Here is a 53,894-nt window from a genome sequence, read left to right as displayed (position 1 = left end):
GAATAAAAAATAACAAAAAAATAAAAATAAAATTTTTAACTCGAAAATTTCATAAGGCTTACCCCTTGCCATTTTTTTGAGAAATTTTGCAAAAAAATTTAAATTGATTTATTTTAATTCCAATTGGTTGCAATAAGTTTCTTTTCACTCCAATAATGTTTTAAATTGAAAAAAGAATAAAATCAAAAAATAAATTAAAAATTTAAAATTTTTGAAAATTTCCTAAGCCTAAAGCTATCGCTCCGGTCATCTTATTGTGCGCGCTTCCGTACAGTTCACGGGAAAAGGAGGTAGCTGTATCGCAGGAATCGCTCCTGCGTGCAGCGCTCCTTATGGTGCGAAATTTTGCTCCTGGGAACGCATCGCATAATCGCTCCTGTGTGCAGCGCTCCGTGTGGAGCTACCTCAAGTGCACCGCACACTTTAGAGAGCGAGAGCGGCGCGCTCCGCTCTTGCAAAAGAGCTACTTAACCCAACACCAATCACGTTGCTGTCTGGAACGCCTCCTAACGTTCTGGAGATGTCTCCGTGCTCTTCGTTCCGAAATCCAACGCGGTGCAAGGAAATCATAAAGTAGCATAATCACATAGCTAAATTAGTTAAATTTTAAACGAAATGTGACCGTTGGACATCCCATAACAGCTGTGCCCACAACACCGACAGCGGCAGTAATGAAAATGGAATACTGAACTGAAGATGGTTCAGCGTTGCCAAGAGTAACGAAAACTGACTCGACTAATTTGAACAGGAGCGATAAGATTGCTCGCCGTTGCGTGTATTTAATACGCTGCTAATGGAGTTTGACGCGTGACATAGAGTTTAGAGGCTGTTTAGAATGATCCATGGCTTCATGGCTTTGCACGTGATTTCAATCCGACATGTTTCGGTTGATTATTACTATTTTTTTAAACAACCAAATTGAAAAACCCTTTACCCTTTAATTCCCATAAAGAACGCTAAAGAAAGGCTCCGTTCAAACACACAGCAATCCACAAAGAGACAAAGCAGATTTGTCATTATTTTCCGGCTGCGATAATTTCACCACCTATCCATCTTGGGACTAACTGTCTCGTGCCATTGACGTCATCTGGCGAAATCCTTCGGGAGTACGCGTTCCTCTCGTTTCGCGGGTATCGATTTCATTCCTTTTGGCAGTTAAGGTTTACGCCTGAATTCATCAAAGCGGAGATTGCGGAAAACCGAACCGACAGTGCGGAAACCCGAAGCAAACGGTACGGCAAAGTGAAGACAGAAATCTTTCCATCAATTCAAACATACAAACCCAACCAAAACGGCACCGGCAGGACAGTGAAGTGAACATTCTCACCTTACATCAATCATACCGATTGACATGATGCCGTATGATTTATGTTGATTTTCCCGCGAGGACATATATGTACGCCGTTACGTTTCGATGGGTTCGTCGTTCTGATGGTTCTGCATCGCCATCGACATCGGGGTCGAATTTAATCATAAATTGGCTCTAATTTGGTGTGGTTATGTAAACTTGATTCGTGTGTCGTTGCTCAATTGCCAACGTTTCGTGCCGGAAGTCATCTTTAAATCGTGCGAGGAAGTGGAGTGAACATCCCGTGCCTTAGGTATGAGTTGATAGATTCGTACGCTGTTTTTTTTTTGCTTTTGCGTTCTTGTGGCTTCTTTTAGGCTGTTGAATCTTGAAGAACTTTTAACGATTAAGTCGAAAGACTTTTTACTAGCTACCAGCAGCAAAAAGAAAAAAAACAAGTGAGTTGGCGCAAAATGCGGAAAACTGTTGCTCGCTCCCGAAAGCAACGTCCGGACGGGTTGCGTTGGTTGCGGCAGCTCGGCAACGTTCTGTGAACCGACGGCTTGATCTGACGAAAGGATTTCTCTCCACTCGTACTGTCACGACTCTCTCTGGTGCTCTCGGTTCGAAAAAAGGACACGCACCATACGACAGGATAATACTCCGAACGGACTCTCCTGTGCTCGGGAGCTTTTGGGGCCCGAAGCTTGGTAAATGTTGCGAGCTCAAGGAAATTCTATTTTCGTCCTCGTGGTACCGCAACATTTGGGACCAGCCGTCGTATGCCGTAGCCATGCAGAACAGAACTCCCTGCCTGCTCTTTCGCGCCGATATGCAACCCGAGCGAATAACCTGTGAAGTGGTTGTGTGGTCCTTACTTTCTCATCGACTCTACCTTCACCGTCCGTGCCGTACCCTTGTTTGACATCGCATGGCCAGCAACAGGCGAAGCAACAGTTAGCATTGGCCAAACCCCGAACATTGTGAACATCCGAGCAGGGTTTCGGTAAACGTTGTGCCACACGCCGTGCCTACGGTTTCGTCGGAACTTGTTGAGATTGAGCAAATGAACGTGAGCGAACAAACAGCTGCTGCTGGTACTGCTACTGATACTCGCAGATAAATCGTAAATGACCAGGACCAAACCCAAGGACGCGCGACAACACACAGCGTGGATGCAAATTCACACCACCGAACAAAAAAGGGTGATAATCGATCGAACAGAAGGCAACAGTAGAAGTTGAAGATAGGTACATTGTTCTACAAAGAACTTTATTATGTATTATGACTTTTTGTCTTAAACAGAACACAACATTTAAAGTCATATTTCTCAAAAAGCGAGTTCTTCTTTCAAGAACTTCTTTCGAGCTTTGAAATCGAGCCAAATTCGGGAAAGCTTTTTTGTATAAAAATCATAAAGCAATCATAGCAACAGCTGACTATTCTCCGGCTACTTCAATAGTTACGGTTTGTGTCAACAGTGGCGTGTGAAAAAAGCAGGCACCTTCACACCGGGACATTCTCCTCAAGCTGAATCCCACAGCAGCATAACGGGCAACGGTATTTTACGGCGTACGGCTGGATCTTAGTTTGGGATGGATAGCATAAAACATAAATATGTAATGTGCCATCGTATCGCGTGGCACGGATCCGTCAGGATGTGAGAGTGCTTCGAAACCCGAGCGAGAGCATTACGGATTCAACCGATCGGAGTTGCCGCGTGAGAACCGTTGCGAGAGGCAACGCAACGACCAAAACCCGACGATACCGATCGGTCGTTTCAAGCGAGTATTCCGCCTTGTTCGTGGAGGAAAGTGAAAATTTTCCTCTTTTCCAGTCGTAAGTCATCCTTCGAGCGCTTCAGCACTGTTTGGTGCGCCCAGTAGTAGTACGGTGTTCGGGGGCCTCTGATTCCTCCAGTGGCCATTGGCTGCATTGGACATTGGTGGTGCTGGTAGTGGTAACGATGCTGGTGGCGGTGAGGCATTCGTTCGAATTTCTTCAAATGCACAGTGCAAACGGCAGCTCGGTGAAAGCGTGTGTTTAGTGTCACCAAAAAAGACATTTCGGTTCTTGTATTAGCACGTCCACGTCCGAAGGTAACATTGATTAGTGAAGCGAAGCAGCGCAGAAGATGGGACTCCATTAGTTGCCCCACAGGAGGGTTGCTTTCCCATCAAACAGTTCGGTTGCGTGCGTGAGTGTATGAGTGTGAGGGTAATTTGTGTTTTCGTGTATGTTGGGACCTTTGTCCCCCCCATTCCGGAATTCATTAGCGTACGGCACCTGTTCGTGAAGTGAGTCGGCGACACAGAGGAAAAGGTTCTCGAACCAGCACTTTATCGAATGGGTAATTTTGCTACAAGCCGGACACTGTTCCCTCCGTAATACTTGCTCGATGGAAAATCTCACGGCATCCAAGCAAAGCGACAAAAACCATCGCCAACTGCACTGAAAGGGAACCACCTGTCGATTGCAGTTTTAAATTAAATTCTCTCAATTTGTCAATCACAACGTAGCATCGTGCAGCTGGGACGTGATTTCGGGTAGCACGCCATCGTGAGACCCGCTCCACACCTACTTTATTACAATTGCGCATAATTAACTACGCTTCCCAGGGGTGGAAATCCTGGGCAGTGCTGTCCGCTGATCGCTGGTGATAAAGGTGATAATTATAGCATGATTTATCGCGCGCGACACAAATTGAGGCGACGTTTGATATTTCCATTTCTACCTTTTGTTCCTGTTACAAACCCGCGCTAGATACCTAGGACTTTAGCTTAATCTCTCACGAAGTAAGTTGATGCATGGGTGTTAAGAGCAGAAATTGGTGTAACACAGCAACGAAGCAACCAAAACCAAGCAGGCGCTGGAAGAATGTGCTTGAAGTGGGGAGAGAGTGATGAGTCGCCCTTGCCTTGCGGAATCTCCCCCAAATACTGTTCTTCAAGGATTCCAGGAATATGCGTAAGATTGCGCGCTTTGACGATAACGTGTATATATAAACGCCCATCGTAAAGGGAGGCAACATTTTCGAGACATAACTTTTGCTAAAAAATGTCTACCTCACACACACGGCCCAAACAAGATCGAAGCTTTCATTGCTTGCGTTTTCTTCTTTTTGTTAGAAACAATGCGCAGCTTTGATGTTTTTTCCCAGGGTGGTGGATAGCTGTGTTGCGCCCACGAGAGCAAGGACATCCGGATGAGATCGAGCAAAGGTGATGTAGAGGAGGAGAGGGTGATGGTGGTCGTGGTGTCGTGGTGGATATAACCTTGTCCAGGCTCTGTATGGCCTATTTTCTTCGGTGCACGATATGCAGCAAGGTCATTGAAGACCGAGTCTGGAACAACAGGTTGTGGCAAATAGTTGGTGTTGCATTGTCCTTGAGCGAACAGTGTGTGTATACGTGTGTGTTTGTTAGTTTTGCATACGATCGGCTTGTATCAGCTCAATCCAAGGACAATCAGCTCATAGCTGTTAAACGATATCTATTTTACGGAGAAGCTTACGAGGTCTAGTCGAGATTTAAGTCGACTACCAATGCTGCCACGGACGACTTTGCAGCCTGTTAACTTGCTGTAAAGCCCCATTTCCCCGTCCAAGCATGAGTAAGTTTGCATTTTCATGATAATGTGTGCAGAGCACAATGCCCCGCAAACTTTTTCAGTCTATTGAAAAGAAGGCAAAACTTTGCCTTTGGCTTCCTTTTATCCATCCCACGGGGAATGAGCGGCTCATTCTTCAGTAACAGCCACATGTAAATGCGTAAATTTTAATATCCACATTTTCACGACACGGCAAACAATTTCTATGATGCCACTGCTAATGGACTAATTTTCTTTATTACGATTATTGCAAAAAAGTTGATCCACTGATATTCGCCCGAAAAGCGTAGACGACACTTATCTCGCTCCTCTCATCGCATTAGCATAAGCGCGAATGAAATCTTATTAAAGGCACGAAACGTACGTAATTTGATATCATATTTTCGAGGACATTTTGAAGACGTTTGGTGTTGCTGCCGTGTTCTGCTCTATCGGCTGATGGCTCATCCCATTTATCATTCGTCGAAGCCGCCTACACGATGATCTGTTCGCACGATCGATTCTAGATGACACGTTGCGTGGGAAGCTTCCTGGTAACGGAGTTCAACAACTCACTGTGATTTCTTTCCTCACGCGTGTGACGTACTTGTGTTTGCTTCCAATGCATTGCTATCAACGAACGCATTTCGTCTGCCAAACATGATCGACTGCTTCGCACCGGTTATGGGTTTAAGGTAAAGCTCTCCTCGAAGCTATCTGCAGCTCGAATCTCAGGCAGAAGACACTCGCAACGGTAGGCGTTTGTTTTTCGGGCAAAATCGGGTACCTCCATTAATCATACTTCTCAGGAATGGTGTCAAGATCGGGACAGAGTCAAGAAGACATCCGCCGTAAGACAATCGTGACTGGGTGGCCTCGCAAGCGTACGAAAGAGTGAAAGTCTATTGAACGAACCGGAAGCCTTTCGCTAACAGGAAGATGAGCATGATGTTGATGATGATGCTGATGATGGAATGAGGTTTTCCAAGTCGTTGCCGAACGATGATTTAATTTGTACCAGTAAGAGCTTTAGTTTTTGGGTAAACCAGGTCTTTTATTTATAGCATTCGGGGAATTGCGACTCGTTCGGGGCCGGATGTGATGAGAAAGTCGGTAGAAAGTGGTCAAACATCAACATTGAGAGAGCGGAGTGATTTTACCACTGATTGCGTGTTCTTCTGCCACGTGCCAGTGGTGGCCATTTGTGACCAGTAAAAGAGAAAAAAAACGAGTATTTACCGAAGGCAAGACGTTTCTTGTTAAGGATGAAAATTCGGTGACTGCTTCTTCAGTTTGTGTGTTCGTGCCTATGGCACCTCTTTTTTCAAAGATAACCTTTTCTATGTAGGTAGAGCATCAGAGATATTTTAGGAGAATTGACGAATTAAACTCATTCTTTGGAACAAAACAAAAAAGGAACCTCCTTATATTTCAGTTTTAAAATATAACTACTTAATCATTTTGGCTGATGCTTTTCTTGCTAAAAAATACCAAACACAAAAATAACAGCCAGCCAGCAAAAGAAAATAAAACCCGACATCCTTAAATACCACTTACAGCCTTATTCTATTCTACTTTCGGAATTTTGGCACTTCCATTTCAAACCGAGCGAAGGAAAGTTTATTTTCATCCCTTGCAAAGCTACCTCACGCTCGGAGATGCGAATTTAATTGAAATGTATCTTACATTAGACAGCACAGGCGCCGAACACCCCGGTCTCCCCGGAGATACACGCCTTATCACGCCTGGCCGTGAGCCGTTTTTAGGCGCAACAAATATTCCCCGGTTGAGTTACATCCTTCCTGAAATCGACATTCAACAAGCAGCGGGAATGGGGCGATGACGTCGACAAACTACGGCCACGACGCATTTACATTCGACGAAGCAACCGTACCGGGTCATTACACTGCCCGAGATCCCTCTCGAAAAAGCTCTCGGAAAACGGATACCATTGCTTTACCTTCCCAGGGCACACCTGTACCCTCGGTTCCTGTTTGGGTATTAGAATGATTTTCATCGACTTTCCGTCCTGGACCCGGATGCATACCCGGGTGGCTGGAAGAGGATGAAGCAGGCGAACGCCCGGGGGGAAGGATTTTTGCACTTGCTCTCCTGTTGTGCTTAGCCTTGGTAGAAGATTACACCGATGCTGGGACTGATTCGAGGACTAAAAATAAACCTCAGTTTTGTCATGGGTTTGGGTTTAAGGTACTAGATTTTCTCTACGGAACGCTCCCAAATGAAGGTGTCCGCGGTTCGCATGTGTGGCGTTGTATCTGTGTTTGTAGGTTTACGTTTTAAAAAAGCTTCCAATTGATGAAAGAATCACAAGGAGTTGATGAAGCACAAACCGTGCTACGGACCGGGTCGGGTCTATTTCTTTCTCCATGCTTGAGTATGTTCAGAACGAATGACCTTGTACTTTTGTGTAAATAATAAAGTAGTAAGAACAGCACGAAAAAAAAACTATCAAATGGAAAAACACATTTTGCATGTTTCGACGCAGAAAATGTTAACAAATCTATTTCCACAAGAGTATCGCTTTCACCTGTTAAAAATCAACGTATAAGATGAATGTACATTAATTCGGTTGCCTTCTGCATTGGTTTTGGACTCACACTACCAAAGTGGCGATCCAAAAGCAACGATCTTTACCGGAGCGTTTTGCCGACGATCGATTGCAAACGCTTCCTGGCGGAGTTTCTTAATGCCACTCGATTGACTCTAACTTAGGAAGCACTCGATAGCGCTCAATAGCGCCGACCACCACGCTACATTTACTACCGTGATTCGCGACCATAAACCTGCTTTAATGGGCTTGTAAAAGCTAACATGGAGAGGTTTGGTTGCTTCAGAAAAAGGGAACGGTACGTGACGTTTCAGAAGACAGCTTACAGCGCGGTGCAACAAGATTTAGACGTGTGGGGGGATTCGTATCGTACAGCAACAAAACAAAAATGTACATTGCAAACTTTTCTTCGCGGCTGTTGTGGTTGCCAAAGTTGTCGATTGTGTGGAATTGGCTGATGAAGGTTTTCGTCGGAAAGAGGACCAGAAGGACGAGAGTACCCACGAACAAGGCAAGAAAAATAACCACACAAGCACACACACACACACATTCCCGAACGAAATGGTAGAAAACCATCATCGAGGGAAGCATAAATATTATTTTAATGCATACCAATAAAACGGACCATTTTATTAACGATCCACCGGGAAAACCCGCTGAATCGATCCACTTCGAGAGGGTTTAAACATGCAAAGTGCTTGTGCATTTGGTCGATTTTGCAACATTGAGCCAGTTTAGGGTCGATAGTCGGGGAAGCATTTATAAGCATCTTGTAACTTTATTTTTGATTCGATCAACGAAAGGAATAATTCAAATGTTCAGTATAAAACAAACATTTGACAGCGTATTGTGTGTGCTTAACCGTTCACATAACTGCAGCGCTTTCAGCGGCACTGTGTGAAAGACTTTTCTTTTCAATTGTCTTTCAATTGTCAGTAACATTGTCGGAAATTTTCCTACCCACGATGGACGGGTGACGACGAACTTCCGTATCAATGTCATTCGTAGAGGTAATAGAGCATAGTTTCCGTAGAGAGAAATCACAGCTAAAACGGTATGCTTAAGCGGAAGCAAAAGAAAAACACCGAGACGTGACGACGTCGGTGCGAACACAAACAAATGATGATGATGATGATGATGATGATGGTTTTGAAAAGTGCATCCCGAGCAGAATGTAATGAGAAGTTGAGTACGATAATGCTCTTAGTGCAGTGGTAGCGACTATTCCAAAGCTTCGGGCCGGATAGATGTGCTCTAGTGCATTGTCCCCGTCGTCGGCGGTCGTCAACCGGTGCGATTACGCGAACCACGTTGGGCATGGTGGTGGTGCCGGGTTGGCAGTTGTTTTCCGTGCGTTTTGTAGAATCACAGGAAATGACAATCCTTTTCCACCGATTTGCTGTTATTTGTTGACATTTTACGGCTTGGTTGAGACGCGAAGCAGGAAAAAGCACCGGATAGCTTGTATATATTCAGAAATTATCTTTATGAACGTTCCATGGTTACTCTGAACCACGCTACGGAAGGATGCTTGCAAGCGCTAGGAGACACTCTGTTTGGACTCTGGACACATGGAATTGACGTGATGATCGGTAGCAGGAAAATAGCGTCCATCAAGCTGATTGAATATTTACATCCATTTATTCCGATGCTTGGTAATTGTAGCAAGTTGACTGGACAGCACAGCACCCTTCGCACCTTCGAAACGCCAGGAAACGAAGTAATTTAAATATTGAACTCACGAAAAATCGATCATCTCGACGCTGGATTACATTAGCCGCTTATAATATTGCGCGCACGAACGGTGAGCGCACCGAGCGTACGCTACACAAAATGTCATTTTCATGGAGCACCAGGCGTCTCCATCTGGTGTTGTGTGTGATGAAAATGGGATAAAAAAAAACCTTCACGCCATATGTACTGGCTGGATAGAAAGGAGTTGTGAAAGGCTGTCTATTTCTTTTTTTTTTGCTCAGCTATTATTGGTTATCGATTGAAGCCATTGAAATATTATCCCCCTGATACGGAGCGTGTGTTTCATTGCGAGGAAAAAAAGGGAAAACAAGGGTAGCCTTTCGGTACATTCGAGTTCTCAAATGGATTGCAACAACATCCGGGAGCGCGGAAGAGCGTGGGGGAGAAGGGATCAACTTTTTATTCCTGACTCTTTATCGCTACGATTGGTGAATGGTAATAGGTTTTGTATTACTCCTCGCTAAATTATCCTCCGTTTTTAGTCCTACCATTTCCGTAGGGGTTTGTTTTTCTAATCAAATTTCATTCGTCACGTGCGCTTGCTCGTGCACGTCTCACTATGTGTGATAAGAGACAAGCTAGAGAAATAATTGACCGTCATACTATCGCCAATCGATCCTATTGAAAGATTAATTTGAACTTTTCCCAGATGAAACCCTGCATTAGAACAGTACGAGCGATGTAACTCCAACGCTTTTGGGAAATGATGTGCGAAAGTTTCCTTTTATGCTAACGTTATTGGTTCGACGAAAAGACTTCAAATGTGAAATCATACAATTAACCTTTGTTTGAGAGAGAAACAGAAAGCGAGAGAGAGAGAGAGAATAGATGGAATAGTGTTGTAAGCTCTAACCACATCATACAAACCTCTGGATGCGCATAAGGTCAGTCGTAAAAGTTTTGGTTTTTTATTGGAATTTTGCTTTTACTTTTAATCTACCGTCTCGCCCATCGCATCGTTGGTTGGGTTCTTTGTGTGTAAGGGTGTTTGTTTGAAGAAACTTTTGCGTATCGTCAAGACTAGCCAAAGTTCGGTTCACGAAGCCACACAGCTACCAACCCGGTTAACGTCATCACGTCCATCAGAAGCACATAATTTTGTTGGAAATTCCTCTTCAAAGGGTTTTTAAAAGTGGAACGACCCAGAGTGGGCTCCATTACCAGCGCCATCTTTGTCAAACCCGTGCGCAGAACGGCCCACCCATCGACCGGCGGTAAATGATGCTTCATGTACCCCGTTCGGTCGGTTCGGTCGGAAGATGGTGTGTTTTCCCGACGCTTCCGACGGTGGTAGCGTGCAAAAGGTTCATTTGTCTCCATTAGGGCTCTATCAGCTTCATGGTAAGATCTGGCTGGAAAGATTCTTCGTTCTCGAGCCTGTTATGCTGGTGGTTCAAGATGATCCGCAGCAGATCCTCCGGAGCCGCCGACCGGGTTGCCACGACCACAGCAAACGGGTGGTTTGGCTGATTTTCGCCGCACCGATACTGCTGGTACTTCTAAATGGTGCCATAAATCTGGTAATTTAACACCAATCGTTCCAGAGATCAAACGAAATAGGGGAGAATTGAAACCTTCTGCCCGGTGGCAGGTTGATCGAGTGTAAATGGATTATCGTTATGGGTGTTTAGATTTCTTTCCTGTTTCCTGTTCCGCTGCTGTCCCTGGGAGTGATTTATGCGCTACCACCCCAGAGAACAGCGCGAACACAGATTAACTCAAAGCCAACCGCAACCACGACACATCGTACGCGACCGTGTAAACCGCATGGGATCGCATTTTCCTCGAAATTAGTGCCTCATTCCCTTCTTTCCCAACGTTTTTTTCCAACGCATCCGTCCCACCCATCAGCATCGATAAATAGCGGGTGTTTATGCGACAGTGATGGGAATTCTTTTGCTCGGCGATTTTCTTTCGCGCATATTTAATAAAATTATTTGCAAGTGTGGATAAATATAATTTTCAGCACGGTCGCCTGTTGTTTCAGCGAGACTTCGTTTCCTTCGGTTTTTCCTTCCTCTCCCACGCTTGCGGTGGCGGTTTTTTGGGAGGCTGGCAAACGTTCGCTGGAGCAGGAACTGATAAGCTGCTATTATTCATCTGCCGTTTTCGTTTCTCTCTCTCGTTGCCAGCTGCCTCGTCATGATTAGCATGGACTAGGAGCGCAGCGGGACCGGGTACAGACAGCGTAGCTCATCAGCAAGCCCTCGGTAAATAATGAATTTCTGAGGGCCACATCGGACTACATCGTCGCCGCATCGAGCGTACCCGGCGTTCGCCCGGAGCAGCTCGCAGCTACCGACGCGGGTGTATTCGCAGCAAGCCGAGACAACTTCTCGCGTACCGAGGACGCTTTAACGGCGGTCAACGAGGGGGCTGAAACACGGTGCCTGGCACAATGACGTTTTCTCATTGCTACTGCCACCGGCCCAACTGGCTGGCTGTGACGAGCAGAGGCGAAAGAGAACAAACCTGAACAAACAAACCCGTACGCCGTAACGCCGGTGGTGCAGACGTCGGTGAGCGCGGACGGTTACCAGCGCTCGGGACGGGAAGACATTGACGGCATACTGCGTGACAGCATGTGACGGTAGACCAAACAATGCACTGCTTTGTGGGAATCGAATCGCGATCGAAAAACGTGCTCAATATTATGACAATCGAAGACGGCGAAGACAAACGGGCAATGCGATAAAGTGGCCGAATTGAATGTGTCTTTACATCCGATCCTGTCACAGTGCGCTTTGTGCGCGGGAAGTGGTTGTGGTGTTGAAGGACGGCGTGAAGATGACAATATCGGTGGCATTTCGGAAAGCATCCACCAGACAGCCATCAAACATTTAGCGAAAAAACGGGCGACCGGATTGCCGGCAGTCAGTGCGATGTGTGAATTCCGTAGCTCGCTAGAGTCGACAATCGCGAGTCGGTGTGGATGAATTGCTAACTAATATTACTAAAGTGTGTGTGTGCAAAAGGGTGTGCAGGGAAAGCTATCCTAGTGCTGAGTGAGTGGTGAGAAATCGAACCCTTTCGTAACATCGGTGCATCAATGCTAAGCCCCAAAATGCAACGTTCCGTGCGGGTAAACGAGAACCAGCTGATTATGCTGTCCGATCGGGCACAGTATGATCACTCAATGGTAAGTGGCTACATGCACATCACACATGAGACTTTACGTATACGATAATACTCTACACCAGCGATGTTGTTATTCTTCGTTAACATCTTTTATTTAAATTCGACCCCATGTTTCCCTAAAAAAAACACAAACACCAACTCATGTTCATAAGCAGAACGATGTTTTTGTGTTTCGTACAGAAGCAGAGTCCGTATTTGCATGGGAACAACCAACATGACGACATGAGAACAAGGTTCAGTTTTCGACAAACACATCACCAACCGGGGGAATATAGCCACCGACCATACTCATTCTTTTGCGTTCGGGTGATGCTGTGCGAGTGCTGGAAAAGTTTAGTCGTAACAGTTATTTACCACTTGCCGGGTGAACACATATTTTCCTCTAATTGAGCATCGTCATGCTTGTGTTTGTTGGATTCCCGCACCATGTTGGCTACGATGTTGTATGATCCCATGTGCTTGTTGCTTGCTACAGCCTTGCTGGCAGCGCTGGGTTAAACCAATATCAATTTAGTGTACAGCGTGTCTACTACTGGTAGGACCCAAGAGAGAGAGAGAGAGGGAAGCGAGTTCACAGGTGCTTGGCACAAGTGAGGAAGAGCAGGGCTCAAAGCATAAACCCAAACAGGATTTGAAAGGATGTACCATGGGGGAACAGTTTGTTTTATAGTGTCGTAGGTTCTTGGATAATATTGTCGTTCAAAATAATGCGCTGCAAGTACTGTGTAGTACGAGTACACCTCACAAAAAAGCTCACAAAGAATAACACAAAGCTCCGGTAAAGCACTGGCTCTAAATAAGCCAATATCAATGATTCTTTCTCCTCCGTTTGCTTCACTTTCAGCACGGAAATCTACACAAACGCACATCCGATAACAACAAATGGCAGATGCGCTGGTTTGTGCTCTATCAGGTAAGTTGCCGGTACCGATGCCGCACCTGAAAACCATCATCGTCATCATCATCATCATTAGGAAATTACTCTAATTTCGGTTTCGGTGTTTATTCCCCTTTCCCATCCAGAATTTACTCTTCTACTACGAATCCGAACAATCGTCCCGACCCTCCGGGCTAATCTTCCTGGAGGGTTGCTACTGCGAGCGGCTTGTTTCAGCCCCCTCGATATCAGGACCCCCCATATCAACCAGCACCGGTCAAGCGCCGAAAATTATTAAGGAAGAAAAATTGCAGGTACGTTTACAGCAAAACCACCAAGTCGTTTGAGTCGTTCGCTACACGGGAGCAAAATCAATTTTGCTATCGTTTACGAGCAGGTTTGCTTTTCTTTTCGTTCTTCTTTCGCTAAGCTCCTTCGCCCTTGAACTTGCCACACGAGTACACAACACCAGCGCTGCGTGTACAGAGTGTCCGTCTGCCCGCTATGCTTCATATCCTCGTTGCCCAGATATCCTGGTGATCGCACCGGGGAAAAGTGTCGTCGTTTTGATTGGGGTTTTGGCTTTGGCGCTTATGCTCCGTCGCCTACCGCGGTTTGGATTCTGGGCGAGATGATGAATAATCCTTCACGGTAAGCAGCGGGCTGTGCGGGCAGAGGCAGAGGCAGTTTGTCCCATGCCCCCGGGCGTAAACGACATGGCTAGAGATTGGAAGAAAAATTAATATATGGGACCAATTTATCACATACGCAGTTTATTGCCAGCACGTGAAACATTCGTTTCGGGGTTTTTATGGCGTGGCCCAAACGTTGATCGCGCACAAATGTGTGACAATCATTGTTTGCGCGCGTTTATGCACTGTAAGTCGCACGGCAGGTGTTAGATTACACTTTTGCTCTTGTAAATAAAACATAAAAACAGACACCGACAGCGGACGCCGAAGTTTCTTTCTACCTAAGGTACCACATTGGGAAAACGTAACACAATGCATGCACACATGGAGCAGCACAAATGTTTATATATATGCGAATATAAATCATCACCTATTCCTAGCACGGAAAGCCAATTTCTGCTTGCTACGCTATCGATTAAAAGGATTACACAGTGCTTACATTGAAAACTGGAATTGAATTAAGAGAACTGTGCAATGAATTCTTTTACGATTATATCACTTTTAGCAAAGCTTTTGCGTATTTTATTGTCTAGAAAAGTTTGTTGCCAATTTCCACACGCTGTGGCACAATTTTCAAATGCGGAAAGTTCGTTTTTCTTTCAACGACAACGCCTCAAATTACTGAGCGAATTGAAAAATGCCGAAAAAAGCTGCCAAAAACCAAAAACAAAATCTATGTAAAAAGGAAGCTTGCTGGATGGAAGAAGGACGACCTAGAAGACAGAAGGTCGGACAAAGCGGACGGAGCAACAGGCGGATAGGTAATCAGATATTCATGAACAACCTGAGATGAGGTTGAAGAACGATGAAATTAAGACGTGGAGGCGTGCGAGATCAAAACCATTCAGTAGGTTAGGGAGTTCACCAATGCTGCTTCAAGCTGTTGTCCATGCCATGGCTGCTGCTTGATAACATAATAAGAAAGCCACATGAATAAAACATACGCTTAAGAAGTCAGTACACCGTGCATTGTCTGTTCAATGGGGGATCGTCTTGCCACGTCTTGAGCGTTACCATTTTGTAAGAGCAAATCTGTTTCTTTGCACCGTGCAAGACAACCTTTCGTGAACCACTCCAAACAGGAAGTTAAAGTTCTGCTCCTGCGGAGGTCAGTGACGTGTCGGCCATTTTGAAATTCATTTTACCAATCGTGGTACAGGGTATTTTGAGCAGGAGCATAATTTTTAATCTTCTTTGTTCCGTGCGTTCCGTGCCTGTTGGTCGGAAACGGAAAAACAAACTTTTTTGCTCCTTGTTGCCCTTAATTTTTCTTTTGTTTTTCATATTTTCCATCCCTTTTAGAGGGGGGATCATGCAGTGGTTCGTAAAAAGTAGAAGAAATATCGAACTCACTCACCTCTGATGGCCAACTCGCTCGATAAAGAAGGTTTGTAAGGATGAACGGTGCGTTGTTGTCGTTAAAATCGAAAAGTTTCCTTTCGCAGCTTATCTGCCTGGATCGAAAATTTATCGTTCACTTCATCGGTGGGAAAAGAATGAAAAGATGCTATGTTTGCTTGTCATAGCGATTGATCCATTTCGTAGAATTGGAGACGAATGCGATGCGGTGGATGTTTTTGAATTTCTTTGTCCACCCTCCAGCCGAAACCAATCAAACAAAATTATAACAATTTCATGCATTTAACTGTCGCTGGCGTTTTCCAATGGCGCAACGAAGTTGGTTCAATTTCAGCTACGATTTTGTTACATAATGATTAATTCATAACGCTGATGAATAGATCATTTCAAGTATGCGTGGCTGGGGAATTTGTTTGAGAGACAAAATCAATTTGCCCGTGAAACGTACTGTTGATTTAGTTATTTACATTCGATTATTAAACCTACAACGGAATGTTGGAAGTAATCAAATTAATATTGGAGGCTGATCGACTTGCTGAAGATTTATTTTTATAAACTTTTTATATCACAATTCCACACACACAACTCGTGACCTTATTTAGCGCTGTGAAGAACACCGTGAACAAATAATAAATACTCTATCATTTGAATCGAGAAGTCTTCAGCAACGTCCTCAACACGGGAACATCACAAGTGCTTACGAAAGCTGTTTACGGTAAAGCTAATTCACTTCAAACATGCAAACATAATGCGCTAGTGATGATGGCCCTTTTGGGTGATATCCTTCCTTCCCCGCGGCCCCTGTAAGTGGCACACTGCCTTGTCAAGTCTGTCGTTTATGGTGCGAATAATTAATCCCGCTCTTCCGTCACAGATGCTGCTGGCAATTATGGCAAAATCACACTTTTCAAGCAGCCCTCGCGGCGGCACCATGATGCACGATGGCGGCAGCACGAACAAACGCATTGAAGCTGGTTTTTGCACCGGCAAAGGGTGGCTGTTAAGCCGGCGGTACTGTAGGAGGAATTTAATTCGAACCCTCATTCGGTTTCGGTTGTGTAATGAGTTTTCTGTTTTGGTCCCGGTGCCACCCGGTTCTGGGAGCAATCCGAACAGCAGCAGCGGATGGTTTTTGGTGGTTGCAAAGCGTGGCAAGCTTGGAGTGTTTTGCACCACATAGCCATTAGTGAAATGGGATGATGAAAATGCTTCAACGCCGGCGAATAGCAACGAGCTTTCTGGCCTTCTGGACGAACTTTGCGCATAGTTGAATGCAACTGCGGCACCGAAACGTTTGCTGCACCTTACTGCAGTGAGGAATGTTCCTCGGCAATGCTTTTCTTCTAGAGTATTTTTGCCGGTACGAAAACAATTTAATCAAATTTGTGGGCTTCATCTAGCACACAAATAAGTTACTTAAATAAAGCATTGAAGGTGCTTAAAAATTAATCGACCTAACATCTGTAAGGGTCTGCCACTTGTGCGCCTTTTGGAGATTTACTTGCGGGACTTTGAACGACTCCAGAGACTCCTACCCCGTGATAGTGTGTTTGTGTTGGATGAATTTTTCAACGAACCGTGCACGTTTCCGTTGCGCTTTCACTTTGGAAGGTTTATTGTATTTTTACCACCACGCGATTCTGGTTGGATTCGGTAAAGGGATCTGCAACGAGGTATCGGACGAACAGGAGAGTAGCGAGTATGATACAGCATCGTTCCATTCTTACTGTGGTCATCTCTTGTGTGAAGAGCAGTACGATTGCCTCTGGATATGAATGCAGACAAATGGGTTTTGCAACAATGCGGCACCAGTGTACCAGACTCAAGAAGGAACAGAAGGAAATTTGATTACAATCCCTTCTTCGGCCGTGGTTTTGCGTAGTGTCTGAAAGGCACTACGGTCTCTTAGTAACGACGAGACGACCAGATGGAATATAAGGATGAAACATCACCACACAAACCATGTTTTGTATTTATAGATCTCATAAATCTGATCTGCTCAGGGGTGTAATATTTCAGCTGACCTCCAGTACCCTAGCATCAAAATTTTCTCGTAAGGAACTGGCACAAATTACAAAAGCTCAGTAAATGTTCAACGAAACGCATCTAAATAATTAATTCTTTTAACCAAAAACTTCAAAACTTCAACAATTCAAATGAAAAAACAGGAAAGAATGAATGTTTTATAATACACTTTATGCTATTTCACCAGTTATTGTTTCTATCTCTGATTGGTTTTTCTTTTACAGCATTGCTTCACTATTTGCTACCGGCGAGAAAATCAAAGACAGTACGAACTGCGTGCGGCCACGGAATCAGAGTGCTCAGCCTGGATCATTGCCATACGCGAGGCAAGGTAAATGTTCAAACTATCTAATGGGGCTTTATTTTCAGCACTTTTCAGCAAAGAAAAGAAAAAGAACACCCCTACCCCTACCTAGTTTTATGACGGTTGAGTTGTGGATGACTTGTGGCCGTTTTCAACGCGAGCAATAGTTATTGCATAATTTTACATGTTTAATGAATGTTTTTTTTTCGCTCCTTTTTTGGGGGGAGGAGGAAAATGAGTTTCTATTGAAGACAGTGTAATAAATCTGCCGCCCAAGTTTTCCCACTTTCCCACGGTTATACGTGCCCGGTTCTTATTTAAATTCTTCACTTCAACGCTCATGCATATTCATTACAAAGCGAGAAGCCAAGAACCGGCAGCACTCGGCTTCCAAACGTTCTTCAGCTGATTGCATTTTAATTAGTACACTTGTCGGCTTTGAAGGCTCGCTCTCTAGTTAGGTGCACTTTCTACTGTACTTTAGCATGGGAAATGGGCATGCTTTTTCTTTTTTTCCAATCCCATGTCCATGTTCCCGTCTCGCAACGGTTTCCACATAAATATATGTATTTCTTGCATTTCTTCGACCTGTCGTTCGCCATGTACCACACGTGCACTCTTGAATAAACACTACCAGCTTCAACAAGCTGCTGCTCCAGAAGGAGGAACTCGAGCAGAAGCATGTCCATCTGTTGCAAGTGGTCGAAAGCGAGAAAACGGCCAAATGGCAGTACACTCAACAGTGCGAGGAGCTGGCTTCGGAAATACGAAAGCTTCGTGCGGAGGTAAGTCTGGGTGTGTGTGTGTGGGTATTTGTGATTTGTTAGCGGGAAGGGGATGGTGGGAATAATAAAAGGAAAGAAAGCGGGAGGGTGGGTGTCAGGGAAGAGGATTGTTTGTGTGCGTGTTTGTATCCCGTGGGACGCAGGAACGGGGCAGAAGGTTATTAATCGTCCTCAGTTTTTGCTTGCCTTTCGCTTCACTACACTTCAACGACATCGGCCGGAAGCTTTTCCGGAAGCATTCAGTGGTTTCTGAGAAGTCCGATGATGTTGGCTGAAGGACATGGGGTAGCAAGAGCAGGGTTCGCTGGAGGAAAGCCTTCCAGAGAGCGGGTTGTTTGTGCGATAGCGAGGCGGAGCAACACACTTAAGAACTAATTATTGTTTTGACTTTCCTCGTTTCCGGTTTTGGCGCGTGTCGACTTTTCGTTGCCACGATATTTCCTGCGGTCGCTCTTTCCCGCTCCGGATCCGCTAGATTTGTGTGCTTAGAAAGGAGACCCGCTCGAGCTATTCGGCCACACCCGTCGGGCGGGGCAGCTTCAGTGTGCCCGGCGACTCGCAGGACGATCACGGTTCATTGCCGGGTCTGTGTGCCTCGGTCCAGGATTCGATTGAGCTGCGCAAGATAAAGAAGGTGCAGAGCTTCTTCCGCGGCTGGCTATGCAGACGGCGCTGGAAGCAGATCGTGGAAGAGTACATTCGGTCACCGCACGCGGAAAGTATGCGCAAGCGGAACCATCTCGTGTTCAGCATGGTCGAGGCGGAGGAGGAATATCTCGAGCAGCTCGAAGTGCTCGTGGCCTGCTTTCTGCGCCCGTTCAAGATGGCCGCCAGCTCCAAGCGGCCGCCCTGCTCGCACGAGGACGTCAACTCGATCTTTCTCAACTCCGAGACGGTACTGTTCCTGCACCAGATATTCCTGAAGGGATTGACCTCACGACTGGAGTCCTGGCCAACGTTAGTGCTTGGTAAGATTGCCTCTACTCCGTGACCAACTGGGAAGAACAGCATTAATGCCGCTGTTCTTCGCTCTTCTTGCTCACTTACCTAACGCGCTTCATGCGGCCTGCACGCCTCACATCCCTATCTGCCCATACATCATTTTGTATAAAATTAGCTTTAATTTTCCGAATACATTTCTAGGCGATCTGTTCGACATGCTGCTACCCATGCTGAGCATCTACCAGGAGTATGTTCGCAACCACCATTACAGTCTACAGGTGCTGACCGAGTGCAAGAGCAACACCAACTTTGCCACGGTGCTGAAGCGCCTGGAAGCCAAACCATCATGCCAGGGACGGAGCCTCGAAACATTTCTGACCTACCCCATGCATCAGATACCGCGATACATCATCACACTGCACGAGCTTTTGGCGCACACGCCCCACGATCACGTTGAGCGGAAGAGTTTGCAAAATGCACGCCAGCAGCTCGAAGATCTGTCGCGCCAAATGCATGACGAAGTCTCAGAAACGGAAAACCTCCGCAAGAACCTTGCGGTCGAGCGAATGATAGTGGAAGGTTGCGACATTTTACTCGACGTCAATCAGGTGTTTGTACGGCAAGGTGAGCTAGTGGGTCGAGAAAATGCAAACGGAAAAGCTTTATCGCAAAAGAAGTAACAGCTTTTGGGCTGATGCTGTCAGACTGCCGCTTTATGCTGTCAAATTTCCATTCACAGGAAGCTTGGTGCAAGTACCGCCCGGTCGAGGACGAATACGCAGCCGTCTTGCGTCCTTCAAAAGTGAGCGTGATGCCGTTCGGCAATGTTTCCTTTTCTCGAACCATATGATTATAGCAACAAGGTAAGCAACCCTGCCTAGAGCTTTCACACGAACATTGAAATATTTCACACAGCTTTTCTTCGAACGAGAGTGTGAAATATTTCATGTGTATCATAGAATCCTGATTTCAGGATACGTTTCATGAGCTTTCGAGCGAGTGTGGAGAGTGATTTCGTGAGCGATTCGTATACTTTTACCCGATTTGGAATTAAAAAAAAAGTCGTTCGTTTGAATGGTAATTAACTTTCAGAACATCGGGAGGCCGCTTACATCTTCTACCGGATGTTGGAAAAATTCCCTTAGCCGATGCGACACTCGTCGAAGATCCGAGTGAAGTACAGCACGACGATGAGGATGCATCCGTTTGTTCCGCATCGACCCGAGGCAGTACGCTTAGCGTGACAGAGTCGGTCAATGCAGGCAACAGAGATTTCAAGATATTCGTCGAATCGAAATCCGGAGCCCGTCATGGAATCCATCTGGTGGCACCCACTATACAAGACAAAGAAGCGTGGATAAGCGATATTTCACAGTGTTTAGATAACATTCACATGCACTCGTTGCTGTCGCCGGGAATCGGGGGATCGTCAGGAGGTATGTGAACCGCGGAATCTGTGACGTGAATGTTGAGTGTAGTGCAATCTCTCGGATATTCGTTGCCTGTAAGCATCCTGATGACATCCTGATCCAAATTTTTTCTATTTTTCTCTTCCCACCGCACACTGTATGTTGCTTGTCCTCTGGATGGAAACTGGATGTTCTTGCGTTGTCCTTTTTTTGATATTGCATGTTTCCTGTCACCCTCTCCAATCTGGGCGGTTGGCGATTGCTGGGGTTGAAAAATCTGAAGCATCTCTTCTTGCAGGCCATCAAGCGCTACGAGCCGATCCTCGGCTATTTAAAGATGATGTCGATATCCGGTTCTCAAGAACATTGAACTCGTGCAAGTTGCCACAGGTGCGCTACGCCACGCCTGAGCGTTTGCTTCAACGTCTTACAGATTTGAGGTTCTTGTCAATTGACTTTTTGAATACCTTCCTGCTAACGTACCGCGTGTTTACCGATGGCGAAACGGTACTAAATGCATTGAAAAGCGTATTCTACGATCCCCCCGTGGAGCCATCCTGCGATTGCGAGCATCAGACAGATTTCCTGGAGCTGCCATATCAAGACGGACGTGCATCACCACGTCGTACATCGGGTGCGAGCTCCGTTTCAGGTATGCTTTATGATGCAAATCATAAGTATCACGGACGTGTCGAACATGTAATGGAATGGCTTTATTTACCTTGTGCTAGGTTACTGCTCGGAAGGAGCTGACCGGGATCGTTCAATGAGCGGTGACTCAACAGGTCTACGCTTTCGAGGCTCTCGAAGGGGTTATCAAAATCACCAAAGCTCGGAACAGGAAACTCTCTCCTGGATACCGGAGCAGGTGGGTCCAGTAATAATCCACAGCACGCATCATCTGAACGAGAAGGTCGTTGAGGAAAAGCCAATCGAACCGGCGAGCGGAACGGCCCATTTGCAGAGTAAATCACAGCATCAGCTTCACCAGCAGCCACAGGACGATTCTTACCTGGTAATACCAAAAACGATGCCCGGTTCGAGTAGCTCCGATACTTTAACAGGTGATTAGGCAATGTTTATGATACATTACACACTTCCACTCGATCATCCTGTTGTGGCCCGCGTATTAATCCCTTTTGTCGTGCGTTGTACATCTTTTAGAAACGGCTATGAGTGGTCCATCCTCCCCGTCCAATCTAAGCAGCGTTACACTGGTAGGATCAACCGGTTCCGGAGGGCAGGATAAATCAGACGATACACCAACAGAGGGAACATTTAAGTACGGTAAAGCCCCCACCAGCCCATTGCCCGAGCGTGTTAATCCGAAGGCACACAAAATCCTGACCCATGCCACCGCAACACCTCCGACGCCCACCATCTGTACTACGGATACAAGCCAAACGGAGGACGAATCCGGCCAGACATCAAGAACGCCGGACAAACAACAGCCAGCTTCGCAGGATCACCAGCAACAGCAGCAACAGCAGCATCATTCGCCACAACATCAGCAGCAACAAATTAAAACACCTCCAACACCCCCGACCGTAACAACCACTCCATGTTACAGCCCTTCCAACGGCCAGCCCCCGAATGGGGCTTCTCCACTGCACCAGCAGTTACAGCAGCAGCAATCACTTCCGTTAAAATCGGAACAAGCCACCATCGTACAGGGACGGCTCGAGATTGGAGGTCCGAAAATCGTAACTCAACCTTATCTGACGACCACGACTACAACGACGGTTACGATAACGACGACGACAACGGCCACGTCCACAAAAAGCATTTCGCCGCCTCATCTGCTACCGATGGACCGACGACCGAGCGTTGGCCACAACATTGCCATACCGCATGCGGCCCTCTGTCAACATCGGCACAGCCTGCAGCTAAACGGGGACGGCAGTCTCTTCAACAAGGTACGTACTTTCCGTTTTGCGAAGGGATTAGAAATCACTCGTTGCTCGGTACAGCCCGGAGAGGCTTTACGTGCCCCTGACCACTTACACCGGGTGACCTTTACCATTAAATTACTATTACGGCTTAAGCTCATGCCACAAACGGGTCCTTGTACTAGGAACGGTTACACAGTTTTACCGTTCCTTTCCGTTGGCTTTCCTTTCGCACGCTAGTGCAATCTAGGTGTGATGGGAAAATTGTGCTCGTTAGTTACAGTAAACTGTTCTTCCTGTTGTTGTTGAGTTCCTTTTATCACTAGCAAAATCATTAACATTGTTATTACAAATTTGTTCTTTTATTTCGAGCTCTTTTCTAATCAAGAGATTTTTTCAGAAATAAATCTAAATTTTACCAACTGTTGGCAATTATGCACAAATCGTACCGTATATCTTACAGAGCGAAAAGACCAGCAGCAGTCCACGATTGACCACCAGAAAATTTTCCGCCCCAAAGACACCGGAACGACAGCGCAAGAGTCTGTTTGGAACGCCCCAGAGAGATCGTGATTCATCCAGGTATGTATGATCCCAGGAAAAAGCATTTCCGTAAAACAGTCCAGTCATGTCACGATTGGGGCCGTCCTCATTGAATGTGGAGGCGACCCTTTTACTGTATTGCCTTCGGTGTTGTGATGATGTTTCCAGCTTATGTGTTGACTTCAATAGTCCTGCATAGTTTGTCTGTTTTGAAATTTCGTCGTACTGCGGTCATGGAAATGTCCCTTCATCGTACAATCATTTCGCCGAATAAATCATCTCCTTCCCGTGTTTCAACATGTTTCCTTCGCTTTGCCAGACTCATGGCGAAAGATTCTCGTCAACAACGTTACACGAAGGCAGTGGAATGATTAATTGTTCGCTAATTTATGAGCGAAAGTAGACAAACGTCAGAACCGTTCATTGGTGCCCTTTTGCAAAATTTGGCTTTTCCGTGGAAGTACTTCATGTCCGCACGGGGAAACGGTACAGTTTTCCGAACGTAGTTTTCCCTTCCAAGGTCAGTTCTTGTTGCCAAACGCTAATGCGTCCAGCGATGCATTCGGTGATTCGATTGGAAATTTCCGTCTGGTTGTGACACCATAGGATAATATTTGTTTGTTTTGCATCAAGTTTCCCACATTTCCTTGTCGGTAGATGCATCCATATGTTGCAAATGATTTGTGTGCCCTTGTCGAATGAGTTTCGATGGTTCTGTTTTAGGAAAATACATGATCTGTAAATATGGATGGGCTTGGAGATAATGTGCATGTGACCTCACCAGGTAAACCTACCCTTTTCGATGACTGATGACCGCGATGGTTTCTCATTGTACCAAATATTGTATATATTCACGTTAAAGATGCAACACTCAAGCGTTCTATAGGACACATCTTCAAATGCTATTTCCGCTTGAACCCTTACCTTGTTTTTATGCACATCCGTCAACGCACACACACACACCCATACACGCCCGGTTGTTCCTTTTGTCCTATTTTTTCTCTCTATCCCTCTTTCTATCTGTTTCTCTTCACCGTTCGTTTCACAGCACGCGCCGATTTTCCGAAAGTGACGATGACATGGCCACGTCGATCTTCACCACACCACGTGGATCGCTTGGTGGTGTATCGCTGAACACCATTTCGTCCCGAGCTTCCATGCAGCACGATCATGTTCCTCACTGCTCCAGCAAAGTAGGCGTAGTAATCACTTCCTACCGCCAGTCGCAACGCAGGTAAACGCAACCCACACCACCCCTACACCCAACTTTACACTCCCCCCTTGAACCAACCACCCCAACTCACCCCGCTAGATCAATTTTCGCGGTGCCTAATGTCAACGTGGCGGATTTCTTATTCAAAAAATGATCTTCATTTCCTTTCGTTCCGTTTCATCATACGCATGATCGGTATCGTGCGCCAAGGATCAGACCTCGCCCCATCTGCATACTGTTATGTTTTTAAACGTGTTTCCAGTTTTTGGCTCTATTTTTCATACCATTGCTAGCGGTTGTTTTCGCTCTTCTTCAGACCACTTCGAGCTGATCCGTTTTCTGTTGATCTGTTTGTGTTCGATCTGTTCCATTTTGAAATGCTGTCTCTTATTTGCAATTAATTATTTGTTTCCCGTTTTAAACGTTTGCTCTAACGTTTGCTTTTTAAGGAATGAGCCGAAGTATCCTGGCTTTTCCCCCACCGTTATTGGTCTTTGTCGATTTATGTTATCCATGAACGAATGTTGGAATGCTTACTTTCGTTGAGAAATATTTGTGCCTACGAATTCGTTTCTCGTTTTTTTTCTTCAGTTTATTGATTCTTATCCACATCGAAAGACTACACTAGAGAACACTTTCGCTTCCTCGGTCAAAGATTGAGTATGGGGATTTTTATGATAAAATATGAGCAAAAAGTTGGATGAAATTCAAAACAATCTTTAGCAAGGATAGGATGAAAGAAATTCTTTTATCCGCTTTTATCATCTAGATTAGCTTGTGAAAGGGTTCGATTGGAGTGAAATACATCCTTTTCAATTGCTCAATCAAAACGTTTTCCTGCCACAACCCTTGTCCGAATGATATTGTATTGATAGCTCTTCATAAGGATCGTTAAAATCGATATAAAATCCAAGGAAAAATAAGTTCATTTACTCACGAGATTACCCTGGAATGAAAATTTTCCAAATTGAAAGTTAAAAAATCGATTAAAATCATAAATAATACGGTTGATTTTTGGGGAGGTCATCCTCAACGGTGAAACGTTACATTTTATCGTTTCGAAGGATGTTAAAGATGGCAGAAAGGATCGGTTTTTGGGTTTTAGGACCATTTTTTAATTAAACCACAGCACATCAGCCTTACATTTGGCTCATCTCTAAAAATAAAAGCTGATGGGCTGAAATGTTATGCCGAGATGAAAACGTAACGCACAAATGAAACTTTTGAAATGTGAAACGGAGATCTTCTGTACGAGAATCGGATTAAGGTCAGCGTAACTAATCACAGCAATTGTCATGGTACGGAGTCTGTCTCCTTCCCGTCGACGAAAGTACACGAGTTTAATCTTGAAATATGTCAGTAGAGATGTCTTTTCTGTGCAGTTTTACTTGCTCTTACTGCTCGCCGCCTCTCGAGTATTAACGTCGGCAGTCAAATAAAGCTACGGCACATGTCGAAGCAGCAGTAGCAGCAGCAGCAGCATCTGCACGTTCGCCAATCCTTTTCCTTGTGGGCTGTATTAAATTCTAAAGTGAGAAGACAATCGTATCTGACATGTTTTCACACAGCCATACATGGGTGGAATGGAACTAGTTTGAGAAAGTAAAAAAAAAACAACAAAACACGCAACTAAACAAAGTTCCTGGATTACGACGGACGACTGCTGTGTATATGCAAACACATGCTCTCGGATGTGTTTTATACATCGTATCTGAGCGTGTCGTGAGGGAGTTGGACATTCTTCGTTCCAAAGAAGGATACTAGCGGAGCTAGAAAGGATCAGCAACCATCAGCAAAAACAACTGCCAACAGCAGCACTAGCAGCAACAGCCGAAGGAACAAATGCCTGGGAACGAATGCGAACCTTTTACACGATTGTGGCGCACGTATGCATGTGTATGTGTGTGTCTGCTTGTTGTGAACATTGTTTACGTAGTCCTGTTTCCGACAATTTATGATTTATTGCATCTTATCCGCACGAAGATGTTAAACATGCTATGCTACGTATCGAGCGACCTCAACAGATCGTCCGAAAGCTCTCGAGGGAAACAGTGGAGCAGTGCGCGAGGCAAAACAAAGAGCTAAAAATAATACAAAAAAAAGATTGGTTTCCATACCAAAGGATGGAAAATGATTCCTTACCATTCGACTCCACGTGAGTGGTGAATTTAGTGGAAATCTTCTGGGAAATATTTGCCTAAGTGGATTTCTTGTTGGACCTATCAGCTTTATCGACGTGCCGGCTAGGTTGCATGGTGTACTAGCACAGAGAGAAATATTCAATCGAGTGCTTTGGTTATACATTTATTCACAACTGGCAAAGACTTTTGTTCTTTGCAACAAGAGCTTTTCGTAAAACTGAGTTGAATGTTTTTATGACTTCATCAGCAAGGGACTTCTCTTGTATGCTTATCATAAACAAAATCGCACCAAGAATTTAGTTTTTGTGGAAAACTGCTCAAAAACTAAGCTAAAGGCACCAGAAAAAAAAATAATTCTATCAAATTGGGCATGTCAGAAGATAGCAGCTTCTTTTTCCACGATGCGTCCCGTTTTACCGTTCCAGACGGTAGTTGAATAAAAATACCTCATATCGGAAGTCACCATCGTTGGAACTTCATTTCCTTCCAATAGTTCTTAATAATCCCAGCATGCAAACAGTGATCCCGCTGTTCCCCGGGGGTTCCTGTGTCTCAAGACACGAAAACAGTGGATAATAAAACTGAAGATAGTGCAAATCATAAACTCGCACCGTTCAGAAGAATCTGTAAAACTGTAAGACACAGATGGGAAAATACGTTTTTATTGCAATATACAATTCGTAAAGCATTTCTTGTCCCTCTCGCTTTGCGTCTTGATAATGCGCTAGTCAGATCGTCCCTAACACGGCTGTATAGTTTTACAGCCAACTCCTCAAATCTCTGCCAACGATGGCACCAACAAAATGGAAACATGCACACCAGCCAATGAAGAAAAGATTCAAAACTAAGCGATAAAAGGATAATGTTTCCACTCCTTTATTCCACTCCCGGCTGTCTTAAGACAGCCGCACCGAGAGCGCAAACGGAAGAAGTGTGAATTTTCTTTCTGCTAGTTGCTAGTTTTCTGCCATTTTCTTCCTGCCTCCGGTTATGTTCCGGTGAGCCTTATGGTTTACCGCAAAGAAGACACGTCACGACCGTACGAGGAACGAGGAAGGGACTTCATGGTAACGAGAATAGTGGAGAAGATGGTTTGCCATCGTTTTGGCAGAAGATTTATAGCAATTGGAACGATGAAAACGTATTTTGCTACATAAATCTTGTTTCCCCATCGAAATACAGTCGTCCTGTGTGCTCAGGCTGCTTCGTGTGGTGCATGAGACGCGAGTAGGTTACGAGCGAATTCTTAAAGAGGGCCAATCACACCAAGACCAGCTATTGGGATGGATGCGACCGGAACTCTCCGCAAGGGTTACGCCGGGGTTCGGAGTGTGTACATGTGTGTAAGTCATTGAGAGTGAAAACAAGGGCAAGTGCAGGGCAACGAAGCATCGGACACTATCGGAGATTGATGAAGATTTAGAGCTAATGTATTTCCAAGGGTGATGTATGAACTTCCGTTACTGTTTAGTCGGACCGGCAGCAACCCGTTCTGAAGTTTCCTTTCGGCAGAGCGGACGTACGCAGGGAAAAGGTTATTCTAAAGCCATAACGAATGACTAAATGGGATTTTGTATCAAATTGTTCGGCCGATTGTTAGCGATTAGTGGAGCAGGATCGTAAAGTGGGAAGAATTTACATAAATGTGCTGTGATTTGTAGCAATTAAGTATAGTTTTCTTAAAATAGCATGTGATTTGCAGACGCAGAACCAAGGGAAAAAAACAAAATAAGTTATGTAGACAACAAACCCCAACGCTCAATCTTTGTACCTGGCGAAAGTTTCGTGTACTTTTCTATCGTTTTTCTTTTATTTATTCTCTCTATCTGTCTGTCGCTCTGTTTTCGCTCCGTTTTAATCTAACTTACCTGTCTCGTGCAGCTGCAACTCTGTACTCATCCGAACTGAAATAAAACAGAAAACAACAACAAAAAAAAACCCTTCGATTAGTACTCACTACTATGTGCGTGTGTGTGTGTTTTTTTATGCAATGTTTTACTTTAAGTTAATACGTTACTTACCGTTACATGTTGTTTCTTACTCTTCTTACACTATGTTTCTTTTTTCTTGATCTCTCTTTCTCTTTTCTCTCTGAATGTGTTGCTCTCACTTGCTCTGATACCGTGTGTGATCGTGTTCATGGATGTTTATATTTACGTCTGTTTCTTGTGTGCATTCTGTACCAACTGTAAACCAAAAAAAAACAAAACCATCCATCGTGGTTCTGCAACAAACCAAAAAAAAAAAAACCATCTTATCAAATCCCACTCAACGACCAATCGGACGGATAAAATATATGTTCAACAACATCATAACATTGTTGCCTATAAATATAAACAAACGCCTTAATGGACGCATAAAACATAAAACAACACATATCTCTCCCGGACTCATTTTCATTCCGCACCAAATCACATGCTTTCTTACCACAAAAACAAAAACTCATCCCTTGCCTCTGTATCATGTTGGCGGCACGATGGCATTATCTTCTGCCGGCTCGATATAAATTTGCTCCACTAACAATCTTATCACTTCCCAATCTATCAACCTACGCTACATTTGCACAAATCCTCACGCTTTGGAATTCGTTTGCAATGGCCGATTGGTGGAAAACACTACACACAAAAAACGAAAATATTTTCCCCTGGCGCACACGCCAACACGCACCACACAACGAACACTCACGTGCTCCATCAATCAACCCGGTTTGATCTCTCTTGTTGCTCCATGTGACAAACTAAATCGTTGGAACTGTATTTTTATTTGTCTCCCACCCCAAACTGTGGCGGGCTTTTCCGGCCGGCGGGTGATCACCCATTGTCTGTATTGTGTACTTGGGCAAACTTTTATCCGCCCGTGATATCCCTTTCGCTATCCTAAACGCTCTCCCTCTATCAATCTATCTCACTATCTGTCTATCTGTTTTTGGCTGTCTGGCTGTCCTGTCTGTTGCTGTGTGTCTCTCTGTGTGTCTCTGTACCTCTCTCTCTGTGGCTGTCTGTCTGTCGTCGAATGCCTGTTTGACGTCGTCCGTCCAAATGTGGCCGAACTGGTCTTGGTTTGATTGATCGTGGCGTATGAACCGGTGTATCTATCCATTTTTCGTTGGTCCTCTTGGTTGCTTTGACGGCAACCGTTCAACCATAATCTGTCTTTTTTGTCGTCTTTTTTTCCCTTCATTTGAACCATCTTGACGTTGCTTTTGCAAACTGCCTCCATCTGAAAACCGTTTGTTACACCTGCTAACAAACAACCATAATAACGTCGAACATATTCAACTTAAAATGGATTTTGTTTCGTTATTGTTGTAAATTTACGTTTCATTTTGTATTTTGTTTCATCATTCGGACATTTTTCGTATAACCAAAAAAAAAACCATTTAATTTGTTTTATTGATCTTCATCTGTGCTTTCGTTCGATGTTGCCGTTTTATCGATATCGCTTCACTTTTTCCACCCTTTTAAACATTCGGGAGTACGGTTTTCACTTACTAAAAACCAACAACCACTCCATGCTTACTTGCAATCCCCCCAAAAATACCAATATTATTTCGGCACGTTTTCGCATCGTTTGCGTTTGGCGATAACGATTCGATACTGGATCCCAATTCTTTTTTTGTGCCAAAAATTTCTCCATTTTATTTCTTCATAAAAACAAAAACAATCCACGGTTTCATCAAAAAACGCATTTTGGAAATGTTTTCCGGCATGGTCCGGTTTGCTTTTTGGCTCGTGTTTGCTCGTATAAAAACACACACAATCCAACGATTACATTGCGCGCTTTGGGGTTGCTTTTGTGCAATGAAACGAATTATGATGATACTCTGCGGCTTGTGACATGCCTTTTTTTTATTTTTCCCATTCGCATTAAACATTGCGCGCTGCGGCAAAATGCAATCTGGAAAACGTACCGACCGACACAATACCAACATGTGTACCATGTAACAAAAAATACATCCTTTTTATTAACGTTGATTCAACACGTGAACATAACGATGGTCAAAAATCCAACCACCTGCCGTGGTACCGTGGAACCCGCACTCGATTATTATATGCTGGGCCGGATGTTTGATAACAAAAATGCACCGAAATGTGAAAAATATCCCTTCGTGCGCACACACACACGGTGTGCATCTACTTATATCCCGGTGACCTTACCATTTTGTGGACCTAAATGTCCATTCCATCATCATTGTGGACATGGTATTAAAACACCTTTCCGACAATGGGGGGGCATTGGGCTGGTTTGATGACCCTGATCCGACAAATCTTTCATCCTCCGGCCACATTTGCGAAACCGTCCGGACTGGTGTGCGGTTCCGTTTTTCTGGTCTTTTGGGGACGATCTGGAATGTCGGGTTTTTATTGTCGTCCGTGGAACTGACGTACACAAAAAATGCTTTGCCACTGCCTAACCATATACGCGCCGTTGTTCGTGTCCGCCGTTGTTCTGGTTCTGGTTCGTTTCGTCCTCCTTTCGACACGATGACCGATAACTCATTCGTAACAAACCCTCCAAAATGACCCACACTAATATGTAATGCAAACACACACACAATCACCTACATCGGGTCACAATCCGAAATGCCATAAAATGGCTACCGGGAAACCACGTCTTTTCCCATATCGTGCTCACCTGGTTGGGGTCCGCTGGGTGGATACACGGTGGTTGGGGGCTTCGAAACGGCCCTGCTCATTCATCTCATCGCAACGGGACGAAAAAAAACCCAACCATTCTTTCATTCTCGGGTGATTCGGGTTTTATGAACGGATTTTGCTTCCTGCTATTGCTCGGAAATGTTTCATACCACCTGTACCCTCTGTCTCCGGTCTGCCTGTAATCAACATCATCTTCATAACGTCGCCTCCTGGCCACGGTTCCATCGAACTCCATTGATCCCTTTTTGCTGCATGCTCGCGTAACCCATCGACCGACCAACGGGGGCCGTTGAAAACCGTACGTGCATTTCCACATGTTGGCTCCGGTGCTTCTGAATGGGTTCGGTTTTATTATCAATTTTCCAAACGATGAAATTGATGACGTCCAATTGAAACCGGGGAATAATAACCGTGGTCCTCCCGGATGTTGCACCATACCGGCGATTCGATGCTATCGGGATCATTTTTTTCTCCCCCCGCGTTCTTTTGTATGTACTCGTCGGGTTGGGTCCTTATACATGTTGGATAAATTTCGTCGCTTCGTTGGATCGCATGTTTATATGCCCACAGCATGGGACCGGACCCGCTTTGGTAAGTCAATGGTAGTGCGCGCTTTCCATTATTAATATGGCCCGGTGGATTGATCGGTTCGATTGCGGAAAGTTTGCTTAAAGCTGCATCACTTGAACATTTGCAAACAATGGAAGCTTGGTGTACATGTTCGCACCGAGTGCTGGCATTTATTCGATTTAAGCTCTTCAGTTAACAAGAGTCATCCTTGTACTGGATTGATGATGAACACTTTACTAATGCGATGAATTACTTTAAGCATGATATGCTCATGAAACATAGAAATTTTTTTTTTATTTATCATTTGAACTTCATGTGGTGATTTTCGGCACAAAATTTGTAATGCAGCCAATTAATATATAATCGAGGCACTAATTGAACAGAAAGGATCAAATTTCAAATTACCATTTGAACCACTGCGAAATGAAGCGTTCTTCATTTGGGGCAAAGAACCACTCGTCCATGGTGCCGTGCCGTGACGTGGTGGACGAGCGAAAGTTTACGAGATAAATAATGTATGTATCTCAAGACGACAGGTCCTCAGGTTTTCGGGTACAACAAGAGCAAGGCTCAACGAGAGGAGAGAGCTTTGAGGTCGTGGTGTCATAACAAGCTCGACCAAGATGTTTTATTTACAAGCTTTCGCGCGTCCGGTACGGTGGAATGACGTTGGAGGTGAAAGCAATTTCCGAGCAATCCCCCTACTGACACGAATAGTAATGAAGCAGGTGCGTGTGGCGGTGTCAGCGACACAATCTTATCCCGATATTGCTGCTGGTAGTGGGAATGATTTATATCCGACGGTTCGCGCCTGGATGCGGCGTTGGTTGTTCTTTCGGGCGTAATCACCTGTGAGAATAAATCAACCTTTCGTGTTCCCGCGGGAGAACGCAGCGCTGGCAACTCTCGGTTAACGCTTCCAAGAGAAAATGCGTTGAATGGAAGGAATATCACTTTAATCGCTTGCTCTGCTTGATTCTGTACCCGACCGCAGTGAAGTTTTTCTTGGAAAATTATTTATATCCTGTGGGCTGTTGCAAATGAACTCATTGTCTGTAAAGCTGTACAAAAAGCTTCCATTCTTTCCGGCATTTCAAAACCGATTTCTTCATCATCCCGATCAATTTCGATCATATCCGTTGAACGCGTGTCGTAGTGCACAATCATGCATCATGATCATCACGCTCTCTATTCGCCTCTATCGCAAATCTTCATCTCTATCGCATCAATTGCTATTTGAACACGTATGACACATCGGGAATAAAAACTAAAACGTAACACTAAACCTTCACCTAAACCTTTGCGCAACGCATCCTTGCCACGCAAACACGCAACTTGCGGTCGTCCTTTCGTCCTTTCGTCCCGTGTTTAATCCCGCACAGGAGTAGCACATCGACGGCAGCGGCGGCATTCGCGATCGCTACCTCAGCTTCCAGCAATCCCCGGGATGAGCCCCCCGAGGTGGAAGCTAGGAACCGAAAGGAGTCCGTCGTCAGCTCGCCGGCCACGATGCGAGTGCTGAACGTGCTGCGACACTGGGTGTCGAAGCACTTCCAGGACTTCGAGCAGGATGCAGCTCTGCGCAGTCAGACGATAGCCTTCCTGGACGACATCACCTGCAGTCCAAACCTATTGCCCACTGAGCACCGAGCTGCATCGCAACTGCTGCGGCTACTCTGCCGTGACGATATTGATAGCGGGAAACAACAGCTCGAGATTCTTCTTACGCCACCACAGGTATACCACGGGGTGAATGCGGGAAGTTGGGCTATTCACATTCAGGTTTCAATGGATTTCTTTTCTTACTTCCCACACGCGTTAAGACACCGAGCAAGGAAAGCATCGAGACACTGTCAGCGCTTGAGATCGCGGAGCAGATGACCTATTTGGATCACCAGATATTCTTGGCCATTCGTAGCGAGTAAGTACAGTGACGCCTTAAATCCCGTTCCGTTGAAAGCTATCTTACTGTGGGCTTCTGGTTTACTTCTCACACACGCACAGAGAGTTCCTTGGTCAGGCTTGGATGAAATCGGACAAAAAGTCGCGTGCAGAACATATCATTCTTATGACGAAACGTTTCAACGACGGCTCACGGTTAGTTTGTTCGGAAATAGTGTCAAGGTAAGAGGGAAGAGGGAACCGCGTCACCCGTGAGTGAAGTATGCTTACACGAGTGCATGTAACAACTGTCCTACTTACCGATCTTAGGAGCAATATGGCGGCGCGGGTAGCGGCCATTGAGAAGTGGACAGCCGTGGCGGACATTTGTCGTTGCTTGCACAACTTCAACGGGGTGCTGCAAATCTGTGCTGCATTCACGAATGCGGCTGTGTACCGACTGAAGAAGACGTGGGACAAAGTACCTAGAACAGTAAGTACATTCCTCGTTCGGAAGTTATATTTGCTTACTTTGTGCCGCGCATCCAGATGATCCCATTCTTGGAGAAACGATTGTTTAGGGAAAAAGATTTAAAAACTTCATCGTTTCCAGCAAAAGAATAAAGCTATTGCTAATCTACCGCAGCTACATATTCCCTAACAGCAACATGGAAACTACGGATGTAACTGTTAACCCATGCTCTGGAGGTCAGATGAGTGTGGATTATACCATGTAGCATTACTTTCGCAGCGAAAAAATAAATAAAACAAATCAACAACTCACGTCCACCTGTGCCATCTTCCCCATGGTATATCATCTGTTCACACATTTTGTTCGTGCAATTTTTCTACCGTATATCATCATTTTTCTCAACTTCATCGTCCTGAAAAGTTGTCGGTGGTTTGGGAAGGCGAACAACTTTCCAACTCACACGCACTTGGGGGGGGGAAAGCTTTCTTTGCTACAATACTGCCGTGACAACGCGACGCAGCTCCCAGTGGAGGACATGGAACTCATCTCATTGCCGAGCGGTTGTTTGCCATCGTAGACGGCATTTATGTGCCGAGTGCCGTGTGTGTGTGTGTTGTGGCAGGGCAGAGCAGGGACACGCAGGTGATGCTGGTGCCGGTGCGCATACATGTACATATGTTTGTTTACATGTGGAACTGTTTTTCCTGACGCTGGAGAATTACATTGTCGTTATTTCAATTAGCGTAAGCACAACACCACGACACCACGATACTGGTGCGAGATGCCCCGGGAGAGTTTCACGTTTGGTTTTTTTTTACAGTTTTCCTCAAAAGTTACCTAAAGTAGAATCCTGCACAGTGCACAGTGGTGCCGTGTTTTTACTTCACCGAACAAATGCGCTACAGGGGGGAAAAAACGCTTTACATGTTTCTTTTGGGGTGAGAAAAAGATAAGTTGACTTTCCATTAAAAATTATGAAAACAAAATCACCCAAAAAGCTGGAACGCCGCGATGGGTGTGTGTGTGATTGGGAAAAAGAGCCGGTACCGGGGCAAGAAAATGGTGAAAGAGTTTTCCAAAAAGGGATCTATAACTGGGACACTCATCGTGAATTATTTACCCACCGGAGAGGAAGTTAAATTGCTTTGTAAATTTGGTTGTCTAATCCCGCAGGAAAGCGGGATGTGTGAGGATGCGAAACGGATGCCAGCTTTATTGTTGTTGTTTGGAAAACGCTTCGAATGTGGTTTAATAACTCATATGAAGCATGAGTGTACGTGCGTGGCGTACGCTTTGAAAGCAGCGTGGTTTGTGGTGTCTCACTTGAATGGGCACCCAAACAGGCATGAAAATGCCATTTTCCTTCTGCTTTCTACTGTACAGAAAGCAGAAAGTTTCCCAATTGTAATTTATTATCTTCCAATGACAACCAACACTCTCAGTCTCATCCTCAAAACTCATCCAACATCCACCAGTTGGCTATTTACCTACAGCCAGCAGGCACTAGCGTTTCGTTTTTAAATGCGAATTATATGCAAAACAATGAGTATTAGTTCTCATTTCATTGGGCTCGCTCGTAATTTCATCGTCCTTCTACGGGACACTGTTTTTCCGCACACTTTCCAACAAGATTTTCCACGCCATGCAAGTACACTGTTGTTGGACCGGTTCCAGAATTTCGTCGGGCTTGTTGACCGGGCGCTTCCGAAGTTAGCAAAACCGTTAGCCCCTGAACACTGATCGTTGTATTGTTTCGCATTGCCAATTGTGCCATTGTTCTATTTGTTTTTATTATGATGAACTTTAGTCCGCAGACACCGGAATCACTGCCGGAAACGTAACAAAGGCGGCGAGGAATCGGGGTTACGCTTCCGCCCCGAAAAATTTCTCGATCCGGAAGCGGAGGTCAGAAGAAGTTCATCCAAGTGGCCAATAAAAATCACCACACCCGGTTTATCGCACTGGCAGCTATACGATCACGGAACGGGTCTTTGGGAACATCCCCGTTTTGTTGTAACTTGTTTTTTTTTGTTCCTGTATTTTCCACGTCCATTCATTTCCATGTCCTTTTTCTAGCGATCCAGTGCGGTACGTGTAGTGTCGATGAATATCCTCATGGTCATAAAAATAAATATCCCCAAACCGGAACGGCTTACCTATTTGCTCAATTCATTTGCAAAACGAAACACGATGGTATTTGCACTTGGCGTAATGAAATGATGGGAACTTTTCCTTTTTCTCGCTTTCGATTGTTCCGTCGGAAGGTTGTATACAAAATCAGTAACCACAAACGGTGGAAGTTTCGTTTAGCATATCGTCTGCTTGAAGCTATTGCGTTCACTAGCAACTGCACAGCGATTGCATACATTTTACACTGCTGTCCAAGAATGGCCGACCCTCCCTAAAACAGTGGGGCTGTGTTTGCTGGTTTATGGCTGCATTGTGGAAAATCTGTCACGAAAACTGTCTCATTGTTTGCGAAACCGTATTTATCTAGCATGACACATTTCGGGCACGAGTTCTCCGCCGCTGTAATATTGGCCTACGCTCCTCTTATGCTAATGGTAACTATTTTATTTGTTCTCGCTTTCACCCCTTGTGTTGCTCCGACCAGATCAAATCGACAATCACTAAACTGCAGGCCGTGGTATGCTCGGATGGAAGGTTTCGTGTGATGCGCGAGGCCCTGCACCGGTGCGATCCGCCCTGCATTCCGTACCTGGGCATGTATCTAACCGACCTGTCCTTCATCGAGGAGGGCACGCCGGACTTTACACCGGATGGATTGCTGAACTTCTCCAAAATGCGTATGGTAAGTCGGGGCACGTCACTGCCGTTGGGACGTTTTGGGACAACCGGACGCCTAATCGATCGATCGGTTCGCGTTTCTCGCGGGTCGGGTTGACGTGTTTAATTTCAGATTGCCCACGTGATACGTGAGATACGCCACTTCCAACAGACGCCGTACAAAATTGATCACATACCGAAAGTTACATCCTACCTCCTGGATACATCGTTGCTGCTGGACGACGACGAATTGTACCACAAATCATTGCAGATCGAACCGAGAAGTTCGCGTCTCAGTGCACCGAACACGGCCAACGTTTAAATCCTATGGATGGAGCCGATGGAGCCCCACATAAATCCCCGTCCGGCGGTTCCGGGAAATCGCTGCTTAGGCGTATTTTTCTCCGCTTCCATCACGTACACTTTACGCTCAATTTACGCACTCATTTTCCTGCCGGTCTTTGAGCCAATTCTTATGAACGTAGCGACGAACGAGTAGTCTCTGCAGGATGACGGCGAATTATCTATTTCTGTGACGGATGCACGTGCAGCTTGTGGCTTCGGTAAGTACTGACGGTTGTCGCAATATGATTCTTTACGACAGCTAACTAGTAAAATTATTAATTATTGCTTTCTTTGTCACATGTTCGTTGCATATCTGCAAATCTATTATTCGTAAACTCGATTCTAATTGATACGCAATTAGTGTTGTCTGTCAGTTCTAGAGTTCTTTACAAAGATGATACAAGATACCATTTTCCGTCTTCCGACGTTGAGGAATTTCAGTTGTTTGATCAGCCGTTTTGACGTGTGTCTGTTTGCATGTTTTGGTCTGGCATTTAAAATATCCGTACCGAGGTTGACCTTGTAGACAGAATTCATGGTTAGTGAATGTATGTTGGCATTGTAAGACAACCCGTACCGATCTATTACTCAACTGTTCCGTCATACCTTCCTGCTTAGCACACTGATAAAACAATCTCCATTTCCAAATAATTTCTTCATCTCGGTGCTCGTTTATGTACTCAGATTATCTAGAATTGCCCATCCCGGTCACCGAGGGATTTCTATCGCTGCAATAAATCTACGTCAATATCATTCGTCTGCTCCCAGCTCCAAGAATCCCACAATTCTCCATGCCAGATCTCTTCGGTTCGAGCGCACCAGGAGTTTGCATGAGCTTGGGAACTGTTCAGGTATCGGTTGCGTACCACCTAACCGAACCTCATGGGCACTGTTGCAGCTTGTAGCAAGCGTCCCGTTTGAAGAGATTGTGCATCGTTAGTTAGTTGGACGATGATGGATTTATTAGCGAGCGACCATGCATCGGACACACCATTGATGACCTTCACTCAGTGGACCGTCGTCCACTGAACGAGCTGGCCAGCTCATTTGACGAGTAAAGTATCTCCCGTTTAACGGGTGGTTGCTTCGAAGATTGATGTGCCTTTCGGTGGAACTCTGGACTCAGAAACTTACCTAAATTGTGCTGATAGGAAAGTGAGATGGAAACTTTATTGCATTGCGGAAACTAGCATCTCCGACTTTGCCATCGCACATGGTCGCCACAGCGTCGTGTTGTACTAACTAAAGACACCTTTTTTATTCGCATTAATACAATGTTGCAAACAGCTCTTATTAGTGAGTTGTTTATGAAACATTTGCTGGGAAAGGCATCTAAAAGGGAAGTTAAATTTCCATCAACTCAGCAAATCGGTGGGCAAAATTTAATGGAAGTGGAATGGAAGTTTATCGATTGGAGCTAGCAAATATTTACAATCGTTTAAGTTGGAAAAGGTTGTCGTTAATCGCACGAATTTGTCGTCCGAACAGAACTCCGAACCGTACCATAAATGATCAAACTTTACGAGGGGGCACAGCACAAAGTCAGTTCTACTCCCATGTGAAATCATTTCCGCATGCTTCAGAAACGGATTTCTGTGGCAGCAAAATGAAACACAAGCCAGAAGCCGAAGCACATAGTATCACGACTAAAAGGACAATTATCGGCCTGCAAATAGCGCCATAAAGTATGAGATATAAAAGGTTCTACCTCGGTGGCGCCTACTTAAAAAGCAGGTGACGATTTGCCATGAGTGTGATTGTGTTTAGAGGCTGTCACTGAATGTTTGGATGGTGCCGCTATTTTGCATGTTTGCGAATTAATTATGCCACCGTGCATATGGTTTGGGGTTGACCCGAACATCCCGCAAAACACGTGCCGATTATGAAAATGTTTATGTTGTTTATAATATACAAACTGCAGATATGTGCGTGCGTATGCGAATGGATGTAAATGGGACGTTTTTACATGCTCTGTGGCTTTTGGACATATGTTCTTGTTTGCTCACAGCCAGTGGTTGATCTAACGGTAGGCAGCCGCTCCGCCAGTTTGGAGGGGGTCTCGAACAGCGAAAATGTATATAAATGTTGGTAGCAGAAGAAAACCTTTCTTCCAGCCAAGGCACACGCACCGACAAGATGGTATGGGAAAGGAGTGCCTTTTTGCTAAATAATTCATTGCCACATGATCGAATCAATGCCCGTTTAAACCATTTTTCTACTAACCACAGCAAATTCGTGTGGATAGAGGCCCCAATAGCTACTCCGCCTAGAGCCTCCAAGGGGATTCATAGGCCACTGCTCACAGTTATAAAAGAAAGATTTCGGGGTGTGTTTAATGCGTTTGAATAGCTTTCCGAGCAGGAATTCACACGCGATGTCTATGTACACTAGCGATGAGAAAAACAACTCTTTTTAGTGAGTCAACTCAGAGTGAATGAGTCGTTATTAGGAGTCAGCTCGTTTAACGATTCATTTCGGAGTCATTAAAAAAACCAGGCATAAATTTCCTAAGGCTATAGCCTTAGGCTATTTTTAAAGGAATTTCGCAACATTTATAAATGTGATATATTTTAATGCGAATTTGTTGCAATGAGTTTTATTTCACTCAAATAATGTTTTAAAAGAAGAAAAGAATAAAAAATCACAAAAAAAAATTTAAAAAAATTTCAACTCAAAAATTTCATAAGGCTTACCCCTTGCCATTTTTTTGAGAAATTTTGCAAAAAAATTTAAATTGATTTATTTTATTGCCAATTGGTTGCAATAAGTTTCTTTTCACTCAAATAATGCTTTAAATTGAAAAAAACATAAAAATAAATAAAAAAATTAAAAAAATTCTATAAATTTGAAAATTTTTTAAGGATATAACCTTAGCATTTTTTCTGCACATTTTCGTTTCAACTCACTAGCTCACTCTTACTCACTTTGCACATCCCTAATGGACACCCTATGGACATTCGCTATGAATTTGCTAGAATTGCAAATATTATGCTTATATACCGCAATCGTTCCAAATAACCAACACATTAAATACACCATTGTTGTCCACACTACTCCAAATACACGGAGATGTTCCCTAATAGTTGTATCATGACCGTACCAGATGAAAACATACTATTGTATGAGAGCTAAAATGTTCTCCTCATAAAAGAGACCAAAATCAATGAGTGTATGTTCATGGCATGTATGAACTTCGCGCTCAATATCAACACCATTGGATGAAACGCCGTATTTGGATGCCAGGAAACAAGAACTTTAAATTGGCTTCGCCGCACATCGAATAGTGTTGCATTGTGGCTATTAGTGATAGCCTTTTGAGCTTTCCAGCACCTTACTACATTCGCTTTTGTTGTGCGGTTGTGCTGTATGACATGCAGCAGTTAGCAATAATGCTGCAAAATGCCGTTCCACTGCGACCGTTCACCCGGTCTTTCGGTGAAAATGCATCACAGTGTAGTGAAATCGCGCCAAGGTTTGGCTAAAGTTCGAGCTTATGAACCCTTGAACCATGGACGGGGTAGACTAGTTTTAGCATAATCGAGCCATGAAAGGATAGTTAGTGACCGGGGCCATTATTGTTCGCGCGAAATGGCGCCGGGGTTAGGAGCTGAGGCCGCGAATCACCCCTCGGCAATGGTATTTCACTTTTGTTCGGTTAAAACTACACATGTTGTTCTATTTTACACCGGTTCGTCCGGTGCTGAGGATTATTCCTAGACCAAACGAGCCCCCAGGACATGTAGCCATTGTGTAGCCGTACAACAGACCATGCCGCTTGTAGTTTATTTCTAATGAGAAAATGGTGCTTATGCTTGTTTACGTTGCGGTTTGCAACATGCTCGCACGTAAAACTATTTGATGTCGGAAAACGGGAAAAGAAATACAAAACTGACAGCATTATATACGGCAGCTCATTAGCTAGTAACACGGCTGTATGCTGTAAATCGCTTAATAAAAGCAACACAGCAACAAACAAAAATAAAACGTACAATAAATGATTTTGTAGCTAACTGTTTTCCAATAAATTTCAAACCGAAACAAAAAAAACGATCGCGGAAACGGTGAAAAGGATATAATTAGTTCCGTGTGCCAAAGGCACATATCATTTAATGAGCAACGAGCACTCTGCCTGTTGAAAATAGTTTTAAATGTTAAGAATGCGAACAATTGTGTAGCATGTCTAAGCCAGGTCGTCGGGAGAAAAATGTCAAATTTTCCACCAAAAAGGAACAAGTACCGAGGGGAATTAGTTTAATGAAACTTTCCCAAATCTATTTCAAAACTTTTCCTTTAGCACTCGGACGGCTGATAGGGTTCATAAATTATTCCCTCATTTCATGCACTCTTTCATTTTTATTGCAATAATGGCACACCGCCATTCGTTCGAAGGATGATTCAATCAGCCCAGGCAAGGTGTGTATGTGTCAGGGTGGTTCTACTAAACTGAGGACAAAACGTTGTTCCAGTCGAGTGAAGGAAAATGCATTCCTAATTTTCACTTAATGCTTGTGTAAAACACATCCGCCCCTATGTAGAACAACTTTTCTATTTAGTCGCACTTTTTCCCCCTTTTTGTTTTTTTGCAACTCAACTTTTTCGGCTTCAATTTTTCAATGAAGCTTCTCGACTTTTTATCATTGTTTCAATGTTTCCCGCCTTTCTGTTCCTTTCCGAAAGGGGTCTCTTCTCGCCCTGCTCCCGTCTACGGGTTTAGGTTGTGTGTTAGTGTCAAATTCATAAATTATCGGAGATGGTTCTTCATTCTTAGCAAGCGTCAGCTCATTCATTCAACCACTTGCTGCGGCAAGAGAACCACACCGGTAACCGAGCCTGCCACTATTGGCGTACTCAATGCGTACAAGATACGAGCTTCCGGCACTTCCCGGCGCTCAACATCCATTGCACAATTCTGGTCGACATTATACAAGGACATAAATTATAGTTGGGGTTTTTCCTATAATCGTTTTTACATGTGCACCAGAATGCTTATACTGGAGGGAACATTGGCATAGCAAAAACCCTCCGAATAACTTGAGACAATGAATCCTATGTCCGTCGGGCATGCTCTCCTAGCCGCATCATCCAGGCAGAATGCATCGCTGGAGCAGCACACACACACACACATACATACAAGGGGAGTACTTTTCGGGTTTTGATGGCATCGAGCTCACTAAACTTTATAACAACCTTATTTATGATCCTTGCGCTTCGTCCTGTAACGACCGGTGCTGTGCTGTTTCAGCGTCCAAAGGACTGGTTCTAGCGCTGACGTGCAAGCGACGTAACCGGAGCGAAACGGCAGCAGGCTTTTTGTGAGCCGGTGAGATGGAGCAGAATGACGGCGATTGCGACAACGATGATGTGCTCTTGCTTCCTTGACTGAGAGCCCCGATAGTTGTGTAGCCTTGATGGTACGATCCTTGGCAAAGGAAAGATGAAAGCCTTCTACCTCAATGCCAGCGTTCGTTCGCTTTGAACATCTTTTTTTTTCACGAGAATACAGAAAAGCTTTTAAAACAGAAATAAAACTGTTCCCGTCCTTACAGCCCGTGGAGGATGCTGGAGCTGGAAATTAAAGCTGGCAGATTTTTCACATTGGCAGCAAAGGCTCTCGTACAGCTTACTAATGTGTGCTGTGGCATGTATGCTCCAATGTTTTTTTTTACCTATCTTCCTTTCATCTGTAAAATTGCTTTGGTGGCAGAAATTGTTTTCTTTTGTGTGTGTGTGTGTGTGTGTGTGTGTGTGTGTGTGTGTGTGTGCTTAGTTTCACCTGCCCGTCTCGCTATACCACTGTGGAAGTGTTATCGAATTTCTACACCCAGCGCAAAGCGTACCATGGATCCGTATGCTGCTACTACTGCGGCAGCATCCCATCCTTGTTGAACCTTTTTTTGGCCGCTACCATGGCATGGCCATCGTTTATTTCAATATGGAGAACAATTTACGAGCGTCCCGGAAAAGGCGGAGAAAAAATTGCACCATTTATACGATTCTCTGTTTGCGCGAATATCTTTCCATCGGTTTCTTCCTTCCAGTGGGAAAAGTTTTCCAGCTTTGTACCGCGCTACGAAAACACAAAGAAATTTAGCTTCCCAAACAAAAGGTGAAACGTTATGTGTTCGGTGGTTTTCGACGGAAAACTTAGCTTTCTTTTACTGTTGCGCTGTGCCCAACTACAAAGCCTTTGATTAAGAGCTGTGGAACCGGTAGCCAAGGTGGATGATTGCGATGGATATTCCCAATTAGATGGTAATATTTCTGCTAAAAGAAGATGACATCTTTTTTTGTTGTTATTTCGATCGAAGAAAGAGTGCGTGATTGGTTCGCATCCGTTCTATCTATTTGTGGCCAGTATTTCGTTTTATTGCTTTAATATTTCGTGAGAAAGTCGATATCATATCGTTGAGTAGGATATGTTGACCTACCTAAAAGATACCAAAAAAAGCTTTTAGTCCAGAATAATTTCCAAGACACCAAGAATGGCAGCGATAGTGAATACGCCTGAAACTGGAACACGAGACAGACAAATCACTTCCAATGCAATGGTTCGTTATTGTCCCTACGCTAGCTTCTTAAAAGAAGTTCTTAAAACTGTCCACTTTGAAGAAAGTCCACTAATCCTTGAAGCCCGTATCGCCCAGACCGTCTCGATTAGTTCCCTTCTGTAGAGCTGCCCGAAACGCCACGTTCCATTCGCAAGTGTAAGATTTCTTTTCACACACTCCAAAGATGCTTCGCAGACGCTTTCACATGTATTAGATTTTATGTTCTAATTCAATTAGGAATCTTATCGGACATGCCGGGGATCGCTGGATCCGGTGTGCTCAGGGGAGTGTTCTTTTGTGGTCAACTAAAACACACGGAATTGCTTAAAGATTGAGCAATATAGTTCTTTTTAGTGGGTCAGCTTGCGGTTGCAAGAATGGAATCCGTATCGTCTGTCGTGCTTTGTTGAACAACTTTTGACAATTTATGGCCACGATACTGACCGGAATGATTGTGTGTTCTTGGTTATTGACAACATTGGGGGTTTGTAGGCAGGGCTAAATTAGAAATGAGCCAAATACCTCTGTTAAGAAAAGTTCCTTTCTCAAGCGAAGCTTAATTTTTCCAACACACTTTTTTCACTTTCGCTATATTTATTGTAAATTGCAACTAATTAAATTAATTGCAACGGGGAAGTTTTCAAAAGTTGATCGCTGAACATCGAAAGATGATCCTTTTCCCGAACCTTCACACTTAGCGCCACCTAGTGTGCGGTCCGTCAACCCACGGGATCTTTCAGCTAATCCCTGGATTCAGCAACATTATGTGTAGAGATGTGCGAAGTGAGTAAGAGTGAGATAGTGAGTTTTTATAGCATTTTTTTTATTATTTTTTATTTTTTATTATTTAAAGCATTATTTGAGTGAAAAGAAACTTATTTCAACCAATTGGCATTAAAATAAATCAATTTTAAAAATAAATCAATTTTTGCTAAATTACTCAAAATTTTAGCTCACTCGCACATTTTCATTTCAACTCACGTATTACTCTTTTTGTAACTCGATTCACCATGGCTACATGCTTACACTCATGAGTGAGTAAAATGACCGAACCTTAACTTATACGTTTGTGCCGGGTTTTTGTTTATGACTCCGAAATGAGTCGTTAAACGAGCTGACCCCTAATAACGACTCATTCACTCTGAGTAGACTCACTAAAAAGAGTTGTTATTCACATCTCTAATTATGTGACAGGGTGAATGATTGTTTAATGTGTGAACGAAACTGGCCGGAACGAGTTGGTTTCGTAATAATTTAGCAGCTTTCATCAGCTCTCTCTCCTACCGTTTGTGTAGGTTGTGCGTAAGCTTTAATGAGTAACTCACGCTACTAATCATCTCGAAAACATGCCAAATTGAATCTATCTGGCTTTCTAGCATAGACGACGGTTAATTTCTCGATGTCGATGGCAGGGTTTATTGGAATTAACGTGTCTTCGTGCCAGTGCCGGCGATGATTATAATCCTACCTAAATTCTTTGTAAGACACATGTACTGAAAACCAATCGTCGGACGTTCGACATACTTCAAGTGGCAGAAGACGCACGGTTTATCATCGCAGGACGTGAGTCGTTAGAGCAAATTGACTCACGTTAGGCAAGACTTATCATTTTGCTGCACCGTCTGATTATCGGCAGCACACTGCAACCATGGATAGCGCCCGAGGTCAATCGACGGCAAAGCCCGAAATCCTTCCGCAAACTTCCATACCATGATGGAATCATTTTTCCGTACAGCAAGCACCAGCACTGGTGGCATTCTAATCGATAACGGCCAACAGCAAACGTTAGTCTGTTATTGCGTTACTCTGTTTGCTTGTTGGCAAACAATCACATAATTAGTGGCTCGAGGTTGTTTACCGGTTTATGCGCTTCATATCACAGCAATTCACACCGACAAAGGCGGCGATCGTTGATGAACCAAAAGAATGAACCCTGATCCTGCCTGAACTGATAGCCATAATCAGCGACCATAATCCTGCTGCCAGCTATCGGACCAAGGGGAGGAAGTCTTATCGATGGCCGAAGAAATGGAGTGTTAACAATCAGAAAACTGCTTTCCCGAACACATTGGAAATCGGTTTCGTAAGTTGCAGGAAGGATTGTGTGTTCAAAATGGTCTACGTTGAACGCTGATTGGGATTATAGCCAAGCGAGCATAATGTGGATATGCGTGAAAATGTGTGACAGGTCAGTGAAAAATTAGCTCTCATATGAATGAACATGTGGGAGCGATTCATATGGTTGTGGTATACGAAATGGAAAAACTGAATCCTCATTATACCTAGCGAAATGACGATGGCAAAAAATGTCATGCTGGTTGGTGTGGCGCAGCGACTATGAACATGTACATTAGAAGTACAAATTCAATGATGCAAACGGAGCGTCTGATAATATGGGTAGTTATGCGATAAAAGAGGACGCTTTTGTTTCATTAAGCGTAGTAAATCGGTTCCTTTCTATTAGTTTGCAATTTCATTTATATTTAGGTTTAATTTAACTATTCTTAATATTCGCTATAAAAACTGAATATTGTAGCTCAATGGTCAAGGATTTGAACAAACAGCTTATCAGATAATTTTCCTTCAGCTTACACATTCCCCCCGGACACGGTTGAAACTTTATTGTAACGGAAGAAACCGTAACTGTGTGTATGTGGATAGGGTAGACTTCAACACAGTGACCTAGCAGAACACAGTGAACGAATTGAAGGTACAAGACAAGTTTCTTGCCTGTTTAGCATCTTCGATACCATCTTCAAATCTTTCTGGTGATGGTGCCAGTATGCTAGAGACAATTCGGAAATATTTTCCTATTTAAGAACAATTCGCATTCGGTGAAACATTCTACGTTAAATTCCTTATCATTACAAAGCCTTCCAGGGGCAGACAGAAACAGAGAAACGTCTGCACACAAGAGAACAAGTATAAGCATGAATAGCAATAGCTATTTTACTTCGATCTGCTCAAACCCTTCTACGGGTACCTTTTTTTCTCTGACAATTGTTTTGGTAGGGTCGTTTGCTTGCAACCTGCCAGAAAACCAACCCACTTACACGGAACAAGCTTTCTGCACATTCGAATCAGGATATTCGTATCTTTAAGCTGTACCCGAATCGTTGCGGACTGAAAAGATATCGTCCCAGAGTTGGGCATACGCTTTTCGTTTTAAAGTGTACCGTACCGGTCTTTAGCAAGATTTTACGTTTGCCGAAGACAACAAAACCCCCAGAAGGATTCATTTAAATGGCATAAACCAAATCGACTTTTTCAGGCATAGTTTCCGAAAAAGGGCAAGATGGGCGAAGGTACATGGTAAACCATGGTGTCTAACGTATCTCCGTGTCCGGGTACGAATGTTCGGTCGACATAAACTTCCCGACTCAGATGGTTTGCTGAAGAATGTCGACCCTGGAAAAGTACGTGACACCTTTCAGATATCGTCTAGCATCTTTCGCTATCTCGTGCTGTATTATCGCACCCGGAAAACGACCATGAACACGGTGCCTTCACCTATGGAAAGAATGGTACGTTCGAGGCGCGATGTGTACTGGATGTTTCGGAATTTTGCTTTCGCGAGAAACCCGGGGTTGGAGGGATAAACGAAATCAAAATATTTAAATTGCCACTGAAATGAAGAGGAAAAATTTAATCTCATCGTATCCATGACGGTGCTTTCCGTTCCAACTTGCGTACCCACTTCACACCGTGTTTTATTCGATGAAACAACAATCGTTTTGCTTCGTTTAAATATTTTGCCCGTTATTTATGGGTGGGTGAGATGGGTGTAACAACGTTTTTATGGACAATTTCAGGTCGCTTTGCTCATCTGCTGTCACTATTTACGGGTAGCGTCAAAGCAGACTGAAACGTTCCCAACTTAAGAAGGCATATGCCGCAGGTAGGAACGCTGCAAGAAGTCAAGAACAAGCCAGCAGGTAGCTGAGCAGGAGTGCCGGATGCCGTTTGCCTTCAGGTAGTAAACTAACAGACCGAGTATGCAGAATGAAGATTTCATTTATGGTATTTGCGTTGTCAGAAAATTTCATTGCAAAACAGCTTCCAGTGCCGATGTAACGTGCAAGCACAACTATCTCACATTTCAATGTTTCGTACGGAATATGTAACGTCTTTTAAACCAACCTGGACAGGCACAAGTGAAGACCGGCGACTGTGAGACCGAATAATTAACGCAAACAGGCACTTGCAGCAAGAAATGGGCCGTTGAAGGTCAAAACAAAGGGTCGTACAGTTGTTGTCTATAATAGAGTTTTGATGGAACTTTGGAAGGTTTTTCGTTCTGTATACGCCTTACGCCAAGGATAAAGCTTGGAAATGTTTGTGATGGTACAGGTATACTGATAGGTTTAGTTGCAAGTAGACCAGTTTTGGTTTAATTTGGGGAAAACATGTACCAAGTAATTTTTTTTAATTTTACGATTTTTAGGTTCTCACTTTTATGTTTATAATCCATAATATCAAGCATCCTTACACGAATTGATTAGAGGGCCTAAATCACATAGGTGCAACATTTTGGCCTTTACTTTTGTGGGAAAACTTGTCCTCTACTAGCGACCGCGTAGGATTTAAGACTTAGTTTGCCTCCTACCTTCATTTCCTTTGCACTAAGGTGTTCGCTTCCCATCGAAGTGGAACGTAGATGTAATTTAAAGCTGTTTAAAAGTAAAATTTCTTACCTTTACGATGCACGTACACACGTGCTTTCCAAAAACGAACGATTCCGTTCGTTGCCAAAACAAGGGCCACTGTGGAAATGGGACAAACTTTTACCCCCGGAAAACGTCGTTTGTGTCGCTTTCAGCCGGGTATCCAGTATATTATCCGGTTCCTACAAATTGCCAACCGCATAAAGCGTACTTCGAAAAGAGGTCGTAAAACTGCATTCGCCGTACCTGAGGCAATTTTGGAATGCTGTTAACGATATGCAGTAGGTACGTTTGTTGGAAAATGCAGGTAAAATGCATCGCAAGTTTTGTGGACTGGCAAAAGGGAAATGAAATAGAACAAGTAAATGTTAGAATAACTTACACATCTTTTAAATAAAAGATTTATTTTTAGAACAGAGGGTTTAAGCTGGAACATGATCATAGTCTGGGGGTTTTTCATACTTTTGCGCGGAAAATAATGTTTCGTCAACAAATCCATATAATTGTCTTTTTCTTCCCCTTCTCTCCGAGAGGCGCATAGGTGGTACGATAGAGGAATTTAGCTTACCGGGTCTTCCCCTATTATGTTACTCTACCGTATTGGGTTTGGGCTTAAAAGCCTCACAATTTTTCGAGATCGGCAACTTCGGCCATATGATTATCAATTGCCATATTTTCCATTCCTACAACTAGATAACAATTGTTGATTTCGGCTTATTACCGGTGCGTACACGTGCAACTGCGTGTACGTGCGTGTGTGTGTGTGTGTAAACACGCATTTGGGTAATGCGTACGCCGTATTGCGTACGTAACCATCTCACTCCGGCGTTTCAGCGGAACATATGCTGTGCAAGAAAATATGAAACATGAGATTTTATTCAAGTAAGAGAATGCTGAACTGGACTTGGGGAACGATTCTAATCGGAATAATTTAATAAAATAAAGTATGTATTTATCTGATTTTTCGATTCTAAATGTTTGAGTTTCAGTAAAAAGGTTTTAATTATTCCATATGATAATAAAACAATTGATATTTGCTTGACAAAAGACGCCTCGATTTGTACTGACTTTGCTGAACCATCGCTGCAAATGCCGGTACGAGGTGGTGTGCGTGTAGTGTTCGTCCAACCAACTCACTGCGAAAATAAAATACAAAGTCACACGCACACATATGTACCACATCATCTGCACACGTACCCTTAGCGTCGTAGCGAGCTTGTTTGTGCTAGATTAAAATTTTGTAAAAATAATTGTCTTTTTACATTTACACAAAATGAGGGAGCTCCTAGACTTCATTTCGAGCAAAGTTTTTATCTCATTCGTTTGGTGCATTTATCGGTGCTACAGACAAAACAGGGGAAAATAACAATTGCATTTGGTTACGGTTTGTTTTCCACTGCTAACCGCATGGAAGAAAAATAGGAATAGCACATTTCTAACCATACTTTTGGTATTATGTTATGTAGAACCTGATTCTATCGTGTATCAATTGTCTCGAACGATGTTGATAGGATCGAAATTACCCGACGGATGCTGTTTTCAATTCGCCAAGGGACGTACAATTTTTAATATTGACATGGTTCATTTATGTTTACCTTCCAAAGCAGATGAAATACTGAAATTTATGTAGTAACTGCAGTATTTTTAATTAATCCAATGGACAAAAAAATAGACGAGCTGTAACTAACCACCAAAAGCGTATTGAGAAGTAGTTTTCACCGATTAGTAATATCAGTTCTTCGCTTGAATTGATTTCGAGACGGAAATCATTCAAAAGAGCGGCAAAGCTTGGCGTCACAGCCAACCGTCAAAAGCCGGTATCAAGACTGTGTGCATGAGATCATCCAGACGAGACCTTTTTCCCACACACACACTACCAAACAGATTCAGCGGCTGAAATAAAACGTTCTTAAAAATTATTCCACAGTTTAAACAAAAAACGATGTGCGTAATGTTGCCATTAAAGCAATAATTGATGCAGGGATTATAAGTGTCCGCATTTTAATGCAAAATTTCAGGTAAAATTGATCCGTAGCAGCGTTCGAATCGTTCTTGCGAGCGGCTTCCGTCATACGCTAGTGTGAGATAGTGTGTGTGAAGGCATGCGCTGTGAGACGGTAGAGTATAAATAGACGTGCAAGATTTGTGCAGAGCGCTGTCATTCTTTGGTCGTCTGCCGTGTAGTGTGCAAGTGCTGCGGCCGTGCTGTCGGACTGTGGTCCGCAGCGTTGGTGGCCGCAAGATGGCGTCTGTGAGCAGTGAAGCAATTACGGAGAGCTAGCTATAGAGTGCAGTGAATCAACCGCTTGTAGTCGAAAATCGGTGGTTAGTTTAGCAAATGTGTGTCGAAGAAATAGTGCGGTATCTATCAAACGGTTACTGTGATTTCGTAGACTGCTTTGTGCTGCATCTTGGCTGCCTCCGTGCTGCTCCCATTACGCGCCTCCAACACGAGGCTTCCAAAATGGCGTCAAGTAGGGCGTGTAAGCATCCGCGTGTCCGCCGGGCACGTGGTACGCTCCTAAATACGGTTACCAGTCATTAAACTACGGTAAGTTTACGTTCAGTGATTTCTGCTGGCTGTGATTAGTGGGAAATCGGAAGGAATGGTATTAATTTGATGTATTATTTCTAATTTTCAGTTCCGCTTTGGAGTTTCGTAGTGTTGGTGCTGGATGACACATCAGGTTGGGCACACATGCCCCCGATCTAACCTCACTTTTTGGGGATGTTCCGGTCTGAAGCGCATCGCATACTGATGAAAGCTGCCATCGGATCATCGTCCTACTTGTCTCGTGACTTTCTTCGCGTCATGCTCGGATGCTGCCATCGCAATAAACAGGAGAATTAGCACATTTATTCAGCTAATCGATTGTTGCCGATTATCATTGTGACTACGGAACGTGTGCAGAAACGCGCGTGTATGAGTGTCTCTGCGCGCATGCCCTGTCGTTACTCTCGTGTACCGTGGTCAATCGTGCGTATGGATGCGTTCCGGCACTGCTAGTGAAACATGATAGTGAAGTTAGCTTGAGACGAGGGTTTTCAACCACTTACATTTCTTTCAAAACTTACGTAAATCACCATTGCTCTGATAGTATGAGACTGTCGTTGATCTATCAGGTCTATAAATAAGATATTGCGGAGTTCGGAACGCCGCCGCGGGTATGATATTTAGCCCTTCTGGTGCGTTCTGACCTGATATATGTAGGTCTTAATCTATATGCTCCACCATTAGGTGCAGCGTGGAGATAGAAAAGAAACAACAACCACTTAAATTTCTCAATATTTTCTATACCCTAAATTTTTGCGCCCCTCTCATCAGATGTTCGCATGATAATGAAACACGACAACGTTTGTCGATTGTTTCGAGAACATCTTTTAAAATCGTTATCTTATTCAAGCCAGAATGGCAGTAATTATCTTTGTGTAAGTCATCATGAACTGAAGTAATTCGAACTGTTCGAAACGACCGGGTGAATACCACCTTATTCTTTAACAACCACTTAAATTTCTTTCAAATTACTTACATAACTCACTGATAGAAACAAAGCAAAGAAGGAATGTGCTAGGTGTGATATTATCACTACGGAAATATTTTCTTGCTGAAAATAAACTTATTGTAGAAGATGCGTATTGTAAACGAGAATATATTGTGTGACTTGTAATAACTGATGCATTGAAAGAAATCTTGTTTGATGTCCTCCTCCTTAATCTGCGAGATGTTTACTTCGATTTGATGTTCTGTCCATCATTGGTACCCTCTACTATTGTTACTTCTTTTACAGTGGAAAGGGAAGAATCTGTTTTCTCTTAGCTTTAAATTAGTCCGCGAAAAGGGTGGCACTGGCCATTGTAAGTGGATTTAATTTTTAAACTACGGCATTAAAATAGTGTTCGTGCGAAGAAAAGAAAGGTGCTCATTCTGTTGTTTCCTTTTTCCCGTTTCTTCACAGGGACAATTCCACACCGTCCAGCGATCCCTCGCAGTAGTTCGGAGAGAGTCACTATTAACAGGACGCAGGCTGTGCTGTCTGGGGGGAACGGATCGGACCCGCCAGGTGGCGCCTAACAGGTATCGTAATTTATATCTTCAATTGGCGCCTAGAAAAGCTGCCGAGGGAAACTTGTTAGATAATATTCAAGCACAGAGTAATCTCGATCTAGCATCGTTCGAAGTCAACAAGCAAGCTGGTACGAAATGGAGGAAACGAGTCATCCAGTTATACAGAAGAGCTTTTGTCTTATGATAGGCGCGTGGGAGAAATGGTTTGTTCTGCTGTCCTATGCTAGAAAACGCGAGAACAAAACAAAACTTTCAACAGAATCGAAGTGTACAAGGTTTGGTTTGCGCATACGAATGGCAAAATGCCACAACCGATACGCAATAGGAAGGGGTGTCGGGATGAAGAGTATATATTTATTGCGGAATTGACAAATCGAACAACCTTTAGAGAAGGATGCGAGGTGCAACGATAGCTTAGCAAGATACTAGGTCCATTTTACAGGACTGTAATACCCCGAAACATAACAAATTATGACAGTTATGGAACGACGACCGTTCATTTATTGCCCGCAATCGCGTATTACGCCCTCGATTTAAAGTTTATCGAAGCAAAGTAACAACACTTACATACAGTCAAATACTAAACGACGCGCATAGTTTTACATTACGAAAACACACACATTTGTCTGCCTTTATATTCAAAAATCCATTTTACCCCGATCTCTTTGCTAGCAGTTAGAAGAGGAGGCATTATGACACGCGGTGCAAAATGAAAGATTCGCGTATTTTTTCCAGTCTCTTGAAGCTAAAAACGCATAAACATGTAGCAAAAACAGCAAACAGAAGCTAACAAACAACAATCCTTACTGCGCAAAGCAACACATCAAATGTGGTGTATGATGAAGGCAAGAACGAATCGTATAATGTATAGGAAGAGTCAACAGAAAAAGAACACATTAGTCACACACGTACAACACTGGTAAGAAGAAATTTAACATTAGAATATTAGCATTTATTCAGGTTATGCTGGTCATAACTTTTACTTATCGATTAAACGGAAGCGGAATCGCAGCCAAAGAGTAGTATCGTTGTCTCTCCCCCTCCCCCCAAAACATCTACCCTTAGCCCTGAAAATTAAATGAAAAAAAGGAATAGAACTACTAACAACCCTCTTTCTTGGTCTCCCCCAGTTTTCCCCGTTTTCCAATCCTCCTTTCCCACCTCTGTGAATGTTATGCTGCGGGAGACCACGGATGGATGGGCCGAAGATTAATGAAACTATCCGGGAAAGGGATCTAGCGAGCTTTTGCCATTTGCAAGCAAGGTTGATGTGCTGCGCGGTGTGTGTGTGTGAAAAGAGGAAGGAGTAGAAGAGATTCTTTATTCAATCACTAATTAAAATCAATGTTACATATCTCCCTGCCCCCCGGGTCGGAGAAGGTCGGC

At 44.0% G+C, this 53,894-nt stretch overlaps 1 protein-coding gene across 7 annotated transcripts; it reads left to right on the top strand.

The window, feature by feature from the left end:
• The first annotated feature begins 3,042 nt into the window (after positions 1-3,042).
• Positions 3,043-53,281, top strand: LOC125761518 (ras-specific guanine nucleotide-releasing factor 2-like). Of its 7 annotated transcripts, none has more exons than XM_049422716.1 (23): positions 3,043-3,387; positions 11,333-12,339; positions 13,183-13,251; positions 13,362-13,529; positions 17,516-17,622; positions 18,233-18,380; positions 18,856-19,348; positions 19,524-19,946; positions 20,062-20,185; positions 20,415-20,758; positions 21,015-21,383; positions 21,463-21,795; positions 21,896-22,647; positions 23,084-23,202; positions 24,212-24,397; positions 31,746-31,766; positions 33,128-33,482; positions 33,569-33,666; positions 33,750-33,869; positions 33,957-34,119; positions 36,713-36,910; positions 37,019-37,448; positions 52,399-53,281. In XM_049422716.1, the coding sequence occupies exons 2-22, from the start codon at positions 12,250-12,252 to the stop codon at positions 37,205-37,207; spliced, it is 4,869 nt and encodes a 1,622-aa protein (XP_049278673.1). In that variant the 5' UTR covers positions 3,043-3,387; positions 11,333-12,249; the 3' UTR covers positions 37,208-37,448; positions 52,399-53,281. The 7 variants fall into 7 exon arrangements, with proteins under 7 accessions (XP_049278673.1, XP_049278675.1, XP_049278672.1 ...); XM_049422718.1 differs by having other exon boundaries at positions 3,043-3,638; positions 21,030-21,383; XM_049422715.1 differs by having other exon boundaries at positions 3,043-3,638.
• Positions 53,282-53,894: the final 613 nt, after the last annotated feature.

The sequence above is a fragment of the Anopheles funestus genome, chromosome 2RL (assembly GCF_943734845.2).
Source record: "Anopheles funestus chromosome 2RL, idAnoFuneDA-416_04, whole genome shotgun sequence".
Lineage (NCBI taxonomy): Eukaryota > Metazoa > Arthropoda > Insecta > Diptera > Culicidae > Anopheles > Anopheles funestus.
This window is presented reverse-complemented; position numbering and strand designations above follow the sequence as displayed.

Coding starts and splice junctions, on each gene's coding strand:
- LOC125761518 (XM_049422716.1), top strand. CDS start 12,250: ATGCTAAGCCCCAAAATGCAACGTTCCGTGCGGGTAAACGAGAACCAG. Junction 20,186..20,414: donor CATATGATTATAGCAACAAG/GTAAGCAACCCT, acceptor ATTAACTTTCAG/AACATCGGGAGGCCGCTTAC. Junction 21,384..21,462: donor GGGTGCGAGCTCCGTTTCAG/GTATGCTTTATG, acceptor ACCTTGTGCTAG/GTTACTGCTCGGAAGGAGCT.